Source organism: Somniosus microcephalus, unplaced genomic scaffold, assembly GCF_052327205.1.
Source record: "Somniosus microcephalus isolate GS21.2 unplaced genomic scaffold, FLI_Smic_1.0 unresolved_chr4, whole genome shotgun sequence".
Taxonomy (NCBI): domain Eukaryota; kingdom Metazoa; phylum Chordata; class Chondrichthyes; order Squaliformes; family Somniosidae; genus Somniosus; species Somniosus microcephalus.
Window position 1 is genome coordinate 10,531,514 of NW_028225182.1, and position 71,926 is coordinate 10,603,439.

At 46.9% G+C, this 71,926-nt stretch overlaps 10 non-coding genes across 10 annotated transcripts; 2 read left to right on the forward strand and 8 right to left on the reverse strand.

Annotated features, from left to right (window-relative positions):
• Nucleotides 1-18,103: 18,103 nt before the first annotated feature.
• On the reverse strand, nt 18,104-18,175 carry trnaq-cug (transfer RNA glutamine (anticodon CUG)). The gene has a single exon. It is a non-coding gene; the product is annotated as a tRNA-Gln (tRNA).
• Nucleotides 18,176-20,124: 1,949 nt separating this feature from the next.
• trnaq-uug (transfer RNA glutamine (anticodon UUG)) lies at nt 20,125-20,196 on the reverse strand. The gene has a single exon. It is a non-coding gene; the product is annotated as a tRNA-Gln (tRNA).
• A 6,025-nt stretch (nt 20,197-26,221) lies between these two features.
• Nucleotides 26,222-26,293, reverse strand: trnaq-uug (transfer RNA glutamine (anticodon UUG)). The gene has a single exon. It is a non-coding gene; the product is annotated as a tRNA-Gln (tRNA).
• A 605-nt stretch (nt 26,294-26,898) lies between these two features.
• On the reverse strand, nt 26,899-26,970 carry trnaq-cug (transfer RNA glutamine (anticodon CUG)). Its single transcript has one exon. It is a non-coding gene; the product is annotated as a tRNA-Gln (tRNA).
• A 606-nt stretch (nt 26,971-27,576) lies between these two features.
• On the reverse strand, nt 27,577-27,648 carry trnaq-uug (transfer RNA glutamine (anticodon UUG)). Its single transcript has one exon. It is a non-coding gene; the product is annotated as a tRNA-Gln (tRNA).
• A 20,688-nt stretch (nt 27,649-48,336) lies between these two features.
• trnal-cag (transfer RNA leucine (anticodon CAG)) lies at nt 48,337-48,420 on the forward strand. Its single transcript has one exon. It is a non-coding gene; the product is annotated as a tRNA-Leu (tRNA).
• Nucleotides 48,421-57,674: 9,254 nt separating this feature from the next.
• Nucleotides 57,675-57,747, reverse strand: trnak-cuu (transfer RNA lysine (anticodon CUU)). Its single transcript has one exon. It is a non-coding gene; the product is annotated as a tRNA-Lys (tRNA).
• A 5,881-nt stretch (nt 57,748-63,628) lies between these two features.
• trnav-uac (transfer RNA valine (anticodon UAC)) lies at nt 63,629-63,701 on the forward strand. The gene has a single exon. It is a non-coding gene; the product is annotated as a tRNA-Val (tRNA).
• Nucleotides 63,702-66,855: 3,154 nt separating this feature from the next.
• On the reverse strand, nt 66,856-66,928 carry trnar-ccu (transfer RNA arginine (anticodon CCU)). The gene has a single exon. It is a non-coding gene; the product is annotated as a tRNA-Arg (tRNA).
• Nucleotides 66,929-71,192: 4,264 nt separating this feature from the next.
• trnak-cuu (transfer RNA lysine (anticodon CUU)) lies at nt 71,193-71,265 on the reverse strand. The gene has a single exon. It is a non-coding gene; the product is annotated as a tRNA-Lys (tRNA).
• Nucleotides 71,266-71,926: the final 661 nt, after the last annotated feature.

Sequence of the window (71,926 nt, forward strand, 5' to 3'; positions counted from 1 at the left end):
GGTATTGCTCTGGGCTTAGTGTGTTTTTTTGGTATAATTTTTCAAAATGGTTTTCCCATGTGTCTCCATTTTGAATGGCCAATTTGTCGTGTTGTTTTTTGTGCAATGTATTCCAGTTGTCCCAGAAACAATTGGAATCAATGGATTCCTCAATGGAGCTGAGTGCATTCTTAATATACTGCTCTTTCTTGGTTCTGAGTGTGTTTTTGTATTGTGTTAGTGCCTGCCAATAAGTAAGGCGTAATTCCTCGTTTTCTGGTTGTCTGTGTTTTTGGTTTGATATTTTTCTGAGTTTTTTCCTCGTGTTCTGGCAATCGGAGTCAAACCATTTTTCGTAGTTTTTTGTTTTGGGTTTGTTCTTGCGAACTTTCAAGTTTGACATTGATGCCAAATTATCAAAAATATTTTTCAGGTCATTCACTGCCCGGTTTACGCCTTCTTTATTGTGTGTGTATGTATTTTCCAGAAAGGTGTCCAAGAGAGCTTGAGTTGATTGATTGCTAATTACTTTCTGGTATTTTTCCGTGCTGTTTTTGGCCCATCTGTAGGATTTTTTTAATGTTGTACAGCTTACTGGGTTGTGTTTCTGTGTTGGTTGTTTCTGTCCTTTTAAGATATGCAGTAATTTGACTGTGATCTGACAGTGTTGTTTGTGGTTTGACTGTGAATGCTTTGAAAGAGGATGGGTCCAGATCCGTAATCATATAGTCTACGGTGCTGAAGCGAAGAGGTGAGCAATAGGTGGATCTTCCTAGGTAGTCTCCCATGAACCTACCATTGACAATGTACAGACCCAGGCTTCGACAGAGCTGCAGGAGCTGTTTTCCATTAGCATTTGTCTGTTTGTCGCAGTTATGCCTGTGTGGATGGGAAGGGAGATCAAAGTGGTGATTCCCAAATATGTAATTATTCCCCTGTCTCTCAGACACACTCTCTCTCACACTGTCTCTCTCAGTCTCACTCTCACACGCTGTCTCTCTCAGACTCACTCTCTCACACACTGTCTGTCTCCGACTCACTCTCTCACACACTGTCTCTCTCAGTCTCTCTCTCACACACTGTCTCTCTCAGTCTCACTCTCACACACTGTCTCTCTCAGACTCTCTCTCACACCGTCTCTCTCAGACTTACTCTCTCACACATTGTCTCTCTCACACGTTGCCCCTCTCAGACTCTCTCTCTCAGACTCTCTCTCTCTCAGACTCACTCTCTCACTCTCTGTCTCTCAGACTCATTCTCTCACACACTGTCTCTCTCAGACTCTCTCTCTCACACCGTCTCTCTCAGACTTACTCTCTCACACACTGTCTCTCTCACACACTGTCTCTCTCACGCATTGCCCCTCTCAGACTCACTCTCTCAGACTTTGTCTCTCTCAGACACTCTCTCTCTCTCTCTCTCTCAGACTCACTCTCTCACACTCTGTCTCTCTCAGACTCACTCTCACACACTGTCTCTCTCAGACTCACTCTCCCACACTGTCTCTCTCAGACTCACTCTCTCTCACACTGTCTCTCTCAGGCTCATTCTCTCAAACACGGTCTCTCTGAGATTCACTCTCACACACTGTCTCTCTCAGACTCACTTTCTCACCCACTGTCTCTCTCAGACGCACTCTCTCATACACTCTCTCTAACTCAGTCTCTCACATACTGTCTCTCTCAGACTCACTCTCACACACACTGTCTCTCTCAGACTCACTCTCACACACATACTATCTCTCTCAGACTCACTCTCACACTGTCTCGCTCAGACTCACTCTCACACACACTGTCTCTCTCAGACTCACTCTCACACACATACTATCTCTCTCAGACTCACTCTCACACACACTGTCTCTCTCAGACTCTCACACACTGTCTCTCTCAGACACACTCTCTCACACACTGTCTCTCTCAGACGCACTCTCTCACACACTGTCTCTCAAACTCACTCTCTCACATACTGTGTCTCAGACTCTCGCACACACTCTCTCAGACTCACTGTGACACACACACTGTCTATCTGACTCACTCTCTCACCCGCTGTGTCTCTCTGACTCACTCTCTCAGACTCACTCTCTCTCACACTGTCTCTCTCATACTCACTCTCTCATATACTGTCTATCTCAGACTCATGCTCTAACACCCTGTCTCTATCAGACTCACTGTCTCACTCAGACTCACTCTCTCACACACTGTCTCTCTCACACTCACTCTCGCACACACTGGCCCCGATTTTCGGGCAGCTGTCGGGCGGCTTTTCATGCGGCCGTGGTCCGAAAATCGCGGAAAAAGTGAGTCGGGACCCCTCCCCCGTCTGATTCCCCGCCCCTTCTGAATTTCGGACCGCCGTTTCCACGCACCCCGCTTCAGTCCCGCCCGCCGCTGGCGGGACCGCTCGTCGGAGCACTAATCACCAATGATCACCTTGTTAAGGACGATTTTCCCGTGCCGTTGCGACTTTGGGGCTTTCCCCACCTGAAACCCGCCTGCGGGGAACCCCGCCGATGAGAGCTGGCGTGAAAACAGCTGGCTTGCTTGCTTGCAGCAGCAGGTCGCTGAGGGCTGAAGATATTTAAAGAGGCAGCATTTGCAGGCTGCAGGACCTTGTTGATCAAGGCTTGGGGGAACTATTTGAAGCCTTAGGAGCAGCTGCAGAAAGTTGGAGCCTCACACACTTCTCCAGTGTGAGCTCCTGGAAAGCCGCTCTCACCACCCTAACTCAGGACCTCCTCAACCGAGGCATCTGCTGGAAGCATGGGAGGCCTTTGGCACCTTCCCTTCCTGGCATTAGAGGATCTCCAACAGCAGAGGTGGCAGCAGCAGAACCAGGAACAGCAGGATGAGCACCAGGCTGCTGCTCACTCACCTGAAGCTGCACAATCCAGAAGGGGCCAGCGCTTGGAAGTGGCTTGAGAGCACCTTGCTGCGCTTTAGGGGGCCAGTGGGACCCGTTTCTGCACTGGCAGTCCCACTCAGAAGGACTTGCATGACGATCTGGTTTCTCTGTTCAACAGATGGCCAACGCTCCTCAAGAGATGTCATTCTCTTATGAGCATTCACCATGTTTTCCGTATGAAACATCGAAACATAGAAACTAGGAGCAGGAGTAGGCCACTCGGCCCTTCGAGCCTGCTCCGCCATTCAACGAGATCATGGCTGATCATCCAAACCCTAGCACCCGGTCCCTACACCGACAGCCATCCCACCCAAGCCCTATCCCCGTAACCCCACATATTTAATCCCCCCTAACACTAAGGGCCAATTTTTATCATGGCCAATCAACCTAACCCGCACATCTTTGGACTGTGGGAGGAAACCAGAGCACCCGGAGGAAACCCACGCAAACACGGGGAGAATGTGGAAACTCCACACAGACAGTCACCCGAGGCCGGATTTGAACCCGGGTCCCTGGCGCTGTGAAGCAACAGTGCTAACCACTATGCTGGCGAGTTATCTCCTCCATGGAGGTTGCCAACCTTTCCATGGTGCTGCGTTCATGCACCAGTGACTCCACAAAGGCTCTGCTCATGGTCGCTATGGACTCCTCCATTCGCTCCACATTCGCAGCGACCCTGGAGACAAAACCTGCCAGAGACTCCTGCATCTGTGCATGGCGATCCATCAGCTCTTCTCTTGCGGATGGACCCAGAGGCAGAGGGTCGAGATGCAGCGCAGCTGAGCTGAGCTGGCAGAGCCCTGCGCCCTCCAACGAGGACTCTCCACTGCTGTCCCTGTCTCCAGAATCTGCTGAGGCTCACTTGTCAGCTGTGAAACACCAGGTGACAACACTACTCTATGTCCCAAAGGTCCCCCCGAGGTGTGAGTGTCTGCGCTGGTGCTGGGTGCGCTTACTTCTGCTGACGCTGCACCCTCAGAGGTTGGAGCTTCCTCTAAGGAGTCTGGCTGCACAGCCTCTTCCTCCTCCACAGTGAGGACGGGGGCTCTGGATGGTACTGTGGGGGAGTAAAGGAAGGAGTTACAGATGTAATGCCAAGGTTCCTCTGGTGACTCCCAGCGAGTTGGCATCTGCTGACACCTGCATCCATGCAGCATTGGTCTCAGTGGGAGGCCTCTTCCTCACTGACCTAGGGAAGAGGACCTCCCTGTGGGCCCTAACCCCATCCAATAATGCCTGCAGTGAAGCCTCGTCGAATTTGAAGGCAGCTCGGGGTCTGGCACTGGCCACAGCTGCTGCAGGCTCCTCTGCCATCCTGTATGGTTCATTTGGAAGCCTTCAGAGGATGCAGTACTTGCCATGGACCTTGAAAGCACCACGAATGATGACATCATACTGTGGGGATTCCTGACTCGATTTAGACAATTAGCAAGGCTTCCCACATGCTTGGAATTAATTGGCCAATTGAGGGAAAATTGCATGGGGCGGGCTGACACTTTATTATGTGTGTCAGAAACCCCACATTCGGGGAAATCCGACCATTTCCCACACAAGCCGAAAATCGGGGCCACTGTCTCTCTCAGACTCACTTTCTCACCCACTGTCTCTCTGACTCACTCTCTGATACACTGTCTCTCTGACTCTCTCTCTGATACACTGTCTCTCTGACCATCTCTCTCTCTCTCTCACCCACTGTCTCTCTGACTCACTCTCTCACACACTGTCTCTCTGACTCACTCTCTCACACACTGTCTCTCTCAGACTCACTCTCTCACATACTGTCTCTCTCAGGCTCACTCTCTCGCACACTGTCTCTCTCAGACTCACTCTCTCACACACTGTCTCTCTCAGGCTCACTCTCTCACACACTGTCTCTCTCAGACTCTCTCTCACACACTGTCTCTCTCAGACTCTCTCACACACTGTCTCTCTCAGACTCTCACACACTGTCTCTCAGACTCACTCTCTCACACACAGTCTCTCTCAGACTCACTCTCTCACACACTGCCTCTCTCAGACTCACTCTCTCACACACTGTCTCTCTCAGACTCACTCTCTCAGACACTGTCTCTCAGACTCACTCTCTCACACACTGTCTCTCTCAGGCTCACTCTCTCATACACTGTCTCTCTCAGACTCACTCTCTCAGACACTGTCTCTCAGACTCACTCTCTCACACACTGTCTCTCTCAGGCTCACTCTCTCATACACTGTCTCTCTCAGACTCACTCTCTCAGACACTGTCTCTCAGACTCACTCTCTCACACACTGTCTCTCTCAGACTCACTCTCTCAGACACTGTCTCTCTTAGACTCACTCTCACACACACTGTCTCTCTCAGACTCACTCTCTCACACACTGTCTCTCTCAGACTCACTCACACTGTCTCTCTGACTCACTCTCTGATACACTGTCTCTCTCTCAGGCTCACTCTCTCACACACTGTCTCTCTCAGACTCACTCTCTCACACACTGTCTCTCAGGCTCAATCTCTCACACTGTCTCACTCAGACTCTCTCTCTCACACACATAGAAACACAGAAGATAGGAGCAGGAGTAGAACATTCGGCCCCTCGAGCCTGCTCCGCCATTCAATGAGATCATGGCTGATCATCCAAATTCAGTACCCTGTCCCTGCTTTCTCCCCATATCCCTTGATCCCTTTAGCCTTAAGAAATATATCCAACTCCTTCTTGAATATATTTAATGAATTGGCCTCCACTGCCTTCTGTGGTAGAGAATTCCACAGGTTCACCACTTTCTGGGTGAAGAAATTCCTCCTTATCTCAGTCCTAAATGGCTTACCCCTTATCCATAGACTGTGACCCCTGGTTCTTTACTCCTTGGCCATCGGGAACATCCTTCCTGCATCTAGTCTGTCCAGTCCTGTTAGAATTTTATATGTTTCAATGAGATCCCCTCTCGTTCTTCTAAATTGCAGCGAGTATAAGCCCAATCGATCCAATCTCTCCTCATACGTCATTCCTGCCATCCCAGGTAACAGTCTGGTGAATCTTCACTGCACTCCCTCCATGGCAAGAACATCCTTCCTCAGATAAGGCGACCAAAACTGCACACAATACTCAAGGTGAGGTCTCACCAAGTCCCGGTACAACTGCAGCAAGACATCTTTGTTCCTGTACTCGAATCATCTCACTACGAATGCCAACATACCATTTACCTTCTTAACCGCATGCTGCACCTGCATGCTTACCTTCAGCGACGGGTGCACAAGGACACCCAGGTCTCGTTGCACTTCCCCTTCTCCCAATCTATTGCCATTCAGATAATCTGCCTTCCTGTTTTTGCCACCAAAGTGGATAACCTCGCTTTTTTCCACATTGTACTGCATCTGCCATGCTTCTGCCCAATCACCCAACCTGTCCAAATCATACTGGAGATTCTCGGCATCCTCCTCACAGCACACATGCCCACCCAGCTTTGTGTCATCTGCAAACTTGGAGATATTACATCTAGTTCCCTCGTCTAGCTCATTTATATATATATTGTGAATAGCTGGTCTCTCACGGTCTCTCTCAGACTCACTCTCACACACTCTCTCTCTCAGACTCACTCTCTGACACACTGTCTCTCTGACTGTCTCTCACACACAGTCTCTCTCAGACTCTCTCTCTCATGCACTGTCTCTGTCAGACTTACTCCCTCACACACAGCCTCTGGGTCTCTCTCTCTCACACTGTCTCTCTCAGACTCTCTCTCTCACACACTGTCTCTCTCAGACTCTCTCTCTCACACACGGTCTCTCTCAGACTCTCTCTCTCTCACACTGTCTCTCTCAGACTTACTCCCTCACACACTGTCTCTCTCAGACTCACTCTCTCACACACTGTCTCTCTCAGACTCTCTCTCTCACACACTGTCTCTCAGACTCTCTCTCTCACACAGTCTCTCTCAGACTCACTCTCTCACACACTGTCTCTCAGACTCACTCTCTCACACTGTCTCTCTCAGACTCTCTCTCTCTCACACTGTCTCTCTCAGACTCTCTCTCTCATGCACAGTCTCTCTCAGACTCTCTCTCTCATGCACTGTCTCTGTCAGACTTACTCCCTCACACACAGCCTCTGGGTCTCTCTCTCACACACAGTCTCTCTCAGACTCACTCTCTCTCACACTGTCTCTCTCAGACTCACTCTCTCTCACACTGTCTCTCTCAGACTCACTCTCTCTCAGACTCTCTCTCTCTCACACTGTCTCTCTCAGACTCACTCTCTCTCACACTGTCTCTCTCAGACTCTCTCTCTCTCACACTGTCTCTCTCAGACTCTCTCTCTCACACACGGTCTCTGTCAGACTCTCACTTCTTAGGCAGTCCCTTGGAACAGAGGATGACTTGCTTCATTACTGATAATTAGTTCTCAAGTGACTGATGAGTCCAATGCAGGACCTCCAGTCTCTGTCACAGGTGGGGCAGACAGTGCTTGAAGGGGTGGGTGGGTGTGGTGCCTGGGTTGACGTGCGCTCCTTCCACTGTTTGCTCTTGGCTTCCGCTTTCTCCCGTCGAAGAGACTCGAGGTGTTCGGCGCCTTCCCGGATGCTTCTCCTCCACTTTGTGTGGTTTTGGGCCAGGGATTCCCAGGTGTTGGTGGGGATTTTGCACTTTTTCAAGGAGGTTTTTAGGGTGCCCTTGAAGCATTTCCTCTGCCCACCTGGGGCTCTCATGCCGTGTTGGAGCTCCGAGTAGTGCGCTTGTTTTGGGAGTCTCGTATCGAGCATGCGGACGATGTGGCCCATCCATCGGAGCTGATCGAGCGTGGTCAAAGCTTCAATACTGGGGATGTTGCCTGAGCGAGAGCACATACATTCATGCGCCTATCCTGCCAATGGATTTGCAGGATCTTGCGGAGGCAGCGTTGGAGGTACCTCTCCAGGGCTTTGAGTTGCCTGTTGGACATGGTCCATATCTCTGAAGCATACAGGAGGGCGGGAATCACGACTGCTCTGTAGACCATGAGCTTGGTGCCGGGTTCGACGCCCTGGTCTTCAAACACGCTCTTCCTCAGGCGACCGAAAACTGCACCGGCAAACTGAAGGTGGAGTTGGACTTCATCACTGCCTCTGAGTCTCACTCTCTCACACACCGTCTCTCAGACTCACTCTCTCACACACTGTCTCTTTTAGACTCACTCTCTCACACACTGTCTCTCTCAGACTCACTCTCTCTCACAGTCTCTCTCAGACTCACTCTCTCACACACTGTCTCTCTCACAGTCTCTCTCAGACCCACTCTCTCTCAGAAGGTTGTGATTTCAAGTCCCATTCCAAAGACTTGAGCACATAAAGCTATGCTGACACTCCAGTGCAGTGCTGAGGGAGTTCTGCACTGTCGGAGGTGCAGTCTTTCAGATGAGACGTTAAACCGAGATCCCGTCTACACTCTCAGGTGGATGTAAATGATCCCATGGCACTGTTTCGAGGATGACCAGCGGTCTTGGCCAATATTTATCCCTCAACCAACATAACAGAAACAGATTATCTCGTCATTATCACATTGCTGTTTGTGGGAGCTTGCTGTGCACTAATTGGCGGCTGCGTTTCCCACATTACAACAGCAACTCTACTTCAAAGTACTTTCTTTGTTATTATTGCTATTGTCATATATTCCTATCGCACTTTTACCCTGAATTACATTGAATTTACAGCACAGAAACAGGCCATTGGGTCCAACTGGTGTATCGCGGTGTTTGTGATTGACACAAGCCTCCTCCCAGCCCTCTTCACCTCACCTTTCAGCATCTCCTTCTATTCCTTTCACCCTCAGCTGCTGATCAAGCTGCCCCTCAACTACTCCTTGTGGGAGCGAGTTCCACATTCTAACCACTCTCTGGGCAAAGAAGTTTCTCCTGAATGCCCGGTGGGATTTATTAATGGCCAGCTTGTATTTATGGAGCCTAGTTCTGGTCTCCCCCCACAAGTGGAAGAATCTCTCCACGTCTACCCTATCAAACCCTTTCATAATCTTATAGAACTCTGAGCTCACCCCTCAGCCCTCTCTTTTCTACAGGCCTGTTCTGCCTTTCCTGAAAATTATAACCTCTTAGTTTTGGTATCAACCTTGTAAATCTTTTTTGCATCTTCTTCAGTGTCTCTCCATCCTTTTTATAATATGGAGACCAGAACTGTGAAATTAAAGTTAAATGTGGTCTAACCAAGGTTCAATACAAGTTTAACAAACCTTGTCTGCTTTTCAATTCGATCCCTTTAGAAACAAACTCAAGGGCTTGGTTTGCTTTTTTTGGCCTTATTAACCTGGGTCGCTACTTTTAGTGATTTGAGTATCTGTCCCCCAGATCCCTTTGATCATCTGCCCCAGTTAGACTATTAATTTCCAAGCAGTCTGTGGCCTCCTTATTCTTCCTATGAAAATGTAAAATCTCTCACTTATCTCTGTAGAAATTCGTTTGCCAATTACACGCCCATTCTGCAAGTTTATTAATGTTCTCTTGTATTTTGTCACAGTCTTTCCCAGTATTAACTAAACTCCCCCAATTTGGTGTCATCTGCAAATTTTGAAATTGTGTTTCCGATTCTCAAGTCCAAACCGTTTGTGTAAATTGTGAACAGTGGTCCCAGCACCGATCCTTGTGGAACACCACTTCCCAACATTTTCCAGTCAGGGTAGCTCCCCTTTACCCTGACTCTCTGTTTTCCATTCTGCATCCAGCTTGCTATCCATTCTGCTACCGGTCCCCTGACTCCACATGCTCTGACCATAGTCATGAGTCTACGATGCGGTACCTTATCGAAGGCCTTTGGAAAATCCTAATCTATTACATCTACTGTATTATCCTTGTCTTCTCTTTGTTACTACTTCACAGAATTGAATAAGGTTGGTCATGCATGACCTTCCCTTTTGAAATCCGTCCTGACTATTCTTTATTACGTTTTCTGTTTCCACATGTTTTTCTACTGTGGGTACATTGCAGGATATTGTCATACATGCTTAGTGGCCGCATGTGGGGGTATCATAGATATTGTTGACATGAATCAACTGAGCGGCCTGCGGTTGGCGCTGTCCAGGGAGAGTATGAAAACTCGGGCACGGGCCCAACTTGCGCAGGACATACTTAACAGGAACTAATGAAGGACACAACTGGACCTCCATCTTGTAAAACATTTAATTAAAGCTTTGTTTAATGCTTAGACCAAGTGCCCAGTAGTTTTCTTACAATACCTCCACAGAACAGGGAAAGACGTATGATATGGGATATACCTCAAACATCCATTGCCTTTATTACCGCTACAATTGACGATTCCAACGCTCTCCTGGCCAGCGTCCCACCTTCTCCATTCCGTAAACTGCAGGTCATCCAAAACTCTGCTGTCCGTGTCCAACTCGCACCAAGTCCCGTTCACCCATCACCCCTGTGCTCGCTGACCGACATTGCCTCCCGGTTAGGCAATGGCTCAATTTAAAATTCTCATCCTTGTTTTCAAATCGCTCCAGGGCCTCGTCTCTCCCTATCTTTGTAATCTCTTGCAGCCCCACAAAACTCCCTCCGAGGTATCTGTGCTCCTCTAATTCCGACCTCTTGAGCATCCCTGATTTTAATCACTCCTCCATTAGTGGCCGTGCCTTCAGCTGCCTAGGCCCTAAGCTCTGAATTTCCTCTCTAATCCTTTCTACCTCTCTTTCCTCCTTTAAACCTTTGAACAACATTTTGGCAATCTGCCCTAATGTGCCTCGTTGTCAAATTTTGTCTGAAATGCTCCGGTGAATCATCCTGGGACTTCTTACCATTTTTAGTACGTTAAAGACGCTATATAAATACAAGTTGTTGTTGTATTACCCTCATGTCGAAGCTTTGTAGGACAATGTCACATATCCCTATTGCCCTTATTGAGGTACTGTAGGATATTGTCATATAAATCTCGATTGCCCTTTTTGAGATATTGGAGGATATTGTCATATATTCCTATTGCCCTTACTGAGGTATTGTAGGATATTGTCATATATCCCTATTGCCCTTATTGAAGTATTGTAGGATATTGTCATATATCCCTATTGCCCTTATTGAGGTATTGTAGGATATTGTCATATATTCCTATTGCCCTTATTGAGGTATTGGAGGATATTGTCATATCACACAGACAGAATATCCCTATTGCCCTTATTGAGGTATTGGAGGATATTGTCATATATCCCCATTGCCCTTAGAGATATTGTAGGATATTGTCATATATCCCTATTGCTCTTATTGAGGTATTGGAGGATATTGTCATATATCCCTATTGCTCTTATTGAGGTATTGGAGGATATTGTCATATATTCCTATTGCCCTTATTGAGATATTGTAGGATATTGTCATATATCACTATTGCCCTTATTGAGATATTGTAGGATATTGTCATATATCCCTATTGCCTTATTGAGGTATTGCAGGATATTGTCATATATTCCTATTGCCCTTATTGAGGTATTGGAGGATAATATCATATATCCCTATTGCCCTTATTGAGGTATTGGAGTATAGTGTCATATATCCCTACTGCCCTTATTGAGGTCTTGGAGGATATTGTCATATATCCCTATTGCCATTATTGAGGTATTGTAGGATATTGTCATATATCCCTATTGCCCTTATTGATGTATTGTAGGATATTGTCATATATCCCTATTGCCCTTATTGAGGTCTTGGACGATATTGTCATATATCCCTATTGCCGTTATTGAGGTATTGGAGGATATTGTCATATATCCCTGTTGCCCATATTGAGGTATTGTAGGATATTGTCATATATCCCTATTGTCCTTATTGAGGTCTTGGAGGATATTGTCATATATCCCTATTGCCGTTATTGAGGTATTGGAGGATATTGTCATATATCCCTATTGCCCTTATTGAGGTATTGGAGGATATTGTCATATATCCCTATTGCCCTGATGTGGGATATGAGAAGCACAGGACATAGAAACAGGAAGAGGCCCTTCAGCCCATCGAGCCTGTCCCTCCATTCAATGAGATCGTGGCTGATCTGTGTCCTAACTCCATCCACCCGACTTAGCTCCAGATCCCTTAATACCCTTGGCGATGATAAATCTATCGAACTCAGATATGAAATTATTATTTGCGCTGACTTCTACTGCTTTTTGTGGGAGAGGGTTCCACACTTCTACCACCCTTTGTGTGAAGAAGTGTTTCCTAAATTCTCTCCTGAATGGCCTGGCTCTGATTTTAAGGTTATTACCCGTTGTTCGAGACTCCTCCACCAGTGGAAATAGTTTTTCTCTATCCTATCAATTCCTTTCAAAATCCTGGACACCTCAATCAACTCACCCCTTAACCTTCTATATTCCAGGAACAGAAGCCAGGTTTATGTAATCTCACCTCATACTTTAACCCTTGGTCCCAGTTAACATGCTCCCAAGTCCAGGATATCCTTTACCAGGTGCGGTGCCCAGAACAGTACACAGTGCTCCAGATGAGATCTAACCAGGGCTTTGTATAGCTCTAGCAATCCCCCTTGTATTCTGGCCCTCTCGATATAAAGGGGGAGTAATTGGGTGAGTAGCGCCACCTGTTAGCACCTAAAGAGGCAGGCAGTGGCTGTAGCGCCACTGGCTGCACCTCCCGCGATATTCAGGAGGGGCGCTAGTGGTGGCGTTAGCCTGTTGCGCTGCACCGCCACCAATGACGTCATCGGTGTGCGCAGCGCCCCATTCGTGCCCCGTTCGCGATATTTGGTAGCGAACAGTGCAGTTGTGCCGTTCGCTACCCTCGCCCGGTTCACGGGGCCTTACTGTGCCGGCAGTGGCGCAAGTTAAGGTGGAGGTGCGGGGCGGCCGCCTGTCAGCACCTCCGTCCCCGGCCTCCTAACCCCACCCCCCGCGGCATTGCCGGCTGTTTCCCGAGAGCCCGGCACTTCTCCTTGGTGCCGGGCTCATTTCCCAGCACTCGCGATTGGTGTTCGCGCTGTTGCAGGCACCTCCCCCTTAACAGTGGGAGGAAGGCCTGCAGTACCGCAGCGTGCCGTGCCGCAGTGTGTGGCGCTGCGGCACGTTGCGCTGCGATAATCAGTTTCAGCACCCTAAGAGGGACGCAGAGCGCCTCGAGTCTCGCCCCGTGTCCCTCGAGGGGCACTGAAACTGAATTTCTGGCGATCGGTATTACTCCGATTGCTGCGCGAAATCCTGCGCTCAGGCGACTTTTGCGCCACTTTGGCGCCACAACCCAATTTCTAGGCAAAGGCTCACATTCCATTGGCTTTGTTGATTATTTTTTGTACCTGATCACTATATTTTAGTGATCTCTTTACACAAACCCCTAAATGTCTTTGGACCTTCACTGCTCCCAGCTTTCCACCATTTAAACAATACTCACATCTGTCTTTCTTTGGTCCAGAATGGATGACCTCACATTTAACTGTTGAAATCCAGCTGCCACAGTTTTGCCCACTCAGTTAATCTATCAATGTCTCTTTGTAATTTTATGCTCCCCTCTGCACTACTTACTGTGCCACCTATCTTTGTGTCATCGGCAAACCTGGATATATGGCTCTCTATTATGTTATCCCTGTCATTAATAAATATAGTGAATAGTTGACCCCCCAGCACAGATTCTTGTGGACACCACAAGTCACTTCCTTCCAATTCGAGTACATTTCCACTGTCCCTACTCTCTGTCTCCCACCGCCTAACCAATCTCCTAACGAGCCCAATAATTTGCCTTCAATTCCATGACCTTTAATTTTAGCTAACAGTCTCTTATACGGAACCTCATTGAATCCCTTCTGGAAGTCCATATACAACATATCCACAGACATTCCTCTGTCTACTACTTCAGCTAATTCCTCAAAATTCAATGAGGTTCGTTAGACATGATCTGCCCTCTACACATCCATATTGCCTCTCTCTAATCAGCTCACATTTCTCTCCGTGCTCAGTCACTTTGTCCTTGGCTGTAGGAGATTGTCATATATTCCTATCTCCCGTGTGGATGTATTACAGGATATTGTCAAACATCCTTTATCTCCAATACAAGTTCGAGGTGAAGGGAAACAGTGAAAAAACCTTTGACTTCGTTCAATAAAGTTATAATCAATCAGATACTGAAATATAACCCCTTCCATGCAGTGTATATGAGATATCGGTACCAATAAAACTCACACACCCCAGAGATACCGGCTTTGCTCCTCAAAGAGTCGATTTGAAGAGTTCCCCTTTTTTTATTACTCTGAGCTTCAGATTGCTGTATTCTTATATTTTTCATATTGGGACACGTGTGTGAATCATAAACCATCACTCCCTCCCTGTGTGTACCCTGATGATACAGTGGTTCTCATTTGTTCGGGAAGCCTTGGATGTTTGATCGCTTCCAATCTTTATTACAAAGACAACGTTTGTCTCTTCTCCACACGAGCAGTCAAAATTCCTGCTTCACACTCCCCCCTGCTGTGATAAAAGTCTGTCTCTTTCAGTGTGTGTCTTTCTCTCGTGTGTTTTAAACTTGCTCCATCCGGATGGACGACCCGGCATCAAACTCGGCACCAGCTAAGAACACGGCAACGGCACACCCAGCCCCGTCGACCCTGCAAAGTCCTCCTCACCAACATCTGGGCAATTGTGCCAGAATTGGGAGAGCTGTGACACAGACTAGTCAAGCAACAGCCTGACATAGTCATAATCACAGAATCACACCTTTCAGCCAATGCCCCAAACTCCTCCATCACTATCCCTGGGTATGTCCTGTCCCACCGGCAGGACAGACCCACCAGGGGTGGCGGCACTGTGGTATACAGTCGGGAGGGAGTGGCCCTGGGAGTCCTCAACATTGACTCCGGACCCCATAAAAGTCTCGTTGCTTCAGGTCAAGCATGGGCAAGGAAACCTCCTGCTGATTACCACCTCCCTCCCACCCTCAGCTGATGAATCAGTGCTCCTCCATGTTGAACACCAGTTGGAAGAAGCACTGAGAGTAACAAGGGCACAGAATGTACTCTGGGTGGGGGACTTCAATGTCCATCACCATGAGTGGTTCGGTAGCACCACTACTGACCGAGCTGGCTGAGTCCGGAAAGACATATCTGCCAGTCTGGGCCTCCGGCAGGTGGTGCGAGAACCAAAATGAGGGAAAAACCTACTTGACCTCGTCCTCACCAATCTACCTGTCGCAGATGGATCTTTCCATGACAGCATTGGCAGCAGCGACCACCGCACAGTCACTGAGGAGACGACGTCACGTCTTCACACCAAGAACACCCTCCATCATGTTGTGTGGCACTACCACCGTGCTAATTGGGACAGATTCAGAGCAGATCTAGCAGCTCAAAACTGGGCATCCATGCGGCGCTGTGGGCCATCAGCAACAGCAGAATAGTATTCAACCACAATCTGTACCACCAAGGCCTGGCCTGGTTCAATAAGGAGTGCAGAAAACCATGCCAGGAGTAGCAGCAGGCATACCAAAAATGAAGTGCTAAAAAGCGGAAACAGCATGCTATAGACAGGGTGAAGTGATCCCACAATCAATGGATCAGACCAAAGCTCTGCAGTCCTGCCACATTCAGTCGTGAATGGTGGTGGACAATTAAACAACTAACGGGAGGAGGAGGCACCATGAATATCCCCATCCTCAATGATGGCGGAGCCCAGCACGTGAGTGCAAAAACACGGCTGAAGCGTTTACCACCACGTTTATCACCATCTCACCCCCTCTCACTCTCTCTTCGCCCTCTCTCTCTCCCTCCCCTCTCTCTCCCTCCCCTCTCTCTCCCGCCCCCTCTCTCTCCCGCCCCCTCTCTCTCCCGCCCCCTCTCTCTCCCGCCCCCTCTCTCTCCCGCCCCCTCTCTCTCCCGAACCCGTTCTCTCTCTACCTCCGTTCTCTCGCTCATCCTCTCTCTCACTCCCTCCCCGCTCTCTCTCCCTCCCCCTCTCTCTCCCTCCCCACTCCCTCTCTTTCTCTCCCTCCCCCTCCCTCTCTTTCTCTCTCTCCCTCGCTCCCCCCCTCTCCCACCCTACGATTCACACTGTTGTCTCCCTATTAATGTGTCCAGTTTTAGATGTGGCCATGTAATAATACTGAGTAATGTCGATGTAATGAGTACAGACTCTGAACACAAAGCTTCCTGTGGGTAATTGGGGAGAGGAACACCAGCAGACTCTGCAGGAATTCCCACTGGGAGCACAAATTCATAACATCAACTAGTTTATGTCGATTAGATTTGATTGGCTTTCAGGGATATATTTTTACATCAATTTAAACATCAACCCACAGCTGTACGATGGGGTTAATTATGAGGTCATTGTGATGAAATATTCCATTCATCACTGCCTGTGACAGTGGTTGGTTTCAGGTTCCCCCTTACCATTGTATTGCCTGTGACTGGTTGGTTTCAGGTTTCTCCTCACCATTGTATTGTGTATTGGAATGTATTGAATGTGTTGTGTGTAGGGCTCCGCCCATACCTGGCCTCTATGTAAGCCAGCTCAGTCTGGCCTCACAGCCAGTACTGCAGACCTCCAGGGAAGATACCTCTCTCCACTGCGTGTTATCTTCTAAGTTAATAAAAGCCTTGTTTTGTTTCGCTAACATCGAGTCTCGGGATTATTGAGGCACATCAGTCATCATCAGCAGTGAGGTCATCAGCTGGCAGGTCAGGTGACCGCTTGAGCCACAAGGCATCACAACCCGATCTGTGACTGGATTCAGAGCCCAAACCCTGTCACAATGGCCTTTTCAAATCAACTTACTGGCTGCTGGAAAACACAGCAGGTAAACTTTGTGTTTGACCGCGAGGAGAGCGAGTGAGAGATTTACAAAACACAATCAACTCTTGTGAAGATCAGTGAGTAAAGGCTGAGAGCTCTGTGCTCGAGCAGACCGTGAGTTTATCAATAGGAGATAGGCCGAGAAATTCCTTTCCCCGAGAATGGGTGCGGGGATCGGGATGGGCTCGCAACACAGGCCCGTTCGGAGGACTGCAGGCTGTTTGCCAACTTCGTGCTGCCGGCTCTGCTGAGCACTGAGCACGGGGGGGTGAATAACGCCAAGGGCGCGGGTCCGATCCCCGTACGGGCCATCAGCCTAATTTTATGGTCTTTCCGAAAATATAAAATACAAACTTTAGAAGGAAGCCAATGCAGACAGAATCTCACGGGGGATTTATTTGGATTAACATCCACTGCACCTTTGCCACCGGGGCTGAGAGACACATCTTTCTGTTTATTTGTCTTTCTGGGTTTGCTGATGAAAGTTGAACAGGCGGCCTGTTCCCGATAATGGTCACAAGCAGGTAAGAGACAGACAGAGCGGCTCTGACCCCGCGAGATGGGCAAAAGGCTTCAGTTCAGGAGAAATGCATCAATGAATTGTTCGCCCAGCACCGAGAGAGACAACATCCAGAGAAAAACACAGGAGGAAATCGATTTCAAGTGGATGCCTACCCGCACTTGGTGCCGTGCTTTCGCGAACACGTCTTTTGTGTGCTCGTCTAAAAAATGTCATTTTGTCCGAACAGTTTGCCTGTCGCGAAAGGATCTGAATTGCAAAGGAGCAGGCAGGAAAAACTGCATTGCTGTGCTTGCTGGCAGGAGGCTTGCTGCAGCTTCCCTGGTGGTCTACTGGTTAGGATTCGGCGCTCTCATCGCCGCGGCCCGGGTTCGATTCCCAGTCAGGGAACAGTGCGTTTTGGGGCTGTTTGAATTGCCCGATTTGTAGAGCCTCTCAATCGAGCTTGAGCGCACCACAGTCCGGAAGGGTCAGCGCGCTACCTGCTTCCAGCACGATTTGCTGGAACCACAGTCTCTCCCGCAATTCTCCAAACACCGATGGATTCTTTGGGCGGTTGCCCTCGGTCGGCGCCCGTTGCTCAGACTACGACCTTCCAGGACCTTCCTTTCAGGTGAGATCCCCGTGAGATGATGCCACACTGCAGGTGAGTTCGAACTTACTCGTCGCCACTGTAAAGTCTGCACCTCAATAATACACGCACTTCGGGAGAACAGTTTAACAGGTACTTTACTGAACAAGAGGCAGCTTGAAACTGAAACTACAGAAGCCTGCTAGGGCCTTTTATACAGGGGTGGTCACTGCCAGTACTGCAGTCTAAGACCAGTTATTCCCTTAAAGGTACATACACAACGGAGAACAATAAATCAACCGTCATTGATTCAGGCAGCAAACGGTCCAGCAACCGTGGTTGGTACGCAGATGCCTTCACCCTGTATGTCCGAAATTTCCAGCAACTGGGACAACAAGAATTCAGGTTCCACAGAGATTTGAACTCTGATTGCTGGATTCAGAGTCCAGAGTGCTAACCATTACACCATGGAACCGTTGCTGATAAATTTATTTGAATCTTTTCTTAAAATCAACAACATTACCGTCTCCACCATTATACTTTGTCTCGGCCAGGTCTCATCCTTAACTTCAGCTTGCCCACTTGCCCCTCTGCTAAGCCTCGGTTCTGAGTGAATCACACAGCTGCCTTGATGGCTATCGGTTCACAAATCTCTGTTTCTTTTTCACACTGCTCATACCATCTTGTATTGCAGTCCTGCCAGGTAAAACGTGAATAATCTTTGCAAGGCACTGCTGCACGACAGATAAGCAATTGTTAACTTTTTTCGAGAATACGAAGTGCAATGTTAACGTTTCAAGAAGCACTGCTTTCAATTTCAACAAGTATGCCAGCCGAATGCAGCTTGCAAAGAAAATGTTGAGCAATCTGCTGTGCAGTGAAATGAAGCAATGGACAATACACATCTTTCTCCCCCGCTTATTTGGAACTGGGAATGAGAGGTTCAGCCTGTCATCTGATGTCGAAAACAATAAATCAACCGTCATTGATTCAGGCAGCAAACGGTCCCGTCACCGTGGTTGGTATGCAGATGCCAATCTTGTATGTCCCAAATTTCCAGCAGCTGGGACAACAATAATTCAGATTCCACCGAGATTTGAACTTGGATCGCTGGATTCAGAGTGCTTACCATTACACCATGGAACCTTTGCTAAACAGTTCCCTAGATTCTTTTCTCAAAATCAACAACATTACCATCTCCACCATTATACTTTATCTCGGCCAGGTCTCATCCTTAAATTCAGCTTGCCCACTTGCCCCTCTGCTAAGCTTCGGTTCTGAGCAATTCACACAGCTGCTTGATGGCTATCGGTTCACAAATCTCAGCTTCTTTTTCACACTGCTCATGGCAGATTGCATTGCAGTCCTGCCAGGTAAAATGAGTATAATCTTTGCAAGGCACAGCTGCACGAAAGATAAGCAATTGTTAACTTTTTTCGAGAATACGAAGTGCAATGCCTACGTTTCAAGAAGCACTGCTTTCAATTTCAGCAAGTATGCCAGCCGAATGCAGCTTGCAAAGAAAATGTTGAGCATTCTGCTGTGCAGTCAAACGAAGCACTGGACAACACACATCTTTCTCCCCCTCTTATTTGGAACTGGGAATGAGAGGTTGAGCCTATCATCTGATGTCGAGAACAATAAATCAACCGTCATTGATTCAGGCAGCAAACGGTCCCGTAACCTTGGTTGGTATGCAGATACCAAGCTTGTATGTCCCAAATTTCAGCAGCTGGGACATCAATAATTCAGGTTCCACCGAGATTTAAACTCGGATCGCTGGATTCAGAGCCCAGAGTGCTTACCATTACACCATGTAACCTTCGCTGAACATTCCCTAGATTCTTTTCTCAAAATCAACAACATTACCATCTCCACCATTATACTTTGTCTCGGCCTGGTCTCATCCTTAACTTCAGCTTGCCCACTTGCCCCTCTGCTAAGCTTCGGTTCTGAGCAAATCACACAGCTGCCTTGATGGCTATCGGTTCACAAATCTCAGCTTCTTTTTCACACTGCTCATGGCAGACTGCATTGCAGTCCTGCCAGGTAAAATGAGTATAATCTTTGCAAGGCACAGCTGCACGAAAGATAAGCAATTGTTAACTTTTTTCGAGAATACGAAGTGGAATGCCTACGTTTCAAGAAGCACTGCTTTCAATTTCAGCAAGTATGCCAGCCGAATGCAGCTTGCAAAGAAAATGTTGAGCATTCTGCTGTGCAGTCAAACGAAGCACTGGACAACACACATCTTTCTCCCCCTCTTATTTGGAACTGGGAATGAGAGGTTGAGCCTATTATCTGATGTCGAGAACAATAAACGAACCGTCATTGGTCCAGGCAGCAAATGGTCCCGCAACCGTGGTTGTTATGAAGATGCCAAGCTTGTATGTCCCAAATTTCCAGCAGCTGGGACAAGAATTCAGGTTCCACCGAGATTTGAACTCGGATCGCTGGATTCAAAGTCCAGAGTGCTCACCATTACACCATGGAACCTTTGCTGATAAATTTATTTGAATCTTTTCTTAAAATCAACAACATTACCGTCTCCAGCATTATACTTTGTCTCGGCCAGGTCTCATCCTTAACTTCAGCTTGCCCACTTGCCCCTCTGCTAAGCCTCGGTTCTGAGTAAATCACACAGCTGCCTTGATGGCTATCGGTTCACAAATCTCTGTTTCTTTTTCACACTGCTCATAGCATCTTGTATTGCAGTCCTGCCAGGTAAAATGTGAATAATCTTTGCAAGGCACTGCTGCACGATAGATAAGCAATTGTTAACTTTTTTCGAGAATACGAAGTGCAATGTCTACATTTCAAGAAGCACTGCTTTCAATTTCAACAAGTATGCCAGCCGAATGCAGCTTGCAAAGAAAATGTTGAGCAATCTGCTGTGCAGTGAAATGAAGCACTGGACAATACACATCTTTCTCCCCCGCTTATTTGGAACTGGGAATGAGAGATTGAGCCTATCATCTGATGTCCAGAACAATAAATCAACCGTCATCAATTCAGGCAGCAAACGGTCCCGTAACCGTGGTTGGTATGCAGATGCCAATCTTGTATGTCCCAAATTTCCAGCAGCTGGGACAACAATGATTCACGTTCCACCGAGATTTGAATTTGGAATCGCTGGATTCAGAGTCCAGAGTGCTTACCATTACACCATGGAACCTTTGCTGAACAGTTCCTTAGATTTTTTTCTCAAAATCAACAACATTACCGTCTCCACCATTATACTTTGTCTCGGCCAGGTCTCATCCTTAACTTCAGCTTGCCCACTTGCCCCTCTGCTAAGCTTCGGTTCTGAGCAAATCACACAGCTGCCTTGATGGCTATCGGTTCACAAATCTAAGCTTATTTTTCACACTGCTTATGGCAGATTGCATTGCAGTCCTGCCAGGTAAAATGAGTATAATCTTTGCAAGGCACAGCTGCACGAAAGATAAGCAATTGTTAACTTTTTTCGAGAATACGAAGTGCAATGCTTACGTTTCAAGAAGCACTGCTTTCAATTTAAGCAAGTATGCCAGCCGAATGCAGCTTGCAAAGAAAATGTTGAGCATTCTGCTGTGCAGTCAAACGAAGCACTGGACAACACACATCTTTCTCCCCCTCTTATTTGGAACTGGGAATGAGAGGTTGAGCCGATCATCTGATGTTGAGAACAATAAACGAACCGTCATTGGTCCAGGCAGCAAATGGTCCCGCAACCGTGGTTGTTATGAAGATGCCAAGCTTGCATGTCCCAAATTTCCAGCAGCTGGGACAACAAAAATTCAGATTCCACCGAGTTTGAACTCGGATTGCTGGATTCAAAGTCCAGAGTGCTCACCATTACACCATGGAACCTTTGCTGATAAATTTATTTGAATCTTTTCTTAAATCAACAACATTACCGTCTCCACCATTACACTTTGTCTCGGCCAGGTCTCATCCTTAACTTCAGCTTGCCCACTTGCCCCTCTGCTAAGCCTCGGTTCTGAGTAAATCACACAGCTGCCTTGATGGCTATCGGTTCACAAATCTCTGTTTCTTTTTCACACTGCTCATAGCATCTTGTATTGCAGTCCTGCCAGGTAAAATGTGAATAATCTTTGCAAGGCACTGCTGCACGATAGATAAGCAATTGTTAACTTTTTTCGAGAATACGAAGTGCAATGTCTACATTTCAAGAAGCACTGCTTTCAATTTCAACAATATGCCAGCCGTATGCAGCTTGCAATGAAAATGTTGAGCAATCTGCTGTGCAGTGAAATGAAGCACTGGACAATACACATCTTTCTCCCCGGCTTATTTGGAACTGGGAATGAGAGGTTCAGCCGATCATCTGATGTCCAGAACAATAAATCAACCATCATCGATTCAGGCAGCAAACGGTCCCGTAACCGTGGTTGGTATGCAGATGCCAATCTTGTATGTCCCAAATTTCCAGCAGCTGGGACAACAATAATTCAGGTTCCACCAAGATTTGGACTTGGATCACTGGATTCAGAGTTCAGAGTGCTTACCATTACACCATGGAACCTTTGCTGAACAATTCCTTAGATTCTTTTCTCAAAATCAACAACATTACCGTCTCCACTATTATACTTTGTCTCGGCCAGGTCTCATCCTTAACTTCAGCTTGCCCACTTGCCCCTCTGCTAAGCTTCGGTTCTGAGCAAATCACACAGCTGCCTTGATGGCTATCGGTTCACAAATCTAAGCTTATTTTTCACACTGCTCATGGCAGATTGCATTGCAGTCCTGCCAGGTAAAATGAGTATAATCTTTGCAAGGCACAGCTGCACGAAAGATAAGCAATTGTTAACTTTTTTCGAGAATACGAAGTGCAATGCCTACGTTTCAAGAAGCACTGCTTTCAATTTAAGCAAGTATGCCAGCCGAATGCAGCTTGCAAAGAAAATGTTGAGCTTTCTGCTGTGCAGTCAAACGAAGCACTGGACAACACACATCTTTCTCCCCCTCTTATTTGGAACTGGGAATAAGAGATTGAGCCTATCATCTGCTGCCGAGAACAATAAATCAACCGTCATTGATCCAGGCAGCAAGCGGGCCCAAAACCGTGGTTGTTATGAAAATGCCAAGCTTGCATGTCCCAAATTTCCAGCAGCTGGGACAACAAGAATTCAGGTTCCACCGAGATTTGAACTCAGATCGCTGGATTCAGAGCCCAGAGTGCTTACCATTACACCACGTAACCTTCGCTAAACGGTCCTTAGATTCTTTTCTCAAAATCAACAACATTACCATCTCCACCATTATACTTTGTCTCGGCCTGGTCTCATCCTTAACGTCAGCTTGCCCACTTGCCCCTCTGCTAAGCTTCGGTTCTGAGCAAATCACACAGCTGCCTTGATGGCTATCGGTTCACAAATCTCAGCTTCTTTTTCACACTGCTCATGGCAGATTGCATTGCAGTCCTGCCAGGTAAAATGAGTGTAATCTTTGCAAGGCACAGCTGCACGAAAGATAAGCAATTGTTAACTTTTTTCGAGAATACGAAGTGCAATGCCTACGTTTCAAGAAGCACTGCTTTCAATTTCAGCAAGTATGCCAGCCGAATGCAGCTTGCAAAGAAAATGTTGAGCATTCTGCTGTGCAGTGAAACGAAGCACTGGACAATACACATCTTTCTCCCCCTCTTATTTGGAACTGGGAATGAGAGGTTGAGCCAATCATCTGATGTCGAGAACAATAAACGAACCGTCATTGGTCCAGGCAGCAAACGGTCCCGCAACCGTGGTTGTTGTGAAGATGCCAAGCTTGTATGTCCCAAATTTCCAGCAGTTGGGACAACAAGAATTCAGGTTCTATCGAGATTTGAACTCGGATCGCTGGATTCAAAGTCCAGAGTGCTCACCATTACACCATGGAACCTTTGCTGATACATTTATTTGAATCTTTTCTTAAAATCAACAACATTACCGTCTCCACCATTATACTTTGTCTCGGCCAGGTCTCATCCTTAACTTCAGCTTGCCCACTTGCCCCTCTGCTAAGCTTCGGCTCTGAGTAAATCACACAGCTGCCTTGATGGCTATCGGTTCACAAATCTCTGCTTCTTTTTCACACTGCTCATACCATCTTGTATTGCAGTCCTGCCAGGTAAAATGTGAATAATCTTTGCAAGGCACTGCTGCACGATAGATAAGCAATTGTTAACTTTTTTCGAGAATACGAAGTGCAATGTCTACATTTCAAGAAGCACTGCTTTCAATTTCAACAATATGCCAGCCGTATGCAGCATGCAAAGAAAATGTTGAGCAATCTGCTGTGCAGTGAAATGAAGCACTGGACAACACACATCTTTCTCCCCCTCTTATTTGGAACTGGGAATAAGAGATTGAGCCTATCATCTGCTGTCGAGAACAATAAATCAACCGTCATTGATCCAGGCAGCAAACGGTCCCAAAACCGTGGTTGTTATGAAGATGCCAAGCTTGCATGTCCCAAATTTCCAGCAGCTGGGACAACAAGAATGCAGGTTCCACCGAGATTTGAACTCAGATCGCTGGATTCAGAGCCCAGAGTGCTTACCATTACACCACGTAACCTTCACTGAACGGTCCTTAGATTCTTTTCTCAAAATCAACAACATTACCATCTCCACCATTATACTTTGTCTCGGCCTGGTCTCATCCTTAACGTCAGCTTGCCCACTTGCCCCTCTGCTAAGCTTCGGTTCTGAGCAAATCACACAGCTGCCTTGATGGCAATCGGTTCACAAATCTCAGCTTCTTTTTCACACTGCTCATGGCAGATTGCATTGCAGTCCTGCCAGGTAAAATGAGTGTAATCTTTGCAAGGCACAGCTGCACGAAAGATAAGCAATTGTTAACTTTTTTCGAGAATACGAAGTGCAATGCCTACGTTTAAAGAAGCACTGCTTTCAATTTCAGCAAGTATGCCAGCCGAATGCAGCTTGCAAAGAAAATGTTGAGCATTCTGCTGTGCAGTCAAACGAAGCACTGGACAACACACATCTTTTTCCCCCTCTTATTTGGAACTGGGAATGAGAGGTTGAGCCTATCATCTGATGTCGAGAACAATAAACCAACCGTCATTGCTCCAGGCAGCAAACGGTCCCGTAAACGTGGTTGTTATGAAGATGCCAAGCTTGTATGTCCCAAATTTCCAGCAGCTGGGACAACAAGAATTCAGGTTCCACCGAGATTTGAATTCGGATCGTTGGATTCAAAGTCCAGAGTGCTCAACATTAAACCATGGAACCTTTGTTGATAAATTTATTTGAATCTTTTCTTAAAATCAACAACATTACCGTCTCCACCATTATACTTTGTCTCGGCCAGGTCTCATCCTTAACTTCAGCTTACCCACTTGCCCCTCTGCTAAGCCTCGGTTCTGAGTAAATCACACAGCTGCCTTGATGGCTATCGGTTCACAAATCTCTGTTTCTTTTTCACACTGCTCATAGCATCTTGTATTGCAGTCCTGCCAGGTAAAATGTGAATAATCTTTGCAAGGCACTGCTGCACGATAGATAAGCAATTGTTAACTTTTTTCGAGAATACGAAGTGCAATGTCTACGTTTCAAGAAGCACTGCTTTCAATTTCAACAAGTATGCCAGCCGAATGCAGCTTGCAAAGAAAATGATGAGCAATCTGCTGTGCAGTGAAATGAAGCACTGGACAATACACATCTTTCTCCCCCGCTTATTTGGAACTGGGAATGAGAGATTGAGCCTATCATCTGATGTCCAGAACAATAAATCAACCGTCATCGATTCAGGCAGCAAACGGTCCCGTAACCGTGGTTGGTATGCAGATGCCAATCTTGTCTGTCCCAAATTTCCAGCAGCTGGGACAACAATAATTCAGGTTCCACCGAGATTTGAAGTTGGATCACTGGATTCAGAGTCCAGAGTGCTTACCATTACACCATGGAACCTTTGCTGAACAGTTCCTTAGATTCTTTTCTCAAAATCAACAACATTACCATCTCCACCATTCTGCTTTGTCTCGGCCAGGTCTCATCCTTACCTTCAGCTTGCCCACTTGCCCCTCTGCTAAGCTTCGGTTCTGAGCAAATCACACAGCTGCCTTGATGGCTATCAGTTCACAAATCTCAGCTTCTTTTTCACACTGCTCATGGCAGATTGCATTGCAGTCCTGCCAGGTAAAATGAGTATAATCTTTGCAAGACACAGCTGCACGAAAGATAAGCAATTGTTAACTTTTTTCGAGAATACGAAGTGCAATGCCTACGTTTCAAGAAGCACTGCTTTCAATTTCAGCAAGTATGCCAGCCGAATGCATCTTGCAAAGAAAATGTTGAGCATTCTGCTGTGCAGTCAAACGAAGCACTGGACAACACACATCTTTCTCCCCCTCTTATTTGGAACTGGGAATGAGAGGTTGAGCCTATCATCTGATGTCGAGAACAATAAACGAACCGTCATTGGTCCAGGCAGCAAACGGTCCCGCAACCGTGGTTGTTATGAAGATGCCAAGCTTGTATGTCCCAAATTTCCAGCAGCTGGGACAACAAGAATTCAGGTTCCACCGAGATTTGAACTCGGATCGCTGGATTCAAAGTCCAGAGTGCTCACCATTACACCATGGAACCTTTGTTGATACATTTATTTGAATCTTTTCTTAAAATCAACAACATTACCGTCTCCACCATTATACTTTGTCTCGGCCAGGTCTCATCCTTAACTTCAGCTTGCCCACTTGCCCCTCTGCTAAGCCTCGGCTCTGAGTAAATCACACAGCTGCCTTGATGGCTATCGGTTCACAAATCTCTGTTTCTTTTTCACACTGCTCATAGCATCTTGTATTGCAGTCCTGCCAGGTAAAATGTGAATAATCTTTGCAAGGCACTGCTGCACGATAGATAAGCAATTGTTAACTTTTTTCGAGAATACGAAGTGCAATGTCTACATTTCAAGAAGCACTGCTTTCAATTTCAACAATATGCCAGCCGTATGCAGCTTGCAAAGAAAATGTTGAGCAATCTGCTGTGCAGTGAAATGAAGCACTGGACAATACACATCTTTCTCCCCGGCTTATTTGGAACTGGGAATGAGAGGTTGAGCCTGCCATCTGATGTCCAGAACAATAAATCAACCGTCATCGATTCAGGCAGAAAACGGTCCTGTAACCGTGGTTGGTATGCAGATGCCAATCTTGTATGTCCCAAATTTCCAGCAGCTGGGATAACAATAATTCAGGTTCCACCGAGATTTGAACTCGGATCGCTGGATTCAGAGCCCAGAGTGCTTACCATTACACCATGGAACCCTCACTAAACAGTCCTTAGATTCTTTTCTCAAAATCAACAACATTACCATCTCCACCATTATACTTTGTCTCGGCCGAGTCTCATCCTTAACTTCAGCTTGCCCACTTGCCCCTCTGCTAAGCTTCGGTTCTGAGCAAATCACACAGCTGCCTTGATGGCTATCGGTTCACAAATCTCAGCTTATTTTTCACACTGCTCATGGCAGATTGCATTGCAGCCCTGCCAGGTAAAATGAGTATAATCTTTGCAAGGCACAGCTGCACGAAAGATAAGCAATTGTTAACTTTTTTCGAGAATACGAAGTGCAATGCCTACGTTTCAAGAAGCACTGCTTTCAATTTCAGCAAGTATGCCAGCCGAATGCAGCTTGCAAAGAAAATGTTGAGCATTCTGCTGTGCAGTCAAACGAAGCACTGGACAACACACATCTTTCTCCCCCTCTTATTTGGAACTGGGAATGAGAGGTTGAGCCGATCATCTGATATCGAGAACAATAAACAAACCGTCATTGGTCCAGGCAGCAAACGGTCCCGCAACCGTGGTTATTATTATGATGCCAAAACTTGTCTGTCCCAAATTTCCAGCAGCTGGGACAACAAGAATTCAGGTTTCACCAAGATTTGAACTCGGATCGCTGGATTCAAAGTCCAGAGTGCTCACCATTACACCATGGAACCTTTGCTGATAAATTTATTTGAATCTTTTCTTAAAATCAACAACATTACCGTCTCCACCATTATACTTTGTCACGGCCAGGTCTCATCCTTAACTTCAGCTTGCCCACTTGCCCCTCTGCTAAGCCTTGGTTCTGAGTAAATCACACAGCTGCCTTGATGGCTATCGGTTCACAAATCTCTGTTTATTTTTCACACTGCTCATAGCATCTTGTATTGCAGTCCTGCCAGGTAAAATGTGAATAACCTTTGCAAGGCACTGCTGCACGATAGATAAGCAATTGTTCACTTTTTTCGAGAATACGAAGTGCAATGCCGACGTTTCAAGAAGCACTGCTTTCAATTTCAACAAGTATGCCAGCCGAATGCAGCTTGCAAAGAAAATGTTGAGCATTCTGCTGTGCAGTCAAACGAAGCACTGGACAACACACATCTTTCTCCCCCTCTTATTTGGAACTGGGAATGAGAGGTTGAGCCTATCATCTGATGTCGAGAACAATAAATCAACCGTCATTGATCCAGGCAGCAAACGGTCCCGTAACCTTGGTTGGTATGCAGATACCAAGCTTGTATGTCCCAAATTTCAGCAGCTGGGACAACAATAATTCAGGTTCCACCGCGATTTCAACTCGGATCGCTGGATTCAGAGCCCAGAGTGGTCACCATTACACCATGGAACCTTTGCTGAACAGTTTATTAGATTCTTTTCTCAAAATCAACAACATTACCATCTCCACCATTATACTTTGTCTCGGCCAGGTCTCATCCTTAACTTCAGCTTGCCCACTTGCCCCTCTGCTAAGCTTCGGTTCTGAGCAAATCACACAGCTGCCTTGATGGCTATCGGTTCACAAATCTCTGTTTCTTTTTCACACTGCTCATAGCATCTTGTATTGCAGTCCTGCCAGGTAAAATGAGTATAATCTTTGCAAGGCACAGCTGCACGAAAGATAAGCAATTGTTAACTTTTTTCAAAGAATACGAAGTGCAATGCCTACGTTTCAAGAAGCACTGCTTTCAATTTCAGCAAGTATGCCAGCCGAATGCAGCTTGCAAAGAAAATGTTGAGCAATCTGCTGTGCAGTCAAACGAAGCACTGGACAACGCACATCTTTCTCCCCCTCTTATTTGGAACTGGGAATAAGAGGTTGAGCCTATCATCTGATGTCGAGAACAATAAATCAACCGCCATTGATCCAGGCAGCAAACGGTCCCATAACCGTGGTTGTTATGCATATGCCAAACTTGCATGTCCCAAATTTCCAGCAGCTGGAACAACAAGAATTCAGGTTCCACCGAGATTTGACCTCGGATCGCTGGATTCAGAGTCCAGAGTGCTTACCATTACACCATGGAACCTTTGCTGAACAGTTCCTTAGATTCTTTTCTCAAAATCAACAACATTACCATCTCCACCATTATACTTTGTCTCGGCCAGGTCTCATCCTTAACTTCAGCTTGCCCACTTGCCCCTCTGCTAAGCCTCGGTCCTGAGTAAATCACACAGCTGCCTTGATGGCTATCGTTTCACAAATCTCTGTTTTTTTTTCACACTGCTCATGGCATCTTGTATTGCAGTCCTGCCAGGTAAAATGAGTATAATCTTTGCAAGGCACAGCTGCACGAAAGATAAGCAATTGTTAACTTTTTTCAAAGAATACGAAGTGCAATGCCTACGTTTCAAGAAGCACTGCTTTCAACTTCAGCAAGTATGCCAGCCGAATGCAGCTTGCAAAGAAAATGTTGAGCATTCTGCTGTGCAGTCAAACGAAGCACTGGATAACACACATCTTTCACCCCCTCTTATTTGGAACTGGGAATGAGAGGTTGAGCCTATCATCTGATGTCGAGAACAATAAATCAACCGTCATTGATTCAGGCAGCAAACGGTCCCGTAACCGTGGTTGGTATGCAGATGCCAAGCTTGTATGTCCCAAATTTCCAGCAGCTGGGACAACAAGAATTCAGGTTCCACCAAGATTTGAACTTGGATCGCTGGACTCAAAGTCCAGAGTGGTCACCATTACATCATGCAACCGTCGCTGAAGAATTCATTAGAATCTTTTCTTAAAATCAACAACATTACCGTCTCCACCATTATACTTTGTCTTGGTCTGGTCTCATCCTTAACTTCAGCTTGCCCACTTGCCCCTCTGCTAAGCCTCGGTTCTGTGCAAATCACGCAGCTGCCTTGATGGCTATCGGTTCACAAATCTCAGCTTCTTTTTCACACTGCTCATGGCAGCTTGCATTGCAGCACTGCCAGGTAAAATGTGTATAATCTTTGCAAGGCACTGCTGCACGAAAGATAAGCAATTGTTAACTTTTTTCGAGAATACGAAGTGCAATGCCTACGTTTCAAGAAGCACTGCTTTCAATTTCAACAAGTATGCCAGCCGAATGCAGCTTGCAAAGAAAATGTTGAGCAATCTGCTGTGCAGTCAAACGAAGCTCCTGATTCTTATGTAACTTATGTAACAAGTTACGGAGTTGGGGATAATTGGTGTAGGGCTTCCAGACATCATTGGGTCCCCATTTTAAAGTCCCCACATTGTGGTTTACAACAAAGCTTAGAGTAATATGCCAGGCAGCTACAGTGGGTTGAACCAGAGAATGGTGGACAATGAGAAGCTGGGGCAGGTAAATCTGGACGGCTGCAGTGCCACCAACTGGTGACATAGAGAGTTGCCTTTATCATTATTATTATTGACAGAGCAATTTATTACAGAAAAGTTGGCACAGAAGTGTGACAAAATAGGGACAGGAGGTTTTGTAATAAGGAACTGGCGCAGATGAAATGTTTTTGTTACATTTTATTGAACCGATACATATATGGAATGAGTGATACAGTAATTTGATACATTTGAACATATATAAAATGCACGCGGGGATATTGAGAGTATTTGGATATAATCATTCTTGCATATTATGGACATTGTGCCCGGGTACGAGAACTAATTCAAGCAGGTTATCGTTCCCCAACATGTAAAGGAAATCAAATGTAATTAGTCCTGCCTCTCGTCAGAAGTCAATTCAAAGTGGATTTGTGTCATATGTATGTGTGTATATATAAATCAATTTAATATTTACTTAATAGTTGTTTCAAGACCAGCAAAACACAGAACACTGGGCATAACGGCATGAGATCATGGGGCAACCGTAACTTACAGGATATAATAGTTAATCCATCCTAGGATCACAGCCATCTAACAACTCTGCCCAGAACTGAATACAATACTCCAACTGAGGCCTAAACAGGGCTTTGTATAGCTGCAGCATAACTTCTGCCCCGTTGTATTCTAGCTTTCTAGATATTAAGGCCAGCATTCCATTTGCCTTTTTGATTATTTTCCATACCTGTTCATGAGATTTTATTGATCTATGTACATGGAACCTCGAGTCTCTTTGGACAGCAAAGGGGTGCAAAAGCACTGTAGAAAGGGAATGCAAGAATAAACCTGTGAAAAGTTTTTACTGGTATAGTATGATAAAGAGGGAGGCGAAGGAGAATGTGGGCCCCTTAAAGACAGAGTCCTTTCTACAAAACTTCCTATCACTTTTTTGTCACACTTCTGTGCCAACTTTTCTGCAATAAATTGCTCTGTCCATAAGAATAATGGCAACTCTCTATGTCACCACTTGGTGCCGCTGCAGCAGCACAGATTTACCAGCCCAGCTTCTCAGTGTGCACTCGTCTCTGGTTCAACCCACTGTAGCTACCTTGCATATTACTCTAAGCTTTGTTGCAAACCACAATGTGGGGACTTTAAAATGGAGAACCAATGAAGTCTGGAAGCCCTACTCCAATTAACCCCAACTCCCTAACCCTGTCATGTAAGAAACATAAGAATCAGGAGCAGGATTAGGCCTTTCAGCCCCTCAAGCCTGCTCCGCCATTCAATTAGATCATGGCTGATCTTCGACCTCAACTACACTTTCCCACCCGATCCCCATATTTCCTGATTCCCTCAGGGCCCAAAAGCATTCACAATTGCAGGGATGAGAGACTTACTCCTCACTTTTATATTCCAAACCCCTTGCAATAAAGGCCAAAATGCATCCACCTTCCTAATTTTTTGGTGTACCTTCATATTGTAGGCAGGCATTCTTTACCTGCTTTATGGCAATTTACCTTCCTTTACCTGGTTTACGGTACTTTACCTGGTCAGACAGCCTTTTTGCCACTGCACTTTGACCAGCTCCAAACAGCGGTCTCGAATCGCTATAGCCCTCCTTCGAGTTCTGACGGGAGGAACTTATAATTAATGATATATTAAAACGGACAAATGGTCTGGATGCAAGAAAGTCAAACTTTATTAAAACTAAGAAACTACACCACACGATCTTGTAATCACGCTAAAATTGCTTAAAGAGGGGAGGAAAAAAACGGACACAACGAGGGAAATCGACTAAAATACAATTCTAATGAAATCCCCACTTTACTCCCACCCCTAAGCCTATCCTAAGTTGCCTTGTGGAAGACCAGAAAAATATATGCTCACCACTGCAGTGCCAGCTGCGTGTCCCACGAGATCTTCACTGTCCTGAAGTAAAGAAACACCCCAGTGTTTTAAAAGCAAACTGCTGGTGTTACTTCTTCAGACAGACTGCCACACTGTAGAGAGCACATGGAGGCAAGCCAGAGAGAGAGAGATGCCTCTGAGAAGCTATCTCTTACACCCCGTTTTGGGGCCGAAATGTTCCCGCCCAGATCCGGAAGTTTCTGGGCTAAAGCAAAAGGGATCCAACTGTCCCCATTGTCCAGAAATGGGTGCTTCAAACCCATTCATTTTAAACTGTTCCCTTCCTCAGTTTAAGTGTTTCTTTTCAAATGTCTGTGCTGAGCCTTCGAACCATCTCCATTCACCCTGATGGGTTTTGAATGGAGTTGTATTACTATGTAAACAGAAACCCATTATCTTGTGGTCACTGCAACCGCAGTCAATTGGTTTAATCCCTTGTGCAAATAGCCTTTTGCAGTTTCTGTAAACAAACATCGATTGTCTCTGCAGGGAGGGAACCTCCCCTTCTGATTGACAGAATTTGACTGCCGTTGCTTCACAGACACAGAAAGCTGCTTCCAGGCCCTTTGTCCTTGGCCACGCAGTCTGACGGCCATTTTATCCCATGGCAATTTACCAAACTCAAGAGTACCTTTTTTTAATAAAAATGTGCTGTCTTAAGGTGTGCGATTTTTTTACAAAGTTCTTTGATTCCGGTGTTGTCCAAGTGCTGCCTAGCTTAACGCAGATTTCTTGCGGTTCTGGGTATGTTATAAAAAAAATCCAACCCAGAGACAATTTAAATCACGCAAACTCTTCGTCCACGATGTGGGTTAATATTTCCCGATCTTCGGGGGCTGAGGGGATTTTGCAAACCCCTACATTCGCACCTTGGATACTTCCAACTTGCTTGTAGTATCCTCTTGAAGAAGTGAGCAAAGATTTCTGACACCCGACAAACAACCATCCCCTGTATTTACCTATAGCTACCTATCACTGATTCCCCGACCTGTCTATTCCCCTCAAATCTGAGAAAACCGTGGTACGGTAGGCATCTACAGATACATCAATTACAAAATGTTACAATAAGGGTCTCATACCCCTGCACCACTTGTTACATTATAACATATTACAAAATGTTGCAATCTTGGTTATACAATGTAATCAGAATGATTTCAAGCACGTAGAGTGTCCTACGCCTCTGCAGCACTTGGAACTGTAAAACAAAATACAAAAATCTCCATTAAACATTTGAAACAAAATGCTGAAATAAACCCCGACCATCACGTGCCAATGAAGGGCCACGAAATTCGAGTGAGTATTGCTTCTCCCACCCGGGCAGTAAATGTTCCTTCCACCCCCCCTTTTAATGGTCTTAAACTTTTAAAACATACAGAATGGATTTTACAGAACAGTCTGCTCCGCCAGCCCCAAGCCATTCCCTTCTCCCTTTGTGGAGGCGGGGTACCCCTCATGTTTCACAGACCGAGACCGGGGAGTATGGGATCGCAACTCCCAGTCCCTCCCCCTCCCATCTTCCCTTGACTGGCTGCAGAAAATGATGGGTGCCTGTGTGGCGTCTCTCACTGGCCCCACACTCAAACTTGGATCCCAGATCCGGCCACTCACTCATCCTTCCCAGCCACAGTTACACTCCAACTTTGCCTGTGGGCCCCGGGTGAGTTCCTCCCTTCCCCGAATGCACCCATGCGACTCTTGAGTCTCCCCCTCCCCTTTACAATCTTTCCCGGGCCATCACCACCCAGTCCCCGGGGAACGCGTCCCTATCTGACAAGGCGCCTGTGCTTCCCCACCATGACTCCTCAATAGCGAGGTCTCCAGCAAGTGAAATTCGGTCAGGATAGTGCTGGGTTGCGGCTGTGCCCCACCTAGCTGGGGCCATCACTACCACGTAGGATGAATCACACACAGAATCTACAGTGCAGATAGAGGCCATTTCAGCCCATCGAGCCTGCACCGACACATATCCCACCCTATCCCCGTAACCCCACGTATTTAATCCCCTAACACTAAGGGTCAATTTATCATAGCCAGATCAACCTAACCTGCACACCTTTGGACTGTGGGAGGAAACCGGAGCACCCAGAGGAAACCCACGCAGACACAGGGAGAATGTGCAAACTCCACACAGACAGTCGCCCGAGACCAGATTTGAACCCGGGTCCCTAGCGCTGTGAGGCAACAGTGCTAACCACTATGCCACCGTGCCCCCCTTGAGTAGGGAGGTTCCTCCGAACTCTGTCCGGTTTCTCCCGAAGGTCACTGTGGGGTCTCCTTCTGGATTTGTCCAATGGCGAGGTGATCACCAGCATTCTGTATAACCATATCTTCATTCGATGCCCAGCTCGGGCTGGGCGAACAGGTCTGCTCCTTTGTCCACTCTCCTGCAAAAGAACTTAAAAGGACATGCAGCCAAGTCTCTCACTGACCTGCTGCCTTAGGTGGAGACATGGTCGGGTCCCTTGACCTCGGACCAAAATACAAATATTTGGCACACTTACAAGCTTAAACTTTAAACTACTAGTTACATTCTAAACTTAAAATTTAAACACCTTAAAAGCAAGCTATAAACACTGGTAACTTAACACAAAGCTATAATACAAATGCCGCCCGTCTCCGGACGGCCAGGCTAATCTCTGGTGTCACGGTCGCAGATTACTGCTGCCTGCAGTGAAGCTGGACTGCCTCCTGCTTCTGGTCCCTGGCAGCTTATGGCTGCTAGTTGGGGACCTCTGTGATCTGTTTCCTCCCGGCTCGGTAGATTGCTCTTTGTGACAGGTACCCTGGTGACCATCTTATATTAGGCTTGTGGACCCGCTGAGACTTTCTGAGGGTCGTCTCTGCGGGGAAACTTTGGCTGACAGACCCTGAGCCTGGGTCACAGCCCTAGCTGGCTAGGAACTTTCTCCCCCTGATGCAAACAGACCGCACTGTTTAATATACCTGGCAGCCTGCCAGTAATCTGGGTTTGTCTCCTTTTCCCTACCCACTCCTGTACTGGGGGCAGGCATCCCCTCACCACCCGCTGCTGGTGACTGAAAATCTTCCTCTCCAGGTCCAAAACCTGGTACCGGCTCCTTCCATATGTCCCCCACAAGAGGAATTTCAATCCTTTCCTCCCCAGAGTCCCACACCATAGGGGGAACCACTCTAGAAGCGGGCTGGGAAGTTTGTCCCTTGAAACAGGCAACTGCGCCTGCACGAACCTCCTCCCCTGAGTCCCCCGGCAGAGGCTGTGAAATCTCTGTATTCAAACAGGCGACAGCGCCTGCGCGGGAAAACTGAAGAGGAGCCGCTGGGGTCACAGGCTGGGGAACTGCACCTGTGCGAACCTGGTGTTGGGAAACCTCTCCCCGTGTACCTCCTGTTCAAAAGACTGGGGAATTCCTGCCTCCAGACCAGCGACTACACATGTGCGGGCAGTCTCTTCTGGGAATGAACTCGCAGCACCCTGCAGATGTTTACTCTCAGGCGGCTGTTTCTCTGTTTCTGAACTAGATAACTGGTTCAAATTTAAACTTTGGCCAAAACTTAGGTCCCACTGGGGCGGGGAAGTGTCCCTGTTGGCGGGCCGGACAACTTTTCCCTTGGAACAAGCCACAGTGCCTGTCTTTACAGCCTGTGAACTTGAACTTGTTACAATTTACATTGGTTGGCGTGGAACTACTTTGTGCACCGGGGTAGTTTTACTGCATTGACCATGGGGCTGTCCCTATCAACTATAATAGTATAGTCCCATGTAGAGTGGCTCCAAACTTCCCACCTGGGCATTGTATCTTACCATCACTAGGTCTCCTATCTCCCACTGGTGGCTCCTGCTAGGCTCCAGCAGCAGCCAGTTATTCCAATGCTGCTTCCTCATGCTGTCTGCTGCCTGCAGAAAAAATTCCCTTTTCCCATCTATCGCTCCTAGGGCTGCTGCGGTCTGCAGGTCTCCCATTAACTTAACAAATGCTGCCTGGCATCCCTCAACCCATGACCACTCCACTCCCTTGTGTAGGAGACGGAGCAGAGGGGCCGTTGTGGCTGCATAGTCCTCTATAAATTCCCTGCAGTACCCCGTCAATCCCAGGAACGACCTCAGCCCTCTTACTGATTTGGGAATCGGTAACTCCTGGACCGCTTCCCTCCTTGCCTTATCTATCGACCTCTCTCCTGTGCGGACAGTCAGACCCAGGAATTAAACTTCTTGCTGACCCATCTGCGCCTTCTTGGGGTTGACTTTAAACCACTTTCTCTGCAGCAGCTCAGCCAGCAGTGGGCCATGCTCCCCGACCGAGTCGGTAAATAAGAGCAGATCATCCACATACTGCAGTAATTGAGTGGTTTGACTGAACTCCTTTAAACTATCCTTCATGCATTGGTGGAAGATGCCGGGGCTGTTGTAGAAACCCTGTGGCAGACAGGTCCAGGTATACTGCTGTCCCTTAAAGGTGAAGGCAAACTTATATTGGTCCTCCCATTTTAAAGGGATGGACCAGAACCCATTCGAAATTTCCAGCACCGTGAATGTGTTCGCGGATTCTGGAATACTGCTAATAATATTAGTCACTGCTTCTACTGTGGGGGCACACACGGGGATATTGCTGTTAAGCACCCGATAGTCCACCGTGGCTCTCCATGAATTGTCCGGTTTCCTAACCGGCCAAAGTGGAGAATTAACATGAGTGGCTATGGGCCTCAACACTCCCTGTTTAACTAAGGAGGTGATGGCTGCCTCCATGTCGGGTTCTGCCTCCTTGGGGAAATTGTACTGCTTCTGTGGTCGGGTCATGGGTTCCCCATTTATTTTAAACTCAAACCCTGTGATCCTTCCGCAGGCGTGTTTATGGGTGGCAAAGGCTGTGAGGTTTGCCTGCACGACTGCCTGCAGTGCCTCCGGGACACCATTTACCATGAGCCTGAGGTCGTAACCTTCTTTGGGCTTCACAGTACACAAGGTCCCCTTACCCTCCTTGGCCGGGATGACCACTACACCTTCTTCCCTGTCTGTGCTAGCCCCCCAAAGGCAATGGTTGCGGAGATCCACGAGGATCCCGTGGCCCACCAGGAAGTCGGCTCCTTGGATCCCGTTTCCTTCCTCCTTATTCCACTTTGCCAGGATGCACGTCCACTTAGTTAGGAGCGTGCCCAGATGGACGGAGAGGGATCTGGAGTATACCCCCGCCTGCTACTGACTGGTGAATTCCGATAGTATGTTTGGAACCCCATCAAACAGAGGTGTGGTGGTGGGATTATCCGTATGGATCACGATGCATGATGCCCCCGTATCCAATAGATAAGTCCCTGTAACCTTCTCTGTCTCCATCTGTACGAGCGGTCTCTTCCATTCATCTTACCGGAGATTACACAGACGGACAGGCTGCGCGTGCTCCAGTCATTGTGGGGAGGCAAAGGTGGGCAAGGGGTTTGCAGCACCACTGATGGCTGCTACCTTTCCCTGATTGGCCCTGAGGAACGGTTTTATCGACTCCATGATGGACTCGACTGTATCGGGAGGAGTTTCTGTCTCTGCCTTCTGAGTTGGGGCTGCGGGGGTGCTGGCTTTATCGTCTCTCCAGGCTTTTTACAATCCCTGCGCCAGTGGCCATCCTCCCCGCTCCTGTAACAAGTGACCTTGTTCTTGGAGGGTCGGCTCCCCTCCTGGCGACGCTATTTCTTGAATTGAGTCCCAGGTTTAACCTCGTGGACCTTACCCTTTTGCTGGGGCTCCCACTATTCCTACTGTTCCTATATGCTACTGTGAGCTGCCGGATTACAGTCTCTTCGGTTGCTAGGGGGTCTCGGTGGTCAAACCAAGTATCAGCCTTTGCTTTTATCTGGGGCAGACAATTGGACACCAGGCAACAAAGCCATTGGGTCCGCTGCTGCGGGTTCAGGCGTGCCCTATTTTGTCCCCCTGTACATGCACTGTTGTAGACTGGCTACCGCCTGTCTGCAAATGTCTGTGGGGTCTCCCCTTCCTTCTGCGGTGTTTTTCCTATGCGATCGAACGGACTGCCGTCGTTCGCACCCATGGCTTCCAGTATTTCCTCCTTTAGGTCCTCAAAACCCTTCTGCCCTCTCTTAGCCTCATCTGAAAGGGTCTGATAGAGCTTAGTATCTACAGAGAAAAGCAACATTTTGGCTTTCTCTTCATCATCACAGCCATTAACACAGGCTGCCTGTTCTATCCCTTGCAAGTGCACTGAGGGGTCTCTCTTTTTGGAGAGCAGGGGAATATGTTTCACCAGGCCTCTGAGCTGTGGGGTATCATAGGGCACCAGATAGATATGCTGAGCAGTCCCTGGGTCTTTATCGTTCACGGGCGGCCCGTACCTCCGTTGTGGGAGGGGGTACACTGGTTCTGATCCCCGCCTGCCGAGCGGGACCTGCTGGCGTTCTGCTACCACCCCATTGTCCACCTCTTCTTGCTGCCAGAGCTCCTCAAAACTCGGTGCCGTGGGCTGCTGTCTTGGGATCTCTAATTCCCTAGCAAGCTCTGTTCTGGGTGCTGCCTGTGGGGCGGTTTTATTTGGGCTGCTGGTACTGTCCGATGGACTTCCCTTCGGACTTATGAGGCATTCCATCCCTTCAGTCCTTAATAACTCCATACCCAAACTCTCAATCATTCTGTTACATGGGGTATGATCTGCTCCACTAAACCTTTGGTCGCAGGCCAGCTTATAAGCTGCCTTTACCTCCTTAACCTTTTCCTCCTGCTCTGTTACTTCTGAGGTGAGGTGGGTATTCTCTTCCCGCAGTCTCATCTCGTTCCTCCTTGCTTCTGTAATTTGGCACTTTAGGAACTCTATCTTGTGCCTCACGTGGCTTTTGCCATCACTAGTTTCTTGGGTGAGGTGTGCGTTTTCCTCCTGTAGCTTCATCTCACTGTCCCTAGCCACTGTGGCTTCCTGCACAAGGCGCTCTATCTCAGCCTGGCATTTCATGACCTCTAGTGTAAGGCGTGCATTTTCTTCCCGCACCCTCATCCCACTATCTCTGGCCTTATTCACCTCTCTTATGAGGCATTCTACCTCCGCCTGGCATTTTTCAAACTCTGACTCCCGATTCTTGGCCTCTTTAACCTCCTCCTGCACCCTCATCTCACCCTTCTTAACCCAGCCACCTATACCATAAACGGTGAGCTTACACACTGCCGCTAACTTCTGCAGGGCTACCTACAGACTAAAAGCAAGAAAAGCAAGCGCTGGTGCTTTCTCCAGATCCAGACCACTTATCATATCAAAAACTGCCTCCAGTCCTGCCACGGTCGCAAATTTGAAGGGGGCATTCTTTACCTGGTTTACGGTAATTTACCTTCCTTTACCTGGTTTACGGTAATTTACCTGGTCAGGCAGCGTTTTTGCCACTGCACTTTTTGCACTGCACAGCGGTTTCAAATCACAAAACCCCTCCTTCCAGTTCTGACTGGAGGAACTTATAATTAATGATATATTAAAATGGACAAATGGTCTGGATGCAAGAAAGTCAAACTTTACGAAAACTAAGAAACTACAACACACGATCTTGTAATCACGGTAAAATTGCTTAAATAGGGAAGGAAAAAAACGGACACAACGAGGGAAATCGACTAAAATACAATTCTAATGAAATCCCCACTTTACTCCCACCCCTAAACCTATCATAAGTTGCCTTGTGGAAGGCCAGAAAAATATATGCTCACCACTGCAGTGCCAGCTCCATGTCCAACGAGATCTTCACTGTCCTGAAGTAAAGAAACACTGCAATGTTTTAAAAGTAAACTGCTGGTGTTCTTACTTCTTCAGACAGACTCCCACGCTGCAGAGGGCACACGGAGGCAAGCCAGAGAGAGAGAGATGCCTCTGAGAAGCAATCTCTTATACCCCAGTTTTGGTGCCGAAATGTGCCCGCCCAGATCCGGAAGTTTCTGGGCTAAAACAAAAGGGATCCAACTGTCCCCATTTTCCAGTAATGGGTGGTTCAAACCCATTCATTTTAAACTGTTCCCTTCCTCAGTTTAAGTGTTTCTTTTCAAATGTCTGTGCTGAGCCTTCGAACCATCTCCATTCAACCTGATGGGTTTTGAATGGAGTTGTATTACTATGTAAACAGAAACCCATTATCTTGTAGTCACTGAAACCTCAGTCAATTGGTTTAATCCCTTGTGCAAATATCCTTGTAGCAGTTTCTGTAAACAAACGTCGATTGTCTCTGCAGGGAGGGGAAACTCCCCTTTTGATTGACAGAATTTGACTGCCGTTGCTTCACAGACACAGAAAGCTGCTTCCATGCCCTTTGTCCTTGGCCATGCAGCTTGACAGCCATTTTATCCCTGGGCAATTTACCAAACTCAAGAGTTCCTTTTTTTAATAAAAATGTACTGTCTTAAGGTGTGCGATTTTTTTTACAAAGTTCTTTGAATCCGGTGTTGTCCAAGTGCTGCCTAGCTTAACGCAGCCTTCTTGCGGTTCTGGGTATGTTTTAAAACATTGTCCAACCCAGAGACAATTTAAATCACGCAACGTCTTCGTCCACGATGTGGGTTAATATTTCCCGATCTTTGGGGGCTGAGGGGATTTTGCGAACCCCTACAATGTTACCTCTCTGTGTTTCGTGTACAAGGCAGACAAAGCCCTCTGAGCACCAACATTTAACAGTTCCTCGCCGTTTAATAAAATGTTCTGTTTTCTGATTTTACCTACCAAAGTGAATAACCTTACATTTCCCCACAGTATACTCCGTCTGCCACCTTATTGCACACTCACTTAACCTGTCTATATCCCTTTGCAGGGTCTTTGTGTCCTCCTCACAGCTTACTGTCCCACCTATCTTTGTATCGTCAGCAAACTTGGGCACATTACACTCGCTCCCTTCATCTAACTTATTGATATAGAGTGTTTCGCCTTAATACCACACCTAGGGGGGAAATTCAGTTGTTTGCACCTCCCGTTAGCGCCTTAAGAGGGCACTAAATGGGCGTAAAGCAACTAGTGCCCGGGCGCGGCGATGCTTGCGCCACTCGCGAAATTAACTAGACTTTTGCAGCGGCACTAAACACTACCGCCATGAACTCTTGGGCCGGCAGATCGTGACGTCAGTCAAGTGCACAATGCCCCGGTAGTGCCCCGGACCAGATATTTAGTGGCGCCCCCTGCCTTACCGCCTGCCGCTAGCAACAACAGTTTGAGGAGAGCGTTATGCAGTCAGAAAGGGACTGGGGGAGCGCTACTTAAAGGCGACCGCTTCCTGCCTTTTTTTGTTGGTGACATTTTTGCACCACGCATTCTGAGAGAGAGAGCGAGAGAGACTTCTGGAGAGATTCAATGCTGTGCGAAGGAGTTTTGGGTACAGAGCAGCACTTTGCAGGTTTATTTTGGTTTGCCCTTCCTTGCTTCGCCAGCGCTCTGAGGTACCGCATCACTCCTCGGGCTTTTTGCCTTAAGACTGGTGTGAAGCACCTGATTTAGCGCTCCAATCACCTCCAGGGGCAATAAAAGCCAAGTTTGCCGTCGGAGGTGATAATTAGTGCGCCAGGCACTAAATTTTGCACATGGCCGATAATGCCGCCCCAAGCGGGGCGATACTGAACTTTTCCCCCCTAGTCACAGTGCCCCGTGTGTGGCACTAATGGAGATTAACTGATAATAATCGAATGCTATTGAAAGATATAAATATAGTCAGTATCCTAAGGTACTGCACATGGCAAGGTTCCTCTTCGCTGTGTGTGCTATTTCTCTCTGTCTCCTCCTTTGCTTCTTTCTCCCTATTTCCCTTCTCTTCAAACCTCAATTCCTATGTTCGCTTCTCTTTTTCTCCTTTTCTCCCCCTAGCCTTTTTCTTTTTTCCTTTCGCATGGGAGCTGCTGGTTTGCATCGTGTGGTGGTGCACAATAAGCAGCCGCCAATGTGTTCCGGAAGCAATTTGTGGGTAGGACTTGGCCGGAATTCCCTCCCGACCCATCCCCAAACACTCACGCCTCCCACCCCTCATTCCCATTGCATCCCCTGTACCGTTACCTTCCCACTGACCCCGCCCATTATCTTCCCCTCTCAAGAACATGAGAAATAGTAGCAGGAGTCAGCCATATGATCCCTCAAGCCAGCTCCGCCATTTAATAAGATCATGGCTGATCTTCGACCTCAACTCCACTTTCCCACCTGATCCCCATATCCCTTGATTCCCCTAGAGTCTAAACAGCTATCGATCTCAGCCTTGAATATACTCAACGATTCAGCATTCACAGCCATCTGGGGTGGAGAATTCCAAAGATTCACCACCCTCAATGAAGAAATATCTCCTCATCTCAGTCGCCCCCTCCTTCTGGACTCTCCAGCCAGGGGAAACAGCTTCTCAGCATCTACCCTGCCAAGCCCCTTAAGAATTTTACACGTTTCAATGAGATCACCTCTCATTCTTCCAAACCCCAGAGCGCATAGTCCCAATCTACTCAATCTCTCCTCATAGGACAGCCCTCTCACCCCAGGAATCAATCTGCTGAACCTTCATTGCACTCCCTCTAAGGCAAGTGTATCCTGCCTTAGGAAAGGAGACCAAAACTCTGCACAGTACTCCAGGTGTGGTCTCAGCAAGGCCCTCTACAATCGCAGCGACACTTTCCTCTCTCTTACATTCAAACCCATTGAATTTCGTCTGCCATGTGCTCGCCCATTCCACCAGCCTGTCAATGACCTCCGCGTACACAGGGAAAAATAAACATAGAAACATAGAAGATAGGAGCAGGTGTAGGCCATTCGCCCCCTCGAGCCTACTCCGCCATTCAATGAGATCATGGCTGATCATCCAAACACAGTACCCTGTCCCTGCCCTCTCCCCATATCCCTTGATACCTTTAGCCTTAAGAAATATATCTAACTCCTTCTTGAATATATTTAATGAATTGGCCTCAACTGCCTTCTGTGGTAGAGAATTCCACAGGTTCACCACTCTCTGGGTGAATAAATTCCTCCTCATCTCAGTCCTAAATGGCTTACCCCTTATCGTTAGACTGTGACACCTGGGTCTGGACCGCCCCGCCATCGGGAACAGCCTTCCTGCATCTAGTCTGTCTAGTCCTGTTAGAATTGTATAAGTTTCAATGAGATCACCTCTCATTCTTCTGAACTCCAGCGAGTATAAGCCCAATATAACTCATACGTCATTCCTGCCATCCCAGGTATCAGTCTGGTGACTCTTCGCTGCACTCCCTCCATGGCAAGAACATCCTTCCTCAGATAAGGCGACCAAAACTGCACACAATACTCAAGGTGTGGTCTCACCAAGGCCCTGTACAACTGCAGCAAGACATCCTTTTTCCTGTACTCAAACCCTCTCGATATGAAGGCTAACATACCATTTGCTTTCTTAACCGCCTGCTGCCCCTGCGTGCTTACCTTTAGCGACTGGTGCACAAGGACACTCAGGTCTCGTTGCACTTACCCTTCTCCTAGTCTATTGCCATTCAGATAATAATCTGCCTTCATGTTTTTGCCAGCAAAGTGGATAACCTCAAATTTATTCACATTATACTGCGTATGCCATGCATCTGCCCAATCAGCCAACCTGTCCAAATCATCCTGGAGTTTCTCGGTATCCTCCTCACAGCACACACACCCACCCACCTTTGTGTCGTCTGCAGACTTGGAGGTGTTGGTTGAAGGATAAACATTTGTCCAGGAGAATACCCCGGTGTTCTTCCAAATACAACTGTGGAATCTTTTATGTCCACCTGAGGTGGAAAACAGAGCCTCGGTTTAACATCTCATCCAAAAGACGACACCTCCGACAGTGCTGCGCTCCCTCAGTACTATTTCACAGGAATTTGTGCTTCAGTCAAGTGGAGCTTGCACCTACGACTCACGCGAGCACGCGAACAACTGAGCCGAGGCTGACACCCAACATCAACCAGAAAGCCCCCTTAGAACAGAATAACCTAAGAATTAGGAGCAGGAGTCAGCCATATGGCCCCTCGAGCCTGCTCCACCATTCAATGAGATCATAGCTGATCATCGAGCTCAACTCCACTTTCCCGCCCGATCACCATGTCCCTTGATTCCCCTACAGTCCAAAAATTATATCTATCTCAGTCTTGACTATGCACAAAGACTCAGCATCCACAGCCCTCTGGGGCAGAGAATTCCAAAGATTCACCACACTCTGAGTGAAGAAATTCCTTCTCATCTCAGTCTTAAATGGCCGACCCCGTTTCCTGAGACTATGCCTAGTTCTATACACTCCAGCCAGGGGAAACAACCTCTCAGTGTCTACCCTGTCAATCCCCATGGAACATAGGAACAGGAGGAGGCTATTCAGCCCCTCGAGCCTGTTCCGCCATTCAATGAGATTATGGCTGATCTGTGATCTAACTCCATCTATCCGCCTTTGCCCATACCCCTTATTACCTTTGGTTAACAATTATCGATCAATCGCAGATTTAATTTTAACAATGGACCCAGCATCAGTTGCTGTTTGTGGAAGAGAGTTCCAAACTTCTACCACCCTTTGTGTGTAGAAATGTTTCCTAACTACACTCCTGAAAGGCCTGGATCTAATTTTTAATCTATGTTCCCTAACCCTAGTCTCCCCAACTGGGGGAAATAGTTTCTCTCTACCTACCCTATCAGTTCCCCCTTAAATATCAAACCAAACTTGGGGGTGTGGCAAACATTGAGGTTGATACCAATCAACGGCAACAGGAAATAGAAAGGCTAGCAGAATGGGCAGATGGAATTTAATACAGAGAAGTGTGAGGTGATGCATTTTGGCAGAAGGAACAGGGAGAGGCAATATACACTTAATGGCACAGTCTTAAAGAGTTTTCAGGGACAGAGGTACCTGGGAGTTAATGTACATAGGACACTATGGAGGGATTTTCTAGATTTAATATGATAATTTCTAGCAGGCATTTGAGAAGATTTCACACAAGCGACTGTTAGCAAAAATTTAATTCTACGTTAAATTAGTAACTGTTAATAATATATTGCATTGATAACTTTAAGTAGGTACATCTTAGTCTTAATATTCTGTAAAGTTAGTTAATAGTCGAATAAATAAAGGCAGGGCAGCTCAGTCCCACGGAATGTGCATCCTGTGCCATGTGGGAAATCCAGGACGTATCTCATGTCCTGGACAACCACGTGTGCAGGTCGTGTCGTCAGCTGGAGGAGCTCGAGGTTTCGGAGCTTGATCAGCAGCTGGCATCACTGCAGTGCATCCGCGAGGCTGAGAGCTACGTGGACAGCACGTTTCAGGAGGTGGTCACCCCGCAGCTAAGGAGTGTACAGGCAGAGAGGGAATGGGTGACCGTTAGACAGACGAGGAGAACAGACATGACTCCAGGATGGGGAGACAGGGACTGAATTTATATGGCTAGAGTTAAGATATAATAGAGGGGCCGTTACACTACTAGATGTATTCTATAGGCCACCAACTAGTGAGAAAATATGGAGAAGCAAATTTGCAGAGAAATTACAGAGAGATGTAAGAACTATTAAAGAAAGGCTGTAAGGATAATTCTAGTAACTACAGGCTGGTCAGTTTAACATCAATGGTGGGTAAAGTTCTAGAAACAATAATCAAGGAAAATATTAACGGCCAGTTGGAGAGGTTTAAGCTAATTAAGGAGAGCCAACATGGATTTGGAAAAGGCAAATCGTGTTTGACTAATATAATTGAATTTTCTGATGAAGTAACAGGGAACATTGATCAAGAGAATGCAATGGATGTTGTCTGCATGGATTTTAGGAAGGCGTTTGATAAGGTACCACGTAGAAGGCTGGATAACCAAATTGAGGCTCATGGAATAGATGGGTCAGTGGCAGCTTGGAGAAGGAATTGGCTTAAGGATAGAAAACAGCGAGTTGTGGTAAATGTGTGTTTTTTCAGACTGGAGGATGGTAGACAGTGGTGTTCCCCAAGGGTCAGTGCTGGGGCCACTGCTTTTTATGATATATATGTAATTGACCTGGATATTGGAATACAGAGTAGAATTTCTAAATTTACCGATGACAACAAACTTTGGGGTGTGGCAAACAGTGAGGATGATACCAGTCAAATACAGCAGGATATAGAAAGGCTAGCAGAATGGGCAGACAAATGGCAGATGGAATTTAATACAGAGAAGTGTGAAGTGATGCATTTTGGTAGAAGGAACAGGGAGAGGCAATATACACTTAATGGCACAGTTTTAAAGAGTGTGCAGGGACAGAGGGACCTGGGAGTTAATGTACATAGGTCCCTGAAGGTGGCAGGACATATTGAGAGAGTGGTTAGCAAAGCATATGGGATCTTGGGCTTCATAAATAGAGGTATTGCGTACAAAAGGAGAGAAGTTATGCTGAACCTTTATAAAGCGCTGTTTAGGCCACGACTGCAGTATTGCGTCCAGTTCTGTTCACCACACTTTAGGAAGGATGTGAAGGCCCTTGAGAGGGTGCAGAGGAGATTTACCAGAATGGTTCTGGGGATGGGGCATCTTAGCTACAAGGACAGGTTGGAGAAGCTGGATTTGTTTTCATTACCACAACAACAACAACAACAACCTCTATTTATATAGCACCTTTAACGTAGTAAAACGTCCCAAGGCGCTGGACAGGATGATTTTAAGGCAAAGGAGGTTGAGGGGTGATTTGATAGACGTGTACAAGATTATGGCGGGTTTGGATACACGAGAGGGGAAAAGGCTGTTCCCACTAGTTCATTGTACAAGGACTGGTGGACACAGATTTAAGGTTTTGGGCAAGAGATACAGGAGGGATGTGAGGAAAACTTTTTTACTCAGCGAGTGGTGAGGACTTGGGACTCGCTGCCAACGGAAGTCGTAGAAGCAGAGACACTCAATGTTTTCAAGGGGAGACTGGTTAGAAACTTGAGGGAAATAGACTTGCAGGGCTATGGGGATAGAGCGGGGGAATGGGACTGAATGGATAGCTCCACAGAGAGCTGGAACAGAATCAATGGGCCGAATGGCCTCCTTCTGTGCCGTTATGACTCTATGACAATGAAGTATAGACTAGTGATAATGGGGGCTTCAACTATCCTAATATATCTGACTATAGAGAGTTCAGATTAGAAGTGAAAAGGAAAATAAGAGGAGCAAAGAGAGGGTCTGAGAAAAGAATGGCAGCTAACATAAAAGGTAATCCCAAAGTCTTCTATAGGCATATATTACCAAGTTTAACGACACTAAGTTAGTGGCAGAGTAAGTAGTGCGGAAGGGAGCAGAAAATTGCAAAGGGACATTGGTTGAGTGGGCAAAACTAGAGACGTCAGATTCAGAGGGAAGGAAATTCGGGATTTAATGAGTTTGAATGGAACATTTTTGACTTGTGCAGTTCGGTCAGAGAAATGCCAGTGAAAGGAAATCATTGCAGAAAGAGCGATTCTGTAGTGTCCCTTCTGTCTGAACAGTGTTTTGTCGATAATTAACTAAGCAGAGGTCTCCAGAGTGTAACGGTTATCACGTTCGCCACACACGTGAAAAGTCCCTGGTTCGAGCCCGTGCAGAAACATTATGTTCCTGATGATTTTTTCTCTGTAATAAATTTAATAGGTTTCTTGTGTCAGAAGCAACGAACAATTTTAAACAGACTCCTAAAATACACAGTGCGTAAATTCTGATAGGGTATAAATCTTCGTCAATGAATAAACTTTTACAAATTAATAAAGTTAAATTACTCAACTTTTGACTGTCCCTTACTGTGAGCATTTCTTTCATTCTGCAAAACAACGCTTTCGGTTAATGAATGTTGATTAAAACAATTAAACCACTAAACTACCAGAACACACATTAAAGAGTTGAACACAATTGCTGATATTTCTTATCTTTTTTCTTGTGTTTTTTCAGCTCTTGGTCCTTTTCAGCTACTGACTGCGGATATTCCTCTGATTAAACATGAACAAAATGAAATATCTCGCAGCCCCGGCCTCGGTTAATACCAACAGATCTAAGCCGCATTTCAGGCCTGAAAACAAATCCATTAATTATTCGCTCTTCCCCAGCTCCAGAGTTCAGATTGTTACTGCCCATCCCTGGAGCTGCAAGATACCAGGGACCCAGGGAAAACCACCCCATGCACCGAGCACAGGCTCAGGAAAACCCCGGGGGAGAAGATATCCCGGTCACTGAGCCTTCAACATCATTGAACAAGCACCTGGACTGAAACGTTCTTCATGTGGAAGTGATGAGATGCACAAGTTAATCAAGTAAGTCAGGATGACCGAGCGGTCTAAGGCACTGCGTTCAGGTCGCAGTCTCCTTTTGGAAGCGTGGGTTCGAATCCCACTTCTGGCAGTCTTCACTTTTAATTACGAAGCGGAACTCATTTATTTTCACACCACTGTCAAGCACTTTGGGACATCCCTTAAAAGTGGGATTCAGCGGTTCACCTGCTCCATTCACATAGAAACATAGAAGATAGGAGCAGGAGTAGGCCATTCGGCCCCTCGAGCCTGCTCCGCCATTTAATGAGATCATGGCTGATCATCCACATTCAGTACCCTGTCCCTGCTTTCTCCCCATATCCCTTTATCTCTTTAGCCTTAAGAAATATATCTAACTCCTTCTTGAATATATTTAATGAATTGGCCTCAACTGCCTTCTGTGGTACAGAATTCAACAGGTTCACCACTCTCTGGGTGAAGAAATTCCTCCTCATCTCAGCCCTAAATGGCTTACCCCTTATCCTTAGACTGTGACCGCTGGTTCTGGATTCCCGCACCATCGGGATCATTCTTCCTGAATCTAGTGTGTCTAGTCCTGTTAGAATTTTGTAAGTTTCAATGAGATCCGCTCTCATTCTTCTAAACTCTAGCGAATATAAGCCTAATCATCTCAATCTGTCTTCATACGTCATTCCTGCCATCCCATGTATCAGTCTGGTGAATCTTCGCTGCACTCCCTCCATGGCAAGAACATCCTTCCTCAGATAAGGTGACCAAAGCTGCACACAATACTCAAGTTGTGGTCTCACCAAGGCCTTGTACAACTGCAGCAAGACATGCTTGCTCCTGTACTCGAATCCACTCACTATAAAGGCCAACATTTGCCTTCTTAACCACCTGCTGCACCTGCATGCTTACCTTCAGCGATTGGTGCACAAGGACACCCAAGTCTCATTGCAGTGCCCCTTTTCCTAATCTATTGATGTTCTGATAATAAGCTGTCTTCCTGTTTTTGCCACCAAAGTTGATAACCTCACGTTTATCCACATTATACTGCATCTGCCATGCATCTGCTAAATCACCTAACCTGTCCACATCATACTGGAGTTTCTCTGCATCCTCCTCACAGCACACATGCCCACCCAGCTTTGTGTCGTCTGCAAACTTGGAGTTATTACATCTAGTTCAACCTTCTACATCATTAATATATATTGTGAGTAGCTGAGGTCCTAGCACTTATCCCTGCCCTACCCCACTAGTATCTGCCTGCCACTTGGAAAAAGACCCGTTTAGACATACTCTTTGCTTCCTGTCTGCCAACCAGTTCTCTATCCACGTCAGTACCTTACCCCCGATCCCATGTGCTTTAACTTTGCACGCCAATCTCTTATCTGGGACCTTATCGAAAGCCTTCTGAAAGTCCAAATACACCACATCCACTGGTGCTCCCTTATCTATTCTACCAGTTACATCCTCAAAAAATTTTAACATTTCCATCTGACCTGGTGATGCACTATCAATTACTCAAAAGACTGAGGTTAAGCGAGTAACTAACAGGCTTTTATTAACAAGAGAATGAAGGTGTGCCTCGAGTGGTCGACCAGTCCAGAATACAGAGGGACTGTGGAGCAGTCACCTTTATACCTGGACTCGTGGGAGGAGTCAGCCGAGGCATGTACAGACATGTACACAGTGGAATACAAACACCCACACAGGCAGGTATAACAGTGGTTTACCACATTCACCCCTTGTTTAAGAATGAGTCCAGCGGGGTGAAGTGTACTAAAAGTTTGTGTATTGGAATCTCTCCGGAGGTCTTGTCTGCCGCTGTGATCGACGTGGCGACAGCAGGGGTAGTGAAGCTTCCGGCGTCGACTCCCGCGTAGGCTGGGGCACTGGTGTGTAGCCCTCGTGGGTGTCGAGCGGGTCGTGGGGCCCAGGCATGCCATCTGCTGGGGTTGGATATTGGATCGTGGGGGGGGTGGTGGTAGTGGGTAGTGGGTTACTGGGGCCACCGAGGGTGCGAAGTCTCGTATGGAGACTGTGTCTTCCCGCCCGTCCGGGTACGCAATGTATGCATACTGGGGGTTGGCGTGGAGGAGGTCGACCCTCTCGACCAGGGTGTCCGTTTTATGGATCCTCACGTGTCTTCTCAGTAGGACCGGCCCTGGGGACGTCAGCCATGGCGGTAGCGATGTCCCCGATGTGGACTTCCTTGGGAAGACAAACATTTTCTCATGAGGGGTGGCATTAGTGGCAGTGCAGAGCAGTGACCGAATAGAGTGGAGCACATCGGGGAGCACATCCTGCCAGCGGGAGGTCGGAAGGCCCCTAGACTTTAAGGCTAGCAGGGCGGCCTTCCAAACTGTCGCATTCTCTCTTTCCACCTGTCCGTTCCGCCGGGGGTTGTACCTGGTGGTCCTGCTTGTGGCAATACCCCTAGCGAGCAGGTACTGGTGGAGTTTGTCGCTCATAAACGATGAGCCCCGGTCGCTATGGATATAGCTGGGGAAACCGAACAGGGTGAAGAGGTCGTTCAGACATTTAATGACGGTGGCACTGGTCATTTCCGGGCAGGGGATGGCGAATGGGAAACGGGAGTGCTCATCAATAATGTTGAGGAAGTACACATTGCGGTCGGAGGAGGTGAGAGGCCCTTTAAAATCAACACTCAGGCACTCGAAGGGGCGAGTGGCTTTTATTAGGTGAGCCCTGTCTGGTCTATAAAAGTGCGGTTTGCACTCAGCGCAGACTTGGCACTTCCTGGTCATGGTCCTTACCTCCTCAATGGAGTAAGGCAGGTTGCGGGCCTTGATGAAGTGGAAGAACCTGGTGACCCCCGGGTGGCAGATATCATTGTGGAGGGCCCGCAGTCTATCGATCTGCGCACTGGTGCAGGTGCCACGCGATAGCGCATCCGAGGGTTCATTGAGCTTCCCGGGCTGGTACAAGATCTCGTAATTGTAGGTGGAAAGTTCGATTCTCCACCTCAAGATCTTGTCGTTTTTGATTTTGCCCCTCTGCGTGTTGTTAAACATAAAAGCAACTGAACACTGGTCAGTGAGCAGGGTAAATCGTTTTCCGGCCAGGTAGTGCCTCCAATGACGCACAGCCTCCACAATAGCCTGTGCCTCCTTCTCAACAGCGGAGTGTCTAGTCTCCGGGCCCTGGAGGGTTCGTGAAAAGAAGGCCACGGGTCTCCCTGCCTGATTAAGGGTAGCGGCCAGGGCAAAGTCGGACGCGTCGCTTTCCACCTGGAAGGGGATGGATTCATCCACTGCGTGCATGGTGGCTTTGGCAATGTCTTCCTTGATATGGTGGAAGGGTAAGCGGGCCTCTGCCATCAAGGGGAAAGAGGTGGACTTGATCAGCGGACGGGCCTTGTCCACATAGTAGGGGACCCACTGGGCGTAATAGGAGAAAAACCCTAGGCACCTCTTCAGGGCCTTGAGGCAGTGGGAGTTCCATAAGGGGACGCATCCGGTCGGGGTCGGGACCGATGACTCCGTGTTCCACAACGCAGCCAAGGATGGCGAGGCGGGTTGTGCGGAATATGCACTTCTCCTTGTTATACGTCAGGTTCAGGAGTTGGGCGGTGCAGAGGAATTTTTCGATGTTTGCGTTATGGTCCTGCAAGTCATGGCCGCAGATGGTCACATTGTCCAGATATGGGAAAGTGGCCTGCAACGCATTTTGATCGACCATCCGGTCCATCTCCCTTTGGAAGACGGAGACCCCGTTGGTGACGCCAAAGGGAACCCTAAGGAAGTGATAGAGGCGGCCGTTTGCCTCAAAGGCAGTATACTGGCGGTCCTCAGGGCGGATAGTGAGCTGGTGGTACGCTGATTTCAGGTCAATGGTCGAGAAGACGTGGTACTGCGTGATTTGGTTGACCATATCAGCTATGTGGGGGAATGGGTAAGCCTCCAGCAGGGTGTAGCGATTTATTGTCTGGCTGTAGTCGATGACCAGGCGCTGCTTCTCGCCGGTCTTAACGACCACAACCTGGGCTCGCCAGGGGCTGGTGCTGCCCTCAATAATCCCCTCCTTCAGGAGCCGCTCCACTTCAGTTTTAATGAAAACCCTGTCCCCGGCACTTTATCGCCTGCTCTTTCTGGCGATGGGCTTACAGTCGGGGGTGAGGCTAGCAAACAGTGGGGGTGGGGGTGACTCTGAGTGTGGAGAGGTTGCACCTGGTGCGCAGCGGGCAGTTTGGAAGCTGCTGGCTGTGGACTGTGAGTGGGGGGAGGGGTCCACCTTACGCCATCGTAACACTTTTAAGGTGGCACTGAAAATCTAGCCCCAGTAGAACGGCAGTGCAGAGGTGGGGCAGGACCAGAAGTTTAAAATGATCATACACAGTCCCGTCTACTAAGAGTGTCACCATGCAGTAGACGCCAATTTCCGCCGACTGGGACTCGGAGGCCATAGAAATCCGCTGGTGTGCAGGCAGGACTGGGAGAGAGCAACGCCGCACCGTGTCAGGGTGGATGAAGCTCTCCATGCTCCCAGAGTCAAAAAGGCAGGTTGTTTTGTGACCATTTACCTTAATGTCCATTGTGGACCGGGCCAGTTGGTGCGGTCTCGCTTGGTCCAGTGTAACGGAGGCCAGCGTAGGGGTCGGTGTGTTGCTGCGGGTATCAGATGAGGCGGTGTTTGGGGCCTGCTGTGTCCCGGCTGGCATCCAAGATGGCGGCGTCCATGATCCCCATGTGGCTGGAGGCATCCAAAATGGCTGCTGTTCCGGTGGTTCGCACATGGCTGGGGAGGCCAAAGATGGCGGCCCGCACGGCCCACACACGGCACTGCTGGGGTTCGGGGTGGCTTTGGCCCTGCAGACGCTGGCGTAGTGTCCCTTCTTCCCGCAGCCCGAGCAGATCGCATTTTTCATCGGGCAGCGCACTCTGGGGTGTTTGGCCTGGCCACTGAAGTAGCACTTCTGGCCTTGGGACACAGCTGCGGTAGTTGGGCCGTTGCTGGAATGTGGCTGGTGTGGCACGGTGCTATGAGACGGTCCTACCATGTCCCAGGCTGTCGTTCCCCGCGGCGTCCACGGTGCAGAGGAGTAGGCATCCATGCCCCGTTAGGCTGCGTCCAATGATAGTGCGAGTTCGGAGGCCTTGTTGAGGTCGAGGTCACTCTGCTCCAACAGTCGCTGTCGGGTGTAATTGGACCTGTGGCCCGCTACAAAAGCGTCCCGGATAAGTTCCTCTGTGTACACGGTGGCCTTTACATCCTTACAACCACAGGCCCGGCCAAGCACAGACAGTGCCTGAAGGTATTCCTCGGTCGATTCCCCAGGTTGTTGTTTACGACTCCCCAGGAGGTGCCTGGCGCACAGCTCGTTCACTGGGCACGTGTACTGGTCCTTGAGGAGCTTGAGAGCAGCCGTGTATGAGGTCGCATCCTGGATGACCGAGTACGCTCGGTGGTTCACTTTGGAGGTCAGGACATCCAGTTTGTCCTCATCCGATTTGACCGTTGCAGTGGAGGTGATCAGGAATCTTTCAAAGCACCTAAGCCAGTGAGCAAACTTGGTGGATGCATCCGCCTCCCGATGGTCTAAGTCCAGGCATGCTGGTGTGAGGATCTTCTCCATTATAAAAAATCTTGTTAATAAAATTGATGCGCTATCAATTACTCAAAAGACTGAGGTTAAGTGAGTAACTAACAGGGTTTTATTAACAAGAGAATGAAGGTTTGCCTCGAGTGGTCGACCAGTCCAGAATACAGAGGGACTGTGGAGAAGTCACCTTTATACCTGGACTCGTGGGAGGAGTCAGCCGAGGCATGTACAGACATGTACACAGTGGAATAAAAACACCCACACTGGCAGGTATAATAGTGGTTTACCACACCTGGTACTGAAAGTGGAGACGGTTCCACAGTATAGCAGTTATCCCGTTTGCGGAATCATTTTGTTGGAACTTGCTCCTTCTGCTTGTCCAGGGGCGAGATTGCTCTCCTGTGTGAGGAAATAACAACTAAGAGCAAAAGAATTAGGAGCTGGAGTAGCCCATATATTGTGTAAAATGAGATATGGGTAACAGTTAACAGTTAACATGCAAAGCACAAAACATGCTGACAAGGGTGGTGCTGTTGCTGTTTGGCGAACCGACCTCTACCTAGTGGAAGCTGTACGCCAACTCTCCAACACCTCCTCCTACCTCCGCCTGGACCATGACCCCACTGCCGAATATCAAGCCACCATTTGCAAGACTGTCACTGACCTCGTATGAGAAGAGATTGAGTAAACTAGGCCTGCAATCTCTTGAATTCGGAAGAATGAGAGGGGATCTCATTAAGCATGCAAAATTATTACATGGTTTGATCGGTTGGATGCTGGGAGAATGTTTCCCTTGGCTGGGGAGTCTAGAACCAGGGGCCACAGCCTCAGGATAAAGGTTAGGCCATTCAGGACTGAGAGGAGAATAAATTTCTGCACACAGAGGGTGGTGAATATTTGGAATTCTCTACCCCAGAGGGCTGTGGAGACTCAGTCATTGGGTATGTTCAAAACAGAAGTCGGTAGATTTCTGACTGGTAAGGGCATCAATGGATATGGCAATAGGGCCGGTGAATGGAATTGAGGCAGGAGATCAGCCATGATCTCATAGAATCCCCTACACTTGCTTAAAAATCTGTTCCATTACCTCTTTTTTCCAGTTCTGACGAAAGGTTATCGACCTGAAACGTTAACTCTGTTTCTCTCTTCGCAGAAGCTGCCTGACCTGCTGAGTACCTCCAGCATTTTCTGTTTCAATTCAGATTTCCAGCATCTGCAGTATTTTCTCTGTTCGCATTTCTTTCATTGCGCAAAACAAGGTTATCGCTCAATTAATGGGCCAGAAATTCGTGAGCAAATGCGTGAGTACGGTCGGGGTACTCACGCATCTGGCCGTTGGAAATGCCAGCGTTCAGCATGCACAGCGCATGCGGGGAACGCCGGCATTTCCAGTGCTCAGAACGAAGGGGTTCATAGGCACAGCGCGTGCGACTGCACAGGCAGCGCTTGCGCAGTGAATTTCGTAGATTTCATTCATGGATTCAGTGAGGGTAAGTCCTTACAAGTTGCACTTGAAAAAAGCAGGTGTAATGTTGTTCCAAGGCTGCGGAGGAAGATATATTTTATCGTGGAGCTTCTGAAAGGCAATATTTTTGTTTGGGAAAGGGAGGGAAGTTATTTTAAGAAATTTTAAGTAAGTTTTAAAGTTAAATTTTTTTTTTTTAAACGGGTTTTCAGAACGGTAGGTAGAAGGAGCAATTGTGGCTGTGTGAATGGAATGTGAAAATGAGTGTTCTAAAATGAGTAATGTAACATTTCCAGCACTTTTAAGAAAGAAACTTTTCATCAGTAATAAGTAATTCTGTATGTATGTCCGCATATATTCCTTTACATATATGTATGTATGTTTTATATTCCTTTACTTATGTGTATGAATGTATGTTTTTAATTATGATTTTCCAATCAGTTACTTTCTCTGAAAGTCATAATTAAATAATACATTCATACACATAAGTAAAGGAATATATACGTAACACGCAAAGGAATATATACAGACATACATACTTTCAGAAGCTCCACGATAAGAAATATCTTCCTCCGCAGCCTCTGGAGCAACTGTACCCATGCTTTTTTCATGTGTAAGTTGTAAGCACTTGACCTCACTGAAAGCATGAATGAAAGCGACGAATTTTACTGCGCACGCGTTCTTCCTCTGAACCCCTTCGTTCAGAGGACAGGAAATGCCGGTTTTCCCTGCATGCGCTGTGCATGCTGAAAACCGGCATTTCCTCCGGCCAGACACGTAAGTACCCCGACCGTACTCGCGCATTTGGAAGGGAATTACTGGGCCAACATTTTACATGTGAATAAAATGAAAAATTTAACAATTGCACGATTTGCCCCCTCGCATCTGCGACTGAGGGTCCAAGGAGGTGCATTGCGCAAGAGGTCATCGTCGTACGTATCCTCACACTGTTCCCTTTCGGGAACTGTATGAAGTGGTGGAAGGATTTATGGCCGTGATTAACGCTCATTCCGTGACCGTAACCATCTTTGAACCAGCCATTAGGGTGGTTAGTCCTGTGGCGTGAGGGTTTTACAGGCTCCCACAACCCATCTGAGGGCGGGGGGGACCCACACCCACGGACGCAAGTATCCCGCTGGAAGTCCACCCAGAATTTATAGTTGGAGCTCCGACTCCACTTGCTGGGACTGTTTGGAGTGGGGTTCGAAACCCTACTCCTTCTGGCCCAGCGGCGGGGATGCTTACTGCTACGCAAAAGGCCCACTCCACACAAAAGGTGACACCCATACGTTTCCTGCGCCTTTTCCCTCCCCGTGACTGGAGCCCTATGCTGCCACTTGAAAGACCAAGCTATCATCTGCCCTTTTTGCGGCGCCTTTGACTTCTCATTACCAATGATGAGCAGGCGCTGCGCCTCCACCTCCTTGAGGAGATTGCTGAGGTCATCGTCAGTTCAATTGTGAGTTATTTTAATGCCATGAATTGTGCTCTTTCCAGCCATTTCACGTTGCACATTAGATTGGGCCTTTGGCATAGCGGTAGGATCCCCGCCGCTCGTGCCAGATCATGGATCGGGGTTTCAAACCCTGCTCCCGACAGTCCTGGCAAGTAGAGTCGGAACTCCAGCTCTAAATTTTGGGTTGACATCCAGTGGGATATTTGTGTCCGTGGGTGTGGGTGTGGGTGGCCCCCCCTCCTTGTATAGCTTGTGAGAGCCTGTAAAACCCTCCTGCCATAGGACTAACTGCCCTAATGGCTGGTTCAAAAATGGTTACTGCCACAGAATGAGCGTTAATCATGGCCATAAATCCTTCCACCACTTCATACAGTTCCCCAAAGGGAACAGTGTGAAGACACGTATGATGACGACTTTGCTAAATAAATAAATGGAATTAAAAAAATTCTTTTAGGTCTTTAAATTGCTTTAATTCTGTTTAAAACTACTTCAGATTCTTCAAAATAATGTAAACATTTTTAAAAGTTTATAAAAGTTACCAAAATCTTCAAAAAACTTCCAAAAACCTATTTAAACTGCTGCTTTGCATGTAAAAATGCTTAGCAGCTTGGCAGAAACATTGGGGGCGTGTCCTGTGAAACTGAGACCTCAAGGGGCGTGTCTCAGTTGCACTGCGCGCTCCAGGCTTCGCGCTGGCTGCACTCCTGGGCGGCGTGACGTCATACGCTGCCCGGGATTCTTCTTTTTGAAACACGAATTCCAGGCGTCCCTGGAGGTGATCGGCAGGAGCGTCGGGTAAGTGCATATAAGGGGCTTGCACGCGCGGCAAGCCCCGTTCACGAATTTCTGGCCCAATGACGCTTTGAAAGCAACATAAAAGTTTAACAAAATAAATACCGCCCAACGTGGGGCTCGAAACCACGACCCTGACATTAAGAGTCTCATGCTCGACCGACTGAGCTAGCCGGGCCCGTTGTAACTGTATTTCTTTGTCGCTGATTGCAGTCAGGTACCTGGTGGCTCCGGCCCGGTCACAACAGCATGTCTGAGCCGCGTTTCTGCAAATTACAAAGCAAGTTCTCCAGAAGCCAAAGGCGTATAAGGAACTCAAGCAGCATAATCCCTTTCATTAACCACAGGGGTTCAGGCAATTTTCTGATCGCAAAGCGCTTTCGTCCTTGTCAATATCTCTTGGCTATTTCCCGGAGATTCCGGTTCTGTCTTTCTCTCTGGCTCTGTTTATTGTGTCTGTGGCCACCTGCGGGTTGATTTTGAAGGAATACCTGTGTTTGTGTCTGCTTGTTACGTTAAACAAATGAGGGCATCAGGCGCTTCTGTGCATGACACTGAGGAATCAGGAGAAGGCAGGAGGAATGAAAAAGTGTTTGTGGAACGTTTACATTGTAGAACCTCGTGGCGCAACGGTAGCGCGTCTGACTCCAAATCTGAAGGCTTCGTGTTCAAACACGTCGAGGTCACTGTTCTTCCGGGTAATTCCAGAATTGTTGTTTTCTTTGCCGTTTCACAATAACCAGACACTTGCTCCAAAGACTGTCTCACTCTTTCCCAGGTGTCAGGGAGAGAAGCGCCACAATTCCTCATTTATTTAATGTGACAAGACACATCACAGGTATTCGCTCAAAATCACCCTGCAGGTGCTCACACGGAATAAACAGAGCCAGAGAGACAGGCAGAATCGGGAAACACCGGCAAATAGACGAGAGATATTGGCCCAGTAATTCGGGTCGGGGGCTTGCCGCGCGTGCAAGTCCCGGATCTGCACTTACCCGACGCGCTGACATTTCAGCTCCAGGGACGCCTGGAATTCCTGTTTGAAAGAGAAGAATCCCGGGCAGCGTCTGACGTCACGCCGCCCAGGAGTGCAGCCAGCGCGAAGCCTGGAGCGCGCTGTGCAAGTGAGATACGCCCCTTAAGGTCTCATTGTATAGGACACGCCCCCAATCTCTCCAAGCAGCTGCAGAGGACTTTGTAGTTACACAGCTGCAGGGAAAGTAAGGTATCTGCTATTTTATGAATGTTTTGTGAACTTTTATTAAATTTTAAAAACGTTTAAATGATTTTGATGACTCTTAGAAAGTTTTAAAGAGAATTGAAGCTATTTAAGCATTTTTTAAAGCCTTGAAAACATTCTATTAATTCTTTTCAGTTAATTAGCAAAGTGAAATGGCTGGAATTCGCACATTTCACGTGATTAAAAGAACTCAGAACTTCACTGATGATGACCTCAGCAATCTCCTCAACGAGGTGGAGGCGAGGCACCTGCGCATCATGGGGAATGAGCAGTCGAGAGCTCCACGAAAATGTCAGATGGCAGCGTGGTCGGAAGTTGCACAAGCTGTCAGCGCGACCTCCACCATTCCACGTACAGCGGAACAATGCCGCAAGAAATTCAGTGACTTACTCCGATCTGTCAGGGTTTGTACAGTTATTACTAAAGTGTACTGTAACATTGCTTAGAATTTAAGTTAGCTAGATTTATAAAGGCTTTCTCAATGCATTTACTGCAGTCAATTTACTTCTTGGTAAAATCACCTGAGGTAGCGATAAAACTTTATGGCTTTGGGGCCAGCTCAGGGATACCTACTGTTCTCTTATCTTGATTCCATTGCTTGGAGCTGTAAGACTTCAATCAAAGATGTAAAGAAACACCCAACCCAGTCTTCAAAGCCTTCGCTGTCCATGTCAGAAATACAGCTGTGTGATTCTCTTATTTCTGCTGCAATTTCAGAGTAAAAGTGCTCACAACTCCAGGGAACGCACACTCACAGGCGGTGGTGTTGCCATGCTGAGGGTTTTGACCGAACATGAGGAACGGGTCCAGCAGATGTACGAATTTGCTAGCAATCGCCCCGCGGATGCATCTGAAACAGACATTGCTGACCCTCAATGTGAGTTGGCCTGGGCAGCTATATGTTAAATAAGGTTAGGTGTGTGCTGAATATCTGTGATGTGGCACATCGTGCTTTACCTTAGCAAATGTTTTCTGCCTCCTTCCCACAGCTGGACAGAGTACCTCTCACACACGGGATGAGCAGTGCGTGGAGTCAGCGGCCACAGAGGGCATTGGGGAAGGTTTTTCTGATGCAATGGCAGCAATTACTGAAGAGGCTGAGGTGGTTGAGGAACAGGAGCAACCTGTCCTATGTCAGCAAGTGCAGCAGGAGTGTATAGACCCTTTGTCGCTGGCCACTATCTCACCATCTCCTGGCCCTTGTGGCTCTGTGCTAGACACTGATGACGGTAGCTCCACAGGCAGACACCATATGGACAATTCAGTGCAGGTGGGAGTAGCAGAAGTACAGCAGCACCTACAAGATGAGCAGCAAGATATTGCAGGTTTCAGGCAATTGCTGAGCTCTCTCACTGAGAAGGAAGTAGACGCTAGAGACTATCAGGCAGGGAATGGAGAATATTGTCATTACACTAAATCAGATATCATCGCAGTTAGGGGTGCTTAATGATAATTCTCTTAATCAGATATCATCGCAGCTGGTGATGCTTAATGAAACTATGATTGTACTACTTAATTCGCTTGTATCTATCACTACTGGCATAACGCTGACTCCAGCACAAATGCCCTCCCCAGGTCACAGTGCAGAGCCACTTTGGTCCCAGGAGCCAGCAGCTGCGCCAGTCATGATGCAGGACAGCATAGAATTGCCTCAGCAACAACCCTTTTCTCAAGCCGCTGCTGAAGAGCAGGAACAATCTGACAGGGCCCTTGCAAATAGATCTGGAGGGCTCCAGTCACGGGTAGTGAAAAGGCGCAGGAAGCGTTAGAGTGTCACCGTCAGCTCACTCCACCACCTTCAACCCTCAGTCACACAGGCCAGTTGGCAAATCGTTAAATTGTTATATTTTTCACTTTATTTAAATGTTAAATGTTTTCTTACATATTTAAATTCAAGTGTTTATTTATGAAGGAAAGGATAGGTAACCTTATCGTTTCAGCAGTACACCCAGTAATCAATGTATAAAGAATTTAAACTTTTATTTAAATTCAAAAACTTTTACAACAAATGTTACAAAATTGTAAAATAGCTAGTTTGCGCTTTGAATGTCTGTATTGCAGTAAGAAAGTAAAAATTACTGTAAAATGTTTACATTTTCTTTTCTAACAGTCACCATTTTGCACATGTTTCAAAACGTTAAAAGAGGTAGTTAGCATCTTAATTTTTTTAATTTCACTAAGAATCAAACACAAATTAGTTAAACATGTTTACAAAGTGATTTCAAAACTGTTAACGTTAACATTTTTAAATTGCATAAAATAGGTCATTAACATCCTTGAACGAAGAAAGAAAGACAAGTAAAGACGAACTCTTTCCAATAACACTTCCTCACTGTTCCTGTCCATAAATTTTTTTAAAGTTCATAACTGTTACTTGAAATTTACAAGTTATTCACTTTAAACATTGAAACTGAATCTGAAAAGTGTTTGATTATGCAATAAAAGGTAACTGTTTCACTTCAATATGTGTCTGCTTCTGTCTTTGCCTTGCGGGGGGGAGGGGTAGGTACAGGGCGTAACTACCGCGTGAAGGTGTTGGCTACCAGCAGTTCGCGAGCAGCCTTAGATTCGGCGGCACTTGGCTCCTCCCCATGAGGCCTGGCAACATGTACAATGCCATCGTCTTCATCCTCCACTTCAACAGGCAGCTGTTCCTCATTGTTAAGGGTCAGTCCTTCCTGCAGGTCAAGGTTGTGCAAAGCACAACAGGCCAGCACAATCCTTGCCACTTTCTGGTGAGAGTACTGCAAGGTCCCCACTGACCTATCCAGGCACCGGAAGCGTGATTTCAGAACTCCTATTGTCCTCTCCACCACTTGACGTGTAGACACATGTGCATGGTTGTATCTCTCCTGAGGCTCATTAATGGTATTGCGGTAGGGGGTCATCAGCCATGGTTTTAGCGGGTAGCCCTTGTCGCCCAATATCCATGCGGATCCTGTAGGCAATTTGCTGAGAGAATCATACAATTTAGAGTTACGGAGGACGAAGGAGTCATGATTACTCCCCCGATGCCCTGAATTAACGTTTAGGATCCTCAGGTGCGCATCACATAATATCATTACATGCAATGAATGATACCCCTTCCTGTTAATGAATGTCACAGGTGCATCCTTGGGTGCCTTCAATGCAATATGTGTTCCATCGACAGCCCCAATCACTTTGGGGAATCCAGCAATGCGATGAAATGCTAAGGCCATCTCCTTCTGATGACGAGCGGACAAGTCATACATAATGAAATCAGAAATCCTACGGCAAATGGCTGCTGTGAACTGGTGAATGCAGACCCTCGCAGCATTCTTAGAGATGTTGATTATGTCACCGGTGCCTGCTTGAAATGATCCACTTGCAAAGAAGTTCAATGCTGTGGTTACCTTCATGTTCACTGACAAGGCAGTACGGGTCTTTGAGCGTGGTTCCAAGTCTGCCTTCAACATGTCACATAGTCGTCCAATTGCCTCTTTACTGAAGCGCAGCCGCCTGATACACAACTCCTCGGACAGCATTTCAAATGATCGCCTCTCCCTGTAAACTCTGTGGGGTGGGTAGTTGTTCCTTCTGATCAGGAGAGGTTCATGGTTCCTAAATCTTCTAGGTTGCTCCCTGGCATTCCTATTTCTTTGAAGCAAATACACAAATAGCATCACGGCAAAATGTTTACACCAGGGCATGTTCCTCGCTGACAGGACTACTCCTCACACAGACGTACCTGTACGGAGTAAATGGAAATAGTTGTTACACTTATTTTAATAAACTGAGTGCCTTTTACATCAACTCGGCCTATGACAGGAAGCATGCTTTAACGGCTTGCAAACACATCCTTCCCGCCTGATAAATATCACAGGCCTACATATTTTTCTAAATTGCATACATAAATACATTCATCCATGTACTGAAAGGAATACATACATAAATGCACATCCTAAATGGAAAATATAAATACATACATACAATCATACATACATACTTACTAAATATTACTGATGACAATAACATTTTGTAAGCATTTTATTATTATTAAAACATTAAATTTCACATTTTATAAAAATAAATTCAATGAGGCCTTGGCCACAGCCACAGTTGCTCCTTCTAACTACAGTTCTGAAAACCCGTTTTAAACAAAAATAAATTTTTAAACTTACCTCAGCCTTTCTTAAAATTACTTTCCTCCCTTTCCCAAACAGAAATTGAAGACTTTCAGAAGCTCCACGATGACAGACTTCTTCCTCCGCAGCTTCTCGATAGCTTTACTCCTGCTTTTTTCATGTGTAAGTTGTCAGGACTTACCCTCACTTAATCCATGAATGAAATCGACGAAGTTCACTGCGCACGCGCTGCCTGTGCAGTCGCACGCGCTGTGCCTCTGAACCCCTTCGTTCAGAGGACTGGAAATGACGGTTTTCCCCGCATGCGCTGTGCATGCTGAACACGAGCAGTTCCTCCGGCCAGACGCATGAGTACCCCGACCGTACTCACGCGTTCAGAGACGAATTACTGGGCCATTGACAAGGTGAGAAAGCGCTTTGCGATTAGAAAATTGCCTGAATCCCTGTGGTTAAGGAAAGGGCTTTTGATGCTTGATTTCCTTACACACCTTGGAATTCAGGTGAACCTGGTTCATGGTTTGCAGAACAATTTAAACCCCTGCGTTAAACCAGAGGGAAGGAAATTCGGCAGTTTAATGAGTTTGAAAGGAACATTTTTGACTTGTGCATTTCGGTCAGAGAAATGCCAGTGAAAGGAAATCATTGCAGAAAGAGCGATTCTGTAGTGTCCCTTCTGTCTGAACAGTGCTTTCTCGATGCTTAATTAAGCAGAGGTTTCCGTAGTGTAGCGGTTATCACATTCGCCTTACACGCGAAATGTCCCCAATTCGAGCCCGGGCGGGAACGTTATTTTTATGTGAAATAAATTTAACAGGTTTCTTGTGTCAGAAGCAACGAATAATTTAAAGCAGACTCCTAAAATACGCAGTGCGTAAATTCTGATAGGGTATAAATCTTCGTCAATGAATAAACTTTCACACATTATTAAAGTTAAATTACTCATCTTTCGACTGTCCCTTACTGTGAGCATTTCTTTCATTCTGCAAAACCACGCTTTCGGTTAATGAATGTTGATTAAAACAATTAAACCACTAAACTACCAGAACACACATTAAAGAGTTGATCACAATTGCTGATATTTCTTATCTTTTTTCTGGTGTTTTTTCAGCACTTGGTCCTTTTCAGCTCCTGACTGCGGATATTCCTCTGATTAAACGTGAACAAACTGAAATATCTCGCAGCCCCGGCCTCGGTTAATACCAACAGATCTAACCCGCATTTCAAGCCCGAAAACAAACTCATTAATTATTCGCTTTTCCCCAGCTCCAGAGCTCAGATTGTTACTGCCCATCCCTGACAGCTGCAAGATACCAGGGACTCCCCATACACCGAACACAAGCTCAGGAAAACCCCGGGGGAGATGATATCCCGGTCACTGAACCTTCAACAGCATCGAACAAGCACCCGGACGGAAACGTTTATCATCCGGAAGTGATGAGATGCAGAAGTTAATGAAACAATCAGGATGGCCGAGCGGTCTAAGCCGTCTGCGTTCAGATCGCAGTCTCCTCTATGGAGACGAGGGTTCGAATCCCACTTCTGACAGACTTTGCTTTAAATTACCAAGCGGAACTCATTTATTTTCACACCACTGTCAAGCACTTTGGGACATCCCTTAAAAGTGGGATTCAGCAGTTCACCTGCTCCATTCACATAGAAACATAGAAGATAGGAGCAGGAGTAGGCCATTCGGCCCCTCGAGCCTGCTCCGGCATTTAATGAGATCATGGCTGATCATCCACATTCAGTACCCTGTCCCTGCTTTCTCCCCATATCCCTTTATCTCTTTAGCCTTAAGAAATATATCTAACTCCTTCTTGAATATATTTAATGAATTGGCCTCAACTGCCTTCTGTGGTACAGAATTCAACAGGTTCACCACTCTCTGGGTGAAGAAATTCCTTCTCATCTCAGCCCTAAGTGGCTTACCCCTTATCCTTAGACTGTGACCGCTGGTTCTGGATTCCCGCACCATCGGGATCATTCTTTCTGCATCTAGTGTGTCTAGTCCTGTTAGAATTTTGTAAGTTTCAATGACATCCCCTCTCGTTCTTCTAAACTCTAGCGAATATAAGCCTAATCATCTCAATCTGTCTTCATACGTCATTCCTGCCATCCCATGTATCAGTCTGGTGAATCTTCGCTGCACTCCCTCCATGGCAAGAACATCCTTCCTCAGCTAAGGTGACCAAAGCTGCACACAATACTCAAGGTATGGTCTCACCAAGCCCTTGTACAACTGCAGCAAGACATCCTTGCTCCTGTACTCGAAACCTCTCACTATAAAGGCCAACATTTGCCTTCTTAACCACCTGCTGCACCTGCATGCTTACCTTCAGCGATTGGTGCACACGGACACCCAGGTGTCATTGCAGTTCCCCTTTTCCCAATCTATTGACATTCTGATAATAAGCTGACTTCCTGTTTTTGCTACCAAAGTTGATAACCTCACATTTATCCACATTATACTGCATCTGCCATGCTTCTGCTAAATCACCTAACCTGTCCATATCATACTGGAGTTACTCTGTATCCTCATCACAGCACACATGCCCACCCAGCTTTGTGTCGTCTGCAAACTTGGAGTTATTACATCTAGTTCAACCTGCTAGATCATTAATATATATTGTGAGTAGCTGGAGTCCTAGGACTTATCCCTGCCCCACCCCACTAGTAACTGCCTGCCACTTGGAAAAAGACCCGTTTAGACATACTCTTTGCTTCCTGTCTGCAAACAGTTCTCTATCCAAGTCAGTACCTTACCCCCGATCCCATGTGCTTTAACTTTGCACGCCAATCTCTTATGTGGGACTTTATCGAAAGCCTTCTGAAAGTCCAAGTACACCACATCCACTGGTTCTCCCTTATCTATTCTACTAGTTACATCCTCAAAAAATTTTAACATTTCCATCTGACCTGGTACTGAAAGTGGAGACGGTTCCACAGTGTAGCAGTTATCACGTTTGCGGAATCATTTTGTTGGAACTTGCTCCTTCTGCTTGTCCGGGGGCGAGATTGCTCTCCTGTGTGAGGAAATAACAACTAAGAACAAAAGAATTAGGAGCTGGAGTAGCCCATATATTGTGTAAAATGAGATATGGGTAACAGTTAACAGTTAACATGCAAAGCACAAAACCTGCTGACAAGGGTGGTGCTGTTGCTGTTTGGCGAACCGACCTCTACCTAGCGGAAGCTGTACGCCAGCTCTCCAACACATCCTCCTACCTCCGCCTGGACCATGACCCCACTACCGAATATCAAGTCACCATTTGCAAGCTGTCACTGACCTCGTATGAGAAGGGATTGAGTCAACTAGGCCTGCAATCTCTTGAATTCGGAAGAATGAGAGGGGATCTCATTAAACATGCAAAATTATTACAGGGTTTGATCGGTTGGATGCTGGGAGAATGTTTCCCTTGGCTGGGGAGTCAAGAACCAGGGGCCACATCCTCAGGATAAAGGTTAGGCCATTCAGGACTGAGAGGAGAAGAAATTTCTTCACACAGAGGGTGGTGAATCTTTGGAATTCTCTACCCCAGAGGGCTGTGGAGGCTCAGTGATTGGGTATGTTCATAACAGAAGTCGGTATATTTCTGACTGGTAAGGGCATCAAGGGATATGGCGATAGGGCCGGTGAATGGAATTGAGGCTGGAGATCAGCCATGATCTCATAGAATCCCCTACACTTGCTTAAAAATCTGTTCCATTACCTCTTTTTTCCAGTTCTGACGAAAGGTTATCGACCTGAAACGTTAACTCAGTTTCTGTCTTCGCAGAAGCTGCCTGACCTGCTGAGTATCTCCAGCATTTTCTGTTTCAATTCAGATTTCCAGCATCTGCAGTATTTTCTCAGTTCGCATTTCTTTCATTGTACAAAACAAGGTTATCGCTCAATTAACGACGCTTTGAAAGCAACATAAAAGTTTAACAGAATAACTACCGCCCAACGTGGGGCTCCAACCCAGGACCCAGAGATTAGGAGTCTCATGCTCTACCGACTGAGCTAGCCGGTCCGGTTGGAAATGCATTTCGTTGTAGCTGATTGCAGTCAGGTACCTGGTGGCTCCGGCCCGGTCACAACAGCATGTCTGAGCCGCGTTTCTGCAAACTACGAAACAAGTTCTCCAGAAGCCCAAGGCGTATAAGGAACTCAAGCAGCAAAATCCCTTTCATTAGCCACAGGGGTTCCGGCAATTTTCTGATCGCAAAGCGCTTTAGTCCTTGTCAATATCTCTTGTCTATTTCCCGGAGATTCCCGATTCTGTCTTCTTCTCTGGCTCTGTTTATTGTGTCTGTGGCCACCTGCGGGTTGATTTTGAAGGAATACCTGTGTTTGTGTCTGCTTGTTACGTTAAACAAATGAGGGCATCAGGCGCTTCTGTGCATGACACTGAGGAATCAGGAGAAGGCAGGAGGAATGAAACAGTGTTTGTGGAACGTGTGTATATAAAAACAGCGCAGTTTAGATTGTAGGACCTCATGGCGCAACGGTAGCGTGTCTGACTCCAACTCAGAAGGCTGGGTGTTTAAATCACGTCGGGGTCACTGTTTTTCCGGGTAATTCCAGAACTATTGTTTTCTTTGCCGTTTCACAATAACCAGACACTTGCTCCAAAGACTGTGTCACTCTTTCCCCAGTGTCAGGGAAAGAAGGGCCACAATTCCTCATTTATTTAATATGACAAGACACAAGCACAGGTATTCGCTCAAAATCAACTTGCAGGTGGTCACACAGAATAAACAGAGCCGGAGAGAAAGGCAGAATCGGGAAACACCGGAAAATAGACGAGAGATATTGACAAGGTGAGAAAGCGCTTTGCGATCAGAAAATTACCTGAATCCCTGTGGTTAATGAAAGGGCTTTTGATGCTTGATTTCCTTACACACCTTTGAATTCAGGTGAACCTGGTTCATGGTTTGCAGAACAATTTAAACCCCTGGGTTAAACCAGAGGGAAGGAAATTCAGCAGTTTAATGAGTTTGAAAGGAACATTTTTGACTTGTGCAGTTCGGTCAGAGAAATGCCAGTGAAAGGAAATCATTGCAGACAGAGCGATTCTGTAGTGTCCCTTCTGTCTGAACAGTCCTTTCTTGATGCTCAATTACACGAAAGGTTCACGGTTCGAGTCCGCGCGGAAACATTATTTTTCCGTGAAATAAATTTAACAGGTTTCTTGTGTCAGAAGCAACAAACAATTTAAAGCAGACTCCTAAAATACACAGTGCGTAAATTCTGATAGGGTATAAATCTTCGTCAATGAATAAACTTTCACAAATTATTAAAGTTAAATTACTCAACTTTCGACTGTCCCTTACTGTGAGCATTTCTTTCAATCTGCAAAACAACGCTTTCGGTTAATGAATGATGATTAAAACAATTAAACCACTAAACTACGAGAACACACATTAAAGAGTTGATCACAATTGCTGATATTTCTTACTTTTTTCTGGTGTTTTTTCAGCTCTTGGTCCTTTTTAGCTCCTGACTGCGGATATTGCTCTGGTTAAACGTGAACAAACTGAAATATCTCGCAGCCCAAGCCTCGGTTAATACCAACAGATCTAAGCCGCATTTCAGGCCCGAAAACAAACCCATTACTTATTCGCTTTTCCCCAGCTCCAGAGCTCAGATTGTTACTGCCCATCCCTGGAGCTGCAAGATACCAGGGACTCGGGACAAACCTCCCCATACACCGAGCACAAGCTCAGGAAATCCCCGGGGGAGATGATATCCCGGTCACTGAACCTTCAGCAGCATTGAACAAGCACCCGGACGGAAACGTTCATCATCCGGAAGTGATGAGATGCAGAAATTAATGAAATAAGTTAGGATGGCCGAGCAGTCTCCTCTGGAGGCGAGAGTTCGAATCCCTCTTCTGATCAGGCTTTACTTTAAATTACCAAGCGGAACTCATTTATTTTCACACCATTGTCAAGCACTTTGGGACATCCCTTAAAAGTGGGATTCAGCAGTTCACCTGCTCCATTCACATCGAAACACAGAAGATAGGAGCAGGAGCAGGCCATTCGGCCCCTCGAGCCTGCTCCGCCATTTAATGAGATCATGGCTGATCATCCACATTCAGTACCCTGTCCCTGCTTTCTCCCCATATCCCTTTATCTCTTTAGCCTTAAGAAATATATCTAACTCCTTCTTCAATATATTTAATGAATTGGCCTCAACTGCCTTCTGTGGTACAGAATTCAACAGGTTCACCACTCTCTGGGTGAAGAAATTCCTCCTCATCTCAGCCCTAAGTGGCTTACCCCTTATCCTTAGACTGTGACCGCTGGTTCTGGATTCCCGCACCATCGGGATCATTCTTCCTGCATCTAGTGTGTCTAGTCCTGTTAGTATTTTGTATGTTTCAATGACATCCCCTCTCGTTCTTCTTAGCTCTAGCGAATATAAACCTAATCATCTCAATCTGTCTTCATACGTCATTCCTGCCATCCCATGTATCAGTCTGGTGAATCTTCGCTGCACTGCCTCCATGGCAAGAACATCCTTCCTCAGCTAAGGTGACCAAAGCTGCACACAATACTCAAGGTATGGTCTCACCAAGCCCTTGTACAACTGCAGCAAGACACCCTTGCTCCTGTACTCGAAACCTCTCACTATAAAGGCCAACATTTGCCTTCTTAACCACCTGCTGCACCTGCATGCTTACCTTCAGCGATTGGTGCACACGGACACCCAGGTGTCATTGCAGTTCCCCTTTTCCCAATCTATTGACATTCTGATAATAGCTGTCTTCCTGTTTTTGCTACCAAAGTTGGTAACCTCACATTTATCCACAATATACTGCATTTGCCATGCTTCTGCTAAATCACCTAACCTGTCCATATCATACTGGAGTTACTCTGTATCCTCATCACAGCACACATGCCCACCCAGCTTTGTGTCGTCTGCAAACTTGGAGTTATTACATCTAGTTCAACCTTCTAGATCATTAATATATATTGTGAGTAGCTGGAGTCCTAGCACTTGTCCCTGCCCCACCCCACTAGTAGCTGCCTGCCACTTGGAAAAAGACACGTTTAGACATACTCTTTGCTTCCTGTCTGCCAACCAGTTCTCTATCCAAGTCAGTACCTTACCCCCGATCCCATGTGCTTTAACTTTGCACGCCAATCTCTTATGTGGGACTTTATCGAAAGCCTTCTGAAAGTCCAAATACACCACATCCACTGGTTCTCCCTTATCTATTCTACTAGTTACACCCTCAAAAAATTTTAACATTTCCATCTGACCTGGTACTGAAAGTGGAGACGGTTCCACAGTGTAGCAGTTATCACGTTTGCGGAATCATTTTGTTGGAACTTGCTCCTTCTGCTTGTCCAGGGGCGAGATTGCTCTCCTGTGTGAGGAAATAACAACTAAGAACAAAAGAATTAGGAGCTGGAGTATACCATATATTGTGTAAAATGAGATATGGGTAACAGTTAACAGTTAACATGCAAAGCACAAAACCTGCTGTCAAGGGTGGTGCTGTTGCTGTTTGGTGAACCGAACTCTACCTAGCGGAAGCTGTACGCCAACTCTCCAACACCTCCTCCTACCTCCGCCTGGACCATGACCCCACTGCCAAATATCAAGTCACCATTTGCAAGACTGTCACTGGCCTCGTATGAGAAGAGATTGAGTAAACTAGGCCTGCAATCTCTTGAATTCGGAAGAATGAGAGGGGATCTCATTAAGCATGCAAAATTATTACAGGGTTTGATCGGTTGGATGCTGGGAGAATGTTTCCCTTGGCTGGGGTTTCTAGAACCAGCGGACACAGCCTCAGGATAAAGGTTAGGCCATTCAGGCCTGAGAGGAGAAGACATTTCTTCACACAGAGGGTGGTGAATTTTTGGAATTCTCTACCCATGAGGGCTGTGGAGGCTCAGTCATTGGGTATGTTCAAAACAGAAGTCGGTAGATTTCTGACTGGTAAGGGCATCAAGGGATATGGTGATAGGGCCGGTGAATGGAATTGAGGCAATAGATCAGCCATGATCTCATAGAATCCCCTACACTTTCTTAAAAATCTGTTCCATTACCTCTTTTTTCCAGTTCTGAAGAATGGTTATCGACCTGAAAAGTTACCTCTGTTTCTCTCTTCGCAGAAGCTGCCTGACCTGCTGAGTATCTCCAGCATTTTCTGCCCAATTCAGATTTCCAGCATCTGCAGTATTTCCTCAGTTCGCATTTCTTTCATTGTGCAAAACAAGGTTATCGCTCAATTAATGACGCTTTGAAAGCAGCATAAAAGTTAACGAAATAAATACCGCCCAACGTGGGGCTCGAACCCACGACCCTGAAATTAAGAGTCTCGTGCTCTACCGACTGAGCTAGCCGGTCCTGTTGAAGCTGTATTTCATTGTCGCTGATTGCAGTCAGGTACCTGGTGGCTCCGGCCCGGTCACAACAGCATGTTTGAGCCGCATTTCTGCAAACTATGAAACAAGTTCTCCAGAAGCCCAAGGCATATAAGGAACTCAAGCAGCAAAATCCCTTTAATTAACCACAGGGGTTCAGGCAATTTTCTGATCGCAAAGCACTTTATTCCTTGTCAATATCTCTTGTCTATTTCCCAGAGATTCCCGATTCTGTCTTTCTCTCTGGCTCTGTTTATTGTTTCTGTGGCCACCTGCGGGTTGATTTTGAAGGAATACCTGTGTTTGTGTCTGCTTGTTACGTTAAACAAATGAGTGCATCAGGCGCTTCTGTGCATGACACTGAGGAATCAGGAGAAGGCAGGAGGAATGAAACAGTGTTTGTGGAACGTGTGTATATAAAAACAGCGCGACTTATATTGTAGGACCTCATAGCGCAATGGTAGCGCGTCCGACGTCCAGATCTAGAAGGCTGTGTGTCCAAATCACGTCGGGGTCACTGTTCTTTCGGGTAATTCCAGAATTATTGTTTTCTTTGCCGTTTCACAATAACCAGACACTTGCTCCAAAGACTGTGTCACTCTTTCCCCATTATCAGGGAGAGAAGCGCCACAATTCCTCATTTA